We start from the raw sequence: 72089 nt of genomic DNA on the forward strand, positions 1-72089 counted from the left end.
GTTCATCATGCAGTAGCTGTCACTAAACAAATAAAATCCATTTTGCTGGAGGCACCTTAGGTCATGTGGCACATGCTGTTACTCTTATTAGAATATCCTCAACTCTATCATCCATACTTCATATTGATTATTTACAAGTCAAACTTAAACCATGCCAAATGGAGCCATTTGGTCACTTACTGAGACTGCATCTAGAGTCACAATTAGGAAATATTATCAGTGCCATTATCCACTTTTAATTTTTCTTTACTCAACATCATCTTTTTAAATACGCTCATCCTCCATGACCAATGATGTCCAGTTTCAGTATCTTCCTAGCCATTAGGTTTTGACTACTTCCATAAAAGAAAAAAGGCAAGTCTTCATACTTGACAGTACCTAAAAACTATTAAGCCAGTGATTCCTATGTGTTGTATCTTTATCCCCTATCTAAAGACAACTGAAGTCATTCTTACATGATACTTGTAAATGGTAAGCAATCTTTATTCTTAAATAGTAGTTATCTGAGGTCATCCAGTGTCTTATTGTTATATTCACCACTATTAATCAATTGCATTGGAAAACAAGACTTAGATCTGATTGCTAATATTTGATATGGAGAAGAAACAAGGAAAAATACTGTTTTGGAACAAAAGATTGTGTTTTCTCAATGGTGAAGATTCAGAGCTTTCCGCATGCCAATACTCATTGTGAGTCTCCAATAAGGAGCAATAATGTTAAGCACTTTCCAAAAGTTTACAAAACAGAACCTTTTTTATATTGCTGTTTTATTCACATATAGATATATATGTATTTTTGAAGGACTATAATGTTCAGAGAACTACAATTTGGAAAATTTAACCTGAAAATTTTGGAACAGGGATTTTTACTTTGATTCAGTAAGGTCTCTGTGGACTGTTTTTAAGAGATGTATAATTTTCCATGTTGTGACATTACTGTTTAATTTTTGCTTTTCAAATTTTTCTTAGATGCCCAAACACACTGCAGTTGTAGAAACTTAGCAAGTAGAAGATTTTTTTTAAAAGTTTTTATCCTGCTGATTAAATACTGTATTTCTCCAACTTCCCAAAAGTGGATAGTTTGATATTGCATCAAAGAAAGAGAATAAGTGAAGTATACAAAATTTCTTTGATAAGTCCCCATTTTAAAAACAATGCTCATTTGTTTTTAATTTTTACCTATTAGAGAAAGCAGAAGACTCCCTTTCCCTCTCTCCTTCTCTCTCTCTCTCTCTCTCTCTCTCTCTCTCTCTCTCTCTCTCGTAAGTTTCACCAACTGAAAAAAAATACATATATCACTGATGTATGTCAGTTGGCATCAATAAACCAACCTTAAGACATGATTAGCACATGGCTTTTATCCACAGGCAACAATAAATGGGTCAAAACACCTCTCCCTTTTTATGCCATCTCAGGACCTTGTTTCAAGGTTTTACCTGTTGGTGGGAGAGGTTCTCTGTTTATTTCTAACATGAAAATTTAGGATCCTGGAAATTTTGGTCACAGCTGACTTACTTTTAATAGAAGACTAGAAGAATTCCAGGTAATATAGGAATGTTGCTTAGCAAGGGACAATTAAACTTTCATATTAGTTTCTTTCTCCTAGTCTCTTGAAGTTTCTATTTTATTGGAATTAAAAGCGTATCCAATATAGAGGCAACTCCACATTTGCAAACTCTGAGCCCTGCCGTTATATACATCATTAGGTTACAGTGTGCTTTTTCTAGTAGAATGGGAATGGCAGTCAACAGATATTCAGAGGCTTAGGGACTTAGGGAACGTTAAGAAACCATGGGTGAGAAGCTCCATGCATATGACATGCTCGCAATTATGAGTATATTATAGTGCTAAAAATTCAATGGGCAGCCAAGTCCATTCATTGATTTGTACATTGGGGAATTTCAGGATTACACAAATGCACCATAAAGATATTCATAAAAAGCTCCATAGCTAGACTATCTTAAAAGATAGGTTGAATCATTACTAAAATTCAGATCCAGCTTAACTTTTTAGGATGTATGACTTTTATAGTTTAATCTTCTTCTATTTTTATCTACATTTTGTAAAGAATAAAAAAAATCAATCAGAAATAACTTCATAAGGGATTATTCAATGTTTTAAATAAAATGTGATAAATTATTTTATACAACTTTGAGATATAATTCACTGTCTGAAAGTTTACAATCCAATGATCTTTTACTACATTTGTGTAACCATTATGACAATCATTTTTGAGCAATTTCATCTCTCAAAAAAAATCTTTTTTTTTTTTTTTTGGCTGTGCAAATTTACTTATTCTGGACATTCCACATAAATGGAATCTTACACTATGTGGTTTCTTGTGACTGGTAGTTTCACTTAGCACAGTATTTCAAGCTTTATCCACGTTGGAGTGTATATCAGCACTGTAGTACTGCCCCAGAGCTTGAGGGGAATAGTGGCCTGCTTCTCTCAGAGTGACAGCCTCGGGCCACCTTAGTTACCCCTCCTGCATTGGACGGCCAGTCCATGTCAGTGGACTGGGGCAGGGGTAGCGGGACCTCATCTTCTTTCCCTGTAATGCCCCATGAATGTGGACAAAGGAAGGACTCCCTATATATCTGGGTTTTACTCACCTGGAAGTTGGTCCCACAACCTGGAACAGGGGGACGGGTGGATGAGACATGTTAACCAACTGCACTTCCACCAAGACACCACAGTTCTTGAAGGAGAGCATGGGAAAAGGAGCCCCATCTTCTTGGCCTCACTCCCTCAGACTGGAGCATCTGTCACCCTTGGCTGGATGGGGAAGGAGTGGGCCATGGCTCCTGTGCCGTAGACTCTTACTGTGTCTTACTGAGATGACATAGATTTGCCTGGATAAGTGCTTCTTCACTGGTTACACACCCCAAGGACAATTTTCATAGAATTGAAATGGTTGGTAATTTTGACCAATTATGATTGCTCATTGGAGTCTGTGAACTTCCTCTCACCATCATTAAAGAAATCGTTCTTCAATTTATATTTTAAACCACTAAAATGTTCACAATATTTTTGATGTAATGCAAAATTGATCACTACATGGGTATACTAAAATAATTCTACTGAGTGATTTCTCATGGGTGCTTTGTTTGATTAATGCCTTATTGATATTCTGCCCACATTGACTTACAAAGTCAATTGCTTTATGACAGAAAGAAACCCTTAAAAACAGTTCAATCTTTTGAATTTATAACAATTACATTTTTCCAGGTTTCAAAGAATAATCATAATAGCCACAAATTGCAAGGATTTCAAATCTACCTATCCATATTTACAAAAAAATCCCTTTTGAATTAATAGCATTAAACTTTTAGTCTAGAGATTTTTCTTTAATGAAAATACAATACTGACATGTGTGAGATTTTATAATAATCAATACCAAGAATAGCAATTCATAATGAGTCAATTTTATTGTAAAACCCACCAGTATCTATTAGTATCTGTCATGTACTCAGAAAATGCTCTGGGAAAACAACAAAATTATTAAGTCTACTTTCGGGGAGATAACCTAATTGAGGAGAAAATATAGACCATGTGTATTTCAGAAAAATAAAAAATCTTGCCAATCATTTCTATTATATTTTTCTGTACAATTCAGTTTTCCTCTTCAAAGCAACTGTCTTCAACCTCGACCCCAATGCACTCCCTCTTGTTTTCAAGAAAGAATTTTCTTCTTCTCTTACCTTGAGTATCCCTGAAGCAAATTTCAATACAAGGACAATGTGCTCATAGTTCATTTGAGAGGGAGCAGGGAAAGATTCAGAAAATAAGAAAAACCCAAAGAGACGACATTATAAAGGTCAAGAGTGTGGACAACTGGGATTTGACCCGTGGGGTTGTTCCCTATACCACATTGCCAGAGCGCTCTATGTTCTTGTCCAGAAAGCTCCAATCTCTGCCTGTGGCTTACAGAAAAGCCCATGCAGAGAGTGAAGGGTGCACACTCGAGACGTGGTCAGGGCACATTGAACACAGGCCCACCTGCAACTTTACCAAAGCTGTGTCTAAGCTGGAGTCGAAGGCCACGCAATGAGAGCTGGGGCATCTGAGGCTTGCGATATGCCTTGCTTTTAAGAAACAAAGTTATTCACGCTTTATATGTCAATCACAGCTCAGACAATTGGTTTAAATAAAGAAAAAAAGAAAAGCTAAGCCATTTGATAGGAATTCTCACTATTGGGTTGAACAATATCTCCTCTTTTAATTCCCACCCTTTCCTGATTCTCTCCTGATTAAACACAGGCACTGTTCTTCTTGCTCTTGTGTGCCAGCTCCACCTTGTTCTTCATTCCTGTCCATCACTACTGAGGCAACTAAGTAGAACTACTTGGGGACATTTTGTAAATCCCAAAAAAAAAAAAACAAAAAAACTGCTCATTTTGCATCATAGTTTTATTCTCCTACTTCCTATGAGGACCCCTGCCCCCATTCATTTTGACACTTTTTGCTCAATCCTCTGGTAGGTAACCCCTTGCAGACAAATCTAATCATAACATTTCTTTATTCAAAACCCTCAGGGTTTTCCCGTTTCTATTAGAAAGAAGACCCAGATCCTTCACAGGGTGTAAATAGCCCTCAGAGAGCAGCAGGCTTCCACTCTAGTTTCTCCAGGGGTCAATCTTGGTGCATTCAAGTCCTATTGATCATCTTAGGTTTCCTTATTCTTTCCTTCCCACCACCAAGAATTACACACCATACTCTTTTTCCCTATTCTTTTTTTTTTTTTTTTTTTGGTACCAGGAATTGAACTCAGGGGCACTAGGCCATTGAACCACATTCCCAGCCCTATATTTTATTTAGAGACAGAGTCTCACTGAGTTGCTTAGTTCCTTGTGGAGGCCGAGGCGAGATCCTCCTGTCTCAGCCCCCTGAGCCGCGGGGATTACAGGCATGCACCACCACACCCGGCTTTCCCTATTCTTGAATGTCTCTCTTCCTCTTCACTCAGCTAAACTTTCAACTGCAATGAAATTTCCTGTATAACCAATCCAACCAATGCTTCCTCTGGGAACCCCACCCAACTCAGAGGAAGTCAACTTCGTGTGAACCTTTTGAAAGCAGTAATTCAGTGGTGATTACTATTTATTAAGGTGGTTATAGTATTAATACATTCTTTCTCACATAAGCTATTAGATTGAAAGGGCATCTGCAGTTTTTTGTTCGTTTGTATGTTTTTTCTCACCTTGGTATTCTAAATATCTATCAGTGCCTGTCACACAATAATATTTCAGTAAATATTTTTGGAATAAGAAGAAAATAAAACTATAAAAATGTATATGTTAAACTGAATGTTTATATGTACAAACAAACTGAAACTTTAAGGAAGGTAGGCATTTGTTTTCACTATTAGGAAGCTTAAAGAAGCAAACTCTAATTAGATTGAGTATTGGCACTATTCACACATGCAAATACACAAAACAAAAAAGTCACGTTTAGTGCTCATGAATAACATAAATAATGAAAAATAAATGTCATATATAAAACATAAGATGTAATAAGACCTGGAAATAAAGATATAAATTGAGTCATAGCAAAATTGAGGAAGTAAGGTAGAATAAAATTATATTTTAAAAACCCTTACATAGTCTGAAAATACTGAGAATGTCTGGCTGTATGAATGAGAATTGCTTGAAATTTGACCCAGAGAGAGGGATAACGAAAGTAGAACTGGATTAGGATATTTAATCTAATGATGTGGGTTAACTGGATGGAAACTAGTAAGAGGAAGCCTGAGAGCAAGGTCTTGAGGCAATTTATCTGTAGCTGTGATATTCCAGCAAGAGGATTAAAGAAGCAGAGAGAATCAAGAGTCATTTAAATAGGCTTTGCCACATTAGATAAAGAAAATGAAGGATAAAGAGGAACTAAATATGATTTCAAGGGAGTAAAATAAAATCTGTTAATTTTAAGAAACAATAAAATGAAAAGATATTTTGAGCAGAGAAATAGAAAAAATAAAAAGAAGTTGTTGTAAAACAGATGAATAGCACTTGAGACAAAAAATAACATCAAACAGATCCAAAATCCAAAATCATGTTCCTTTGTATGTGCAAGCTAAGAAAAAGTTACCTAACACAAGTTGGATATAAGTAGATTAAAAGTGACTACTATTCATGCACAACCACTCCCATCTTTCAAGGGGCATTGAAGTCCCGTAACTTGCATTTGGACTGGCCCTGACTAGTTAGTGACTAATTAAAAGAGAGAAGAAAAAAAAAAAAACACAATTCCCAAGCTCAGGCATTGTTGGCCTTGCAACCCTTGTTGTGCCTGAATAATGCCACATGGGTCATAGCCAGCATTCACTGCCCTGTGAGAGAATGAGGTTGCCACAGATCCCAACCCTTAAGAAGGTGGATGACACACACCCATCAGGGATATAGGGTACTATCAGCAGAAGAGTGTGCCATGCACAAAAATTAAAATAGCTTTGCTTTAAGGCACTATGTTTTTGGTGTGGCTACTATACAGCTGGAAAACTTATTGTCTATACCACAAATGTCTATCCCACTTTCTTAACATGTGGTATCATATTAAGATGCAAACCATCAGAGGCTAGAAATGTGGCTTCTTTTCAACTTCTGGAAGAGACTGGAAAAGAGGGAAGAAATTAAACTCAGATGCTGGAGGAAATAGCAAAACAATTGGCAAGACTCTTAACAATGAGGTTAATTGGAAGATAGAATATTTACTTTATAAATTGTGGTTATGGCTAAAGAGATTTCTAGACAGGAAGCTGGAACTCTCAGTTAGTTACTTCTGACTGTGTATGGTAAGGTATGGGAAGAGAGCAATAAATTAAAAGGAGAATTTTCCAAATTGTAAGCAGAATTTAAACACAAAGAAAGCAGGGCTGGCTTGGATTGGGAGGTCAGGCCATTCATGCTGCATGTATTTTCAAAACAGCAAAAGATTCACAAAACAAGAAATTATCAGCATAAAGATTTTAAGGATGGGACCATATGAGTCTGATACAATTAATAACAGATTAAAGGTAGGGTCTAGTAGATCCTCTCAGCTACCCAACAATGTTTCTAAGTATGTCAACTCTGGTCCTGTCCTCAAGGAGAACCAATAAATAGAGAAAAGTTTTCTTAAAATATTTGTGTGGCATCTGTTGAATGAAGAATAGACTATAATCTGATGTTTAGAAAGCCTGCTCATTATTAAGAAGTTGGTACTGACATGAATTAAAAGGAACAGTTTGAAATGAGAGAGCTTCTGGACCCCCAGCTGCCTATGGGCATAAAGCTGAGAAAGCTTCCCAAATGCAGATGTGGATCATTTCATTACAGTAAAGGAAAACATAGCCAGGAATCCACAGGGTGGATACATAGTTGTAGAGAACAAGGGGCTATGGAAGTCAAAAGAAGCAGAATTTGATACTGATGAAGAAATATTTCCTGCTCCTGAGGTGGGGGATTTTGACAACACAAACATGACTGGATTTTGGAATTGTCACAGAATTATAAATTCCATGGACTTTGTGGTGATTATCTTTAGAATGGCAGGTAGTGCCTGTGTTCTTTTTATGGAATCCATAGGGAACAGATTGTCCCTTTAGCCACGTGTCAGTAGATCAAAAGAAACCACACTCGACCTCTACCCAGGAAGCAACATCCATACCTGAACCAGAACTAAATTCAGAAGCGGACTTTTGTCCTGATGCCATGATTCATTAAGACTTAAGCATCTTAGGACAGGATGGGCATCTTTTTAATTTATGAGAAAGTCTCTGATAGATCAAAAATGGCCACAATTTGTAGCAACTCTCACCAAATGACAGAGTCTGTTTCTTCCCCATCTCTTGAATCTGGATCAGCTTTGTTAGCTGCTTTAACAACAGACATGGCAGGCCTATTGCTGTTTTCAAGTCTGGTTCTCACAGCTTGTATCCTATTCTTGGAATGCCATATGAAGAGATCAGGGCTAGTCTGCTAGGTCTTGAGTAATGGAGCAGCCAATGTCCACCAAAAACCATCTGACTTGTGAGAATGGCCACCAGCCAGCCACAGTGCAGGTACCAGATATTGCAAATCAAAGAATGACTAAGCAGGGACAGCAGAATTGCTACACAGCAGAATCCAGCACTCAGTGGTGACCCACAGAGTGGATCACAGACAAAAATCTTGGTTTTAAGCAATTATAGTTTGAAGTGGCGTATTACATTAGAAATCAGTGACAAGCCATGCTAACCTCCTAATAAGAGTTATAAGGTCATTGTAGCTAAATCCAAAAATCTGTTATAGCACTCAGTGGATTGAGACAAGTTTCTATACATTGGGAAAGGACATAGGGCTATTTTTTCATGTAAAGAGACCCTTTGTGACAACAGCAGAGTGCCATTGTAACATACAGACTTGGGAGATTCTGTATTTGGGTATCAAAATGTAATATCTTGATTTAGTTGGTTTATTCATTTTGCCTACTTCTCAAAGGCATCACAGAGTTGCTAATTTAATAATCAAAGGATGTTTAAGGGGAGTTGAACTGTATGTTTTCATTAGCATTGTTCCCAGTGTGCTCTACAGAAATTGAACATGGAAAATGACAGATGGAAGAGAGTCCAGATGGCACAGCAGAAATGATGCCTCACATCTGAGAATATGTCAATTTTCATCCTAATCTGATACTGTTTTGAAGCCTGATGATTTCAGAGGATGGAGGTTACCCTTAATATTTAATTGTAAGATGTGTCAAAATTGGTAAGTAGAACTTTAAATTGTCAATATGTATGAAGAAAATCATTAGTTAACAAATCTTTGGTACTTCATTCCATATTGATAAAAAGTTCTGGGGATTCCTTTTTATGGGCACATTTTCTGATTAGTAAAGAGAGCAGGGGAAAGTCTGCAGGGAAGATTGAAGTATCCAAATAAGCTCCTGGAGAACCAGGGCCTACTAAGATGTAACAATAAACCCCTAGTTTTGAGTTTGGACCATGAAGGTTCCCATCACACTAGTGAAGATAAAAAATTATTAGAGCCCTTTGAAGGTAGTATAGTTTGTCCTCAAATCGTCTCCACTTCTGAGATGGGATTAAAGATATCTGGCAACCATATTTCAGAAGTAAATTCAAATAATGTGCAAAATCAACAAGAATATGAAGAAGTATGGGTAGAAATCAGTGGAAACAACAGATAACAGAAATAGATGCTCAGAAGCTCCAAATAACTGACATATCAGAAAGAGACATCAAAAGTAATTATATTTTCACAATATAAAGGTACAAGAGAAAGACTGAAGATTCAGCACACAAATGGAAATAATTAAAACAATTAGAAATTATAGAATTGAAAAATAAAGAACTAATTGAGAAATTGGTGGATGATTAAATAGAGAATTAAAAATGGAAGCTAGGTCAAAATTATCTAACTTACACTTCTTACAACTGCTGTGTATATGATTCCAGGAACAAGAAAATTTGGAAAAAAATGATGTATAGTTTTATGTAATAGAAAGCATTACATGCACAAAGAAATATAATAATTCAAGATTTGTGTCCACTTAATATATATATATATATATATATATATATATATATATATACATTCACCTACATACATATGGAAAATATTGACAAAAGTGGAAAAATATACAAATTTTCTGAATAATTAATAGAACAAGAAAACAAAAAAGTAAGACTGTTAAATGTTTTAAACACACAAATAACCAATTTGATTCATAGGCATACAAAGATAGGTGAATCCAATGAGTGTAATACACAGTTGTTTAAGAAAAATAAGAAATTTTCAATAACTAATCAAGTAATAATCCAGAAAGTATGTCAACAAATTTTAAATAATTAAAACCATGAATATATTCTTTTTCTTACCAAATTGCATTGTTCAAGAATTCAACAATAAAATGATAGCTGGAAAATCCCAATGATTTTATTTTAATTAATAAAAATTTAAATCATGCAAAGAAATTTAGAATGATTGAATCTTGCATATTATATCTTCAAGAAAGAGTCAATAGCTTCACTCACAGGAATTTAATGAAGGCTATAGATTACTGGAAATTATAAAGGTACTTGGAAACCAAATTCAGTACAAAATACTGAAAACATTATAAGTTAATATGATTTTACCAAGAAATACCAGTAGAAGTCTGACAAATAATTATTGACATAGAATTATATCAATATGTGGAATTACCAATCAAGGGAATGAGGAACACATTATTGTTTTGAATACTGTTGGATGAATGGTAAAATGACTGTCAAAACTAATTGCCAAAGGAATTTGAACTTTGGTGAGCTGACTCTTCCATAGAACATCATAACTACACTACTGCAGTAGCTGAAGCTCTGGGCTAGCGAGTTACTACTGGCTCTATGGGGGTACAGCTTAATTTAATGCCTCTGACATGATTGTGGCTGTCACTGTTAAGAGGGCTTCACTACCTGGAGTGCTTTGTGTAACTTTGCTTGTGGAAGCCAAGGATATATTCAGAAGGCAGTTAACTGGCCTCTTTGCTGGCTTACAGAGCATGAGCCTGCATGACATACCAGGAATTCATGCCATACAAAGGAAAGTAGGAATGAACAGAAAAAACGAGCACAAACACACAAGAGGAAATGCAAGTCAGCTCATCTCCATTGGATATGTGCAATCATGCACAATCCACACCCCCACTTTGCAGTCTGTTCTGACCTACCATATTAGTTTTCTAATGTGGCCCTAACAAATTACTACAAACAATGGCTTAAGACAGCATAAATTTATCTTACATTTTGCAGGTCAGAACTCCAATGTGGTTCCACCAGCTAAAACCAAGGTGACAGCAGGGCTCCTTCTGGAGACGGAAGACAGAATGGGTCTGCTGGTTTTCTCCAGGTCCAGAAGACACCTGCCTGAGTTGGCCTGTGGCTCCCATCTGCCACCTTCAAAACCAGCACCAACAGTCCAGGTCCTCAGGCTGCCAGCCTTCTGATGTGCCTTTCCATATAGACACAACTCTCTGTCCCACCACACCTGGGGAAGATTTTCAGGACCCTCAAGGACCCATGTGACTAGATACAGCACACCCAGATAGAGCATTGTCTCCTCATATCAGGGTGGCCATTTTATCCACATTGGATCACAGCAATCCCACATTCAGAGGTTCTGGGGGCAATGCCTTTTGTCAGGGGCATTATTCTGTCTACCATATGACCTACACTCAGTTTTATCCTCATTAAAAAAAAAAAAAAAAGGCTTCCAGATGAAGTGTGGGCTCCCTGTTTCTGGTGGTGTTTCTCAAACTTAGGCCAGCTCGTCTCTTCTTCCGGCACTTGGTCTCAGTTGGCCTCTATTCTGCTTAGCTCCACGTTCAATGGGACCAGGGTGGAAAGACAGCATGAGAGATTTCAGATGGAGAGTGGGTAATTTTTTTCTCCTTTGTAGTTGTTTTGAATTTTTGCATCTCCTGTGCTCAAATATTGATGAGGATTTTTGTTTTGCTTTGGAGTTCTATCTCTGTCTTAGACTCTTCAGGCTGCTTTAACAAAACAGCTCTTCTTTCTTAACTTCTAAACAATAGAAATCTGTTTCTTTTTTCCACTGTTTGGGAGATTGTCAAGTCTAAGATGAAGAATCAGGTGTTGTCTGATGAATGTCCATTCCTCATGGAGGCTGCCTTCCAGATGAGTCCTCAGGGTTGGCAAGGCAAGCTCCCTAGAGCTTGGCGTATGGGCACCAATTCTCTTCATGAGGACCGAGTCACCTCCTAAAGGTCTCAACTCTTTATACGATCATTTGGGGATTACCTTTCAACATATGAATTTCAGGGGTGGTGGAAGGGAACAAATATTAGGACATGGTAGCCCCCCCCACATGCATACATTGCTTTGTTCTCTATCACCTTTAGAATAAATATTGAAAGATGGGTGTTATGGATTAGATATGGGGTGTCTTCCCAAAGATCAGGGGTGAGAAACGCAAGAAGGTTTAGAGGCAAAATGATTGGATTAGGGGCACTTTAGATTAATGGGTGCATTAATCTTGTGGAAGGGATTAACTGGGTGGTAACCTGGCAGGTAGGGAGTGGCTGGTGGAGGTGGGTCATTGCAGGGTGCTTTGGGGATTTATATTTTGTCCCTGGTGAGCTGAGTTCAATCTCTCTCTCTCTCTGCTTCCTGACGGCCATGTCCTGAGCTGCTTTCCTCCATGATGCTCTTCTGCCCCAGTGTCCTACCCCACTTCTGACCCAGAACAAAGGTGTTAGCCATCTATGGACGGAAACCTCTGAAACTGTGAACCAAATAAATTTTTCCTCTCTTAAAATTGTTCTTCTCAGGTCTTTTGGTCACAACAACAACAACAACAACAAAACTGAGTAAACAATGGATAAGTGGGCATCACCATTGTCTTGTGTCAAACAAATTTGGAAAACTGTTTTGGATGCCAGACATTGTCCATTTTATATTGTGAAGAACTTATTTTATTTTCTCACTTTAAAGAATTTCGTGCTTTGTTCCAACACACGGTTAAGTTGCTTGGGATCTCTTTGCTCCTTCTGAGGCTGCTTTTAGGCTTTCTTGGACAGTTCTAGGATAGCTTTTACTCTAGGATTAATTTATCTCAACCTGCAGGCTCTTTTCTATGTGTGGACCATTTCCATGACGCAGTCTATCCCTAGGGTTTTTCTGTCTGGTCAAGGTTTTCTGTGGGAGTTTTTATGCACTGGTTACCTACTCATGTTCAGATGAATACTTAGTTAAAGATTGGAAAATTCTTCTCTTCATCATTCAGGTTCTGGTTCAGACTAAAGTCAAGCTTCCAGAAGCTCAGAAGAGGCTTGCTCTGACCCTTACCACATGGATCAGCAGAAAATAAGAAAGCTGATATCCAGATTTTTCCCCCAATTTACTAACAATTAAACAAGGACCAATTTCCAGTTGGAGGGCTTCTAATTGGAAACCAACCAACAGAATCTGGGAACACACTTAAATGTACATCCCACTGTGTGATCCCCTCCCCTCTGATACCTGTTAATACAACTATTATCATGCTTATTCGATCAGGAATGTTCTAAGACTTACTTTGTTTGTATATAGGAAATGTGATAGGATGGAAGACTAAAAAGAGTTGCATCAGTATTTTTCTCATTTTATGACTTCTAAGCAACATGAGTGTATACTTGTAGAGGAAATCATGTCTTTAACAAAGAAGGTGAGAATGCTTACTCTTCCTGTTGCAGATTCTGGGTCAACCCTCACCCCCCACCCTATGCCCGTATCTTCCTCCAACCCCAAGAGGGTTAGTAGAGATTGCTATATTTCATGTTGCAAAGTGTGTTAGATACTTGGGTACCCATGACCCAGGATGAGATGTGCTTTCTAAGATGTATGATATGCAGCTGTCAATGGAACACTGAACATATTGACTACTTAACAGAGAAGCTGAAAATCGCTGGACAGTAAGAAGTGACCTGAAGATACATGAGTAAAAGAATTCTAAAACTTAGAGACCAGGGGAAACTAGGTTAAAGAGCAAGAGGAAAAACTGAATAGATTTGAGAATTTAATGCATATTTCTGAATTAGGGTAAAAAGTGACAGATAGTTACTAGATATGAGAGAGAAGTATGTGAATTATATAATCTAGTTTCTAATTCTGTAATCTTTGACCTGAGCTCTCTTTAAAATCATTTTTTTCTCTTTTCAGCCTTGTTGGGAGCTATGTTTTAACACATGACACAGGTTACTGCACATGTGTAAATGTAATCATCTATGTGCATTTAAATGCTGCTCAGACTTTTATACTTCTGTTTTTATATCTATTATATCTAGCTTCCACCTATTAATACGATCTCATTGTTTCAACCAATGAGCAATTTCAAGTCTAGAAAGTTAACTTTTGAGCAGAGCTATATCAATGCAATGCCAAAGTAAGAAGAGGTGGCACAATATACCTATTTACTACAAAAAAATTAAAAGAAGAAGGGAGAATAAGGAGGAATCAAGGGATTACAGGGAGGGGGAGGAAGAAAGAGAGGAAACCAAGAGAAAGTAAAAGCTACATGAAATTTAAAATATACAGGTAAAATTTTATGATAGCCATTCCTAATACTTGGCTTACCACCCCAAATTATAGATTCTGTATGACAGTCTATGACATCTCAAGGCAAGGTTTTAAACTTTTTCCCAGTAAAGTGCTTGCCATTATTAAAATGTAACTATCTGTTAGCTAATTAATTATGCACATTCACTTGTGCTCGGAATAGAGAGCACAGTAACTCTAGCTAGGGATAGTTTACATTTATGTTAGAGTTAGCATCATTTAAAAAGCAAATTTTACCAAATAACTTCAGTGAAGTCTTTGCTGGAGTGAAGCAGAGGCTTCCAACAAGATTCAAGCTTAGCCTTTACGACTAGCTGTCAGTGTGTGAGTGTATATATACATATATATTTTTTTTTTCAATTTTTATTTCTTGACCCAAAGCTTGCTTCCAGAGGCACTGTCTTAGTTCTAGTCTTTCATCATAGGATTTCTTCATGTGCCATATTATGGGAACAAAAGATTATTTCCCAGAAAACAGAACATTTGGAGCAGTCAAGTTGGGGTAGGGTTTGGGTGTCTCCTTTTTCAAGTCAACTCCCTCAAAAGCCTCTCTTTTTGGCTACTTAGGTCTCCACTAACAATCAAAACACTTTCATTTTCAGTGACATCTGGTAACCATGACAGTGATTTCTGTTGCTGTGTGATCTACAGGCCAACACTTACCTGCTAGGCCTGAAAGTGTTTGGAGAAATGAGGAAAGCTGTGTTGCTAAAATGAGAACAAGGAACTTGCCGCGCTCTCTCTAAGTGTGGTTTGCCCAGCACATCCTGCTGTTTCCCTGCATTGCTCTCTTGCTACTTTAGGGCTGAATTCAATTTCATTCTGAAAAAAATCACATATTAGGGATGAATGGAAACGAAAGATCACTCCTCGAGGATGCACAAGTTTACCAAACACTCATCTCTGACATTTCCACCTCCACAAACGACTACAAAGTGATGTTGGAATCTTTGTAATAAACCCTTCCATCATTACTGCTCACAAATAGATAAATGTTGATGATCAGCCTGAGGCAGAAATCAAGAACTATGTGACTCCATTCTGTCTCAGTCTCTGCAGATGCTCTGGTGTCAGAAGCCAGGCTTTCACGTGCCTGCATAGGAGCCATCCTCTGGCCTCCAGTGGAGGTATTGCAGATGCCTGCTACCTTAGACAACACCCCTCCCATGGTTCCCTCAGATGCCTCAGAGTTCAATGCAATGGGAGCTTCAAAGAGCAGTGTCAAGAATCGTAGGTCCACTTTTCATATTTACTGAGCCCACTCTGGATGCTGTACAGTACCTTTCAGGGTTGTAGGACTGAGTGGCACACTTTTTGCACAGTCTCTTCCAAGGAGATGACCAAAGAGAGTGCATATGAAAATCAGTTTTCCTCCTTTTCAACTCTTGTTACCGTTTAAATTCATAAATGGGCAATAGGATGGAGATGAGCAAGGAGAGTCTATATGAAAACCAGTTTTCATCTTCTTCAACCTTTGTTCTGCTTAATTTTCTTTTAAATTCGTCAATGGAAAATAGGATGAATTTTTAAGGAGTTTCCAGAAGAAAAAAGTAGACCCCATTTTCTCACTGTGAGGTCTCACGGGCAGCATTTGATACAGCTATCCATCCAAGAACACAGTCTGTACTCCAGACAGTTATGGAATATAGAGCAGCTGGTTTGTGTAACAGAGGCTGTGTACCAGAGTATCAGTCCAAGGAATGGGTAAGAAACAATCTCAGGGAAGAGGTAGAATTAATTGTAACTGAAAATCTCATGTTTTATATTGTAATAGACCATTAAGTGCAATTGAAAACAATGAAACTGGGAAGTTTCCAATGGAAGTAAATAACCTTAGGATTGGATTTATTATTTTATGGGATTGATCATTTGTTTAGATATAACCAGAAAATTAATTGGAAATAAGTAACATAGAAAAAAGGTTTGGACCTATTATTTTATGGGATTAATAATTTGTTTAGAAATATCTTAGAAATTGGAAATTGGAAATATGGGTTTCATAATTCTCAATTATAATAGTTCAGTGAAATAAATCAACAAGCTACAGAAATCTGAAATATCAGAATGTGGTCAAATGAAATGTCAGAGTATAATGGCTATTAGATTTAAGCAAAGAATATTAAATTGGACAATGAATTGCCAACCACCACCTACCCTCATCTGGAAACAACCACTTCCAGAGACCTATGGTGTTACGACTAGACAAGACACTAGGTGTCCCCCCAAAATTCTTACATTGTGTGAGATAATGCAAGAAAGTTGGAGGTGAAATGATGGGGTTATGAGAGTTTTAACATAATCAGTGCATTAATCCCTTGATAGTGAATAACTGGATGGTAACCATAGGCAGGTAGGGTGTGGCTAGAAGACATGGATCCCTGTGGGCATGCCTTTGGGTATATATTTTGTTCTTGTTAAACAGAACTCCTCACTGCTTCTTGGTGCCATGTCCCCAGCTGTTTTCCTTTACCAAACCATTCCACCCTGATGTTCTGCCTCTTCTCCAGCCCCAAGGAATGGAGTTGGCCATCTGTAGACTGAGACCTCTGAAATCATAAGCCCCCCAAATAAATTTTTTCTCTTCTAATTGCTCTTGTCAGGACTTTTGTTTCACAGCAATGAAAAAGCTGACTAAAACATGGATTCTTTTCCTTTTATACCTTCTGAATCTCATGAAGTTCTTCTATTATTTGCAAATTCTAATATGAAAGAAAAAGAATTCTGAGAACTATAATTCTCAGCTTCTTCCTAGCATTATCTCTGCTTTATCCCTAGGGAGAACATTTCTACTCAGGGAATTAAGATCAAAGAACACAGCTGCAGTTCATTAGATATAACGGAGAAATGCATCATGTCTGTCCATTGGATTCTAGACTTACAAATTCTAGCTAAAGAAGAATCAAAAAATATTTGGTATCTGAAATCCAGAACTGACCTTCTCCCTGAAGGGTACAACCTAATGCCTGCCAAGTGTTCTGAGACTTCAAACGCCCTTCCCACCATTCTATGAAGCCAATGGCCATTCTACCATAGGCAGGGGATGGGTTCTGTGGAAAGAATCATAAATTACATAGGCACAGGCTTATTATTAAACTCCATTTGCTTGCAAATGATTTCCTTGTTCAGAAGAAATACTGCGGAAAATTTACTGACAGTGAGTAAAACAATCTCCAAAATCATGAATGGTGTTTTGGCAGTGTTCATTGTTGGCAGTGAAAGTAAATCCCTCTCCATAATAAGCATCTATTCCAAAAAGAACAAATTGTTTCCTCTTCCATGATGGAAGTGGTCCAATGTAATCAAATTGTCACCAGGTGGCTGGCTTGTTCACTTGGGAAGCATGAACATATTGGTGGCTCAGTATCCCTTTTAGTTGTTGACATGTTGGGAACTCACCAATGGCCATGTCCATAGCATCCACATGGGTGATTCCATGTTGGTGAGTCCATGAATAACTTCCATGCTTGCTTCCATGGCCACTGTTTTGGAAGCTCTTTCTACAATGAGTAGAATATCTGGACAAGTGAGTGTATAATGGGTCAACTTTTCCATGTGATGACAAAAAGCCTCATCTCCAATGGCTGTAGTTTAGTTGACAATTATACAGGACAAAAATATCCTCACATTTTGTGCTCTTATCATAAGGTCCATCAAGCCTGCCCCAGGTTCCTTTGTAACAGTTTTCCAATATTTTTACCTCTAAATATCTCGCCATTGATACAAATCATTAGTTATTGCTCACAAATCAGTATATATCTGACTTTATGTACTTGTCTTCTAGGCATGGAAAAACAACAACATATGAATGCACTTCTGCAAATTCCACCCATTGGAAAAATTTGCCTCACTTTTGTTCTGCATCATTACTAAGTAAGGACAAAAAACTACAGTTATATTCTTTTAGATATCCCCAGATGTGATGATAAATTTTGTCAACTTTATGGGGTGGTGGAATGCCAGATATCTGATTAGACATTATTTGGGGGTTTTTCTGTGATAAAGATGTTTCCAGAAGAGATTAGCATTTGAATTGCCAGTAGAATAAAGCAAATTGTTTTTCTCGATATGGTTGGGCATTATCCAGTCTACTGAGAGCATGAATAGAATAAAAAGTTGGAGGAAGGTTGAATTTTCTCTCCTTCGCTGACACCTGGAACTGTTACAGAGACCTTCTTCTGCCTTTGTACTAGGACTTACACATTGGTAATCCTGGTTCTCCATTCTTTGGATTCTGACTAAAATTTATATCCCAGGCTTTCCTAGTTCTCAAGCTTGCACAAGGTAAATTGTGGGACTTTTCAGCCTCATAATTGTGAGTCAAGAAGTAATGTATTAAAAAAGATGTGGAGAAAGGGGAATATTTATACATGGTTGGTAGAAGTATAAATTAGTATTTTCATTTCAGACAACAGTAAGAAGATTCATTAAAAAACTAAAAATAGAATTATTTTATGACCTAAAAATCCCACTACTGGGTATATGAACAAAGGAATTGAAATTAGTATGTGAAAGAGATATCTGTACTCCCACGTTCACTGCAGTACTATTTACAACAGCCAAGTTTTGAAATTAACTTAGGTCTTCACCAACACATAAATGGATAAAGAGAATGTGGTAATTAGGCACAATTCAAACCTCTTCAACCATATAAAAAAGAGGAAATACTGTCATTTTTGCCAACAAAGATAAATCTGGAAGAGATTATAATAAGTAAAATAAGTCAGGAACAAAAAGAAAAATACTGTATTATCTCACATCTGGAATGTAAAAAAGTCCAACTCATGGAAATACAGGGAAGAATGACAGTTACCAGACTCTAAAGTAGTGGTGGGTGGGAAAAGCAGAGCATTTTTATGAACCTTCAGTTAGGTAAGAGGAGTAAGTTCCAGTGATCTTTTGCACAGCATGGTGATTAGAGTTAATAATGTGTATTTCAAACTTAATAAAAGAATACATTTGACATGGTGTTACCACAAAGGAAAAAATTAGTATGGGAGGTGACAGACACACTGATTACCATGATTGGATCACTCCACGATGTATACATGTATCAAAAATATTACACTTTACTCCATCAATATGTATACATATTATTTAAAAATTAATAAAATTAAATTGAAAATAAATGCATAGGCATTTGAGCCACTTGTGTATGTAAATTAATAGCATTTTCAGTACTGACTCAAGCTTAATATCATATAGACTTCTGTTTGATGATGGCATGGTACTGGAAATACCAGTCAGATAATACCAAGATCAAGATAAGCAGCTCAAATCAAATGATATCTTGATGGCCCCAGTCAAACTTTATCTCTCCAGTAACAGTGTGAACAAAGCCAGCAGCTACTTGGTTGCTGGTACTCTTTATAAGTAATGACCAGTTATCTTTAAAATGTGGGATGGCTTGCTTCAAAATTATAAAATATGCTATAGTTTTGTTAAAGTGGGCCTTTCTCATAAAACAAACTCACTGCCACAGACACTTCAAATACCACTAAGACTCTAAGGAGTCCCACATACTTCACGCTATTTTCTGGTGGCCTGAGGTTCCATCTGTAGCCTCTTTGCATTTGCCTTAAGAGCATATATTTCCATGGCTCAAACCAAATGAAATCTTGAAACTTAAGCCCAGGATAAGAACTCAAATATTTATGGGGCTTCATCTCCCGATGTCCAGGCTGGCAAGTATTTTACCAGGGCTTCCGAAGTATCCCATACTTCTGCTTGCCAAGTCCACTTGCAATGGTACCATTGACCGAGTGAGCCTGCATGATGTCTTGTGGAAAAATAAAATTGTAGGGGTTGCACATATTACATTTTGAGAGAGAGCTCAGAGTTGATATATCCTGAGGAAAGAGAATGACAATTATTTTCCTGCCTAAGTTAAGTCAAATGGATCTAGACATCTGAGTTTACAGGTATAGAGTTAAAGCATTCAATGGACCATTAATGACTATTAGGTACCAGGGACTATTTATGTCTTTAGAAAGGACATCAGCTTTTCAGCTGATGGGATTCAGCTGGAGTCTCCAGCTGATCAAGTTTGTGATAAGATGTTGATGTTCTTAAAATTCATCTTAGCTACCTTATACTTTACCCTGGGTTGGTGTTTTCTTGTGGTCTATGATGACATCCTGCTTTGTATTCTTATCATGTCCAATCATTATTTTTCTTAGATGACTATGAATCTGTTGCACAAGAGAATATGTCTGATCTGTACTTTTCCACACTCCTGAAACAATAAGCACTTAAAAATGTTTGTGGATTTTAATTTAATGAAAAGCCTGTTAAATATGATTTATTTGTAATAAACATATTTTTTTAAAAAAGTTTCCTTTAGTTCCTTGACATGAAATGTTTACATAAAATATTTTCTAAAATATCTCGAATATATATCAGAATTCTTAACTCTCTATGGTCTCTAAATCTCTGTGATTTCATAGTATTGGTATAAAGGAGGTAAAAACAAAATGTTTTTTCCTTATTTGTGCTTGCTATTGAGTTTTCCAAATAATTAAGCAAATATAGGAATACACAGAGAATCATGGAATGTGTAAGACATAATTCCATCAGATCCCATAAAGTGACATGACACTTTTTTCTTCAGTACTGGGGATTAAACATAGACTTGCTAGGTAAGTCTGCTATCACTGATCTATAGCCCCACTCAATTCAATATATGTTTAGCCAACATAGAAATGAAGGGGAAAAAATCCTTACAAGTCTTTGGAAATTTCTCAAGTGGTTGAGTTTGTTGGTATGTCAAGTGGCTGGGTGTGGAGACACATGCCTGTAATCCCAGCAACTCAGGAGGCTGTGGCAGGAAGATTGTAATGAGTTCAAAGCCAGCCTCAGCAGGTTAGTGAGGCACTTAGCAATTCACTGAGATCCTGATTCTAAATGAAATATAAAAAGGCCTGTGGATGTGGCTCAGTGGTTAAGTGCACCTGGGTTTAATCCCTAGTACCAAAAAATAAAAATAAATAGAAATTTCTCAAGCTTCCAAAATCTGAGTGATACACTTCTATTTTTTCTAATCTTAATTCTGTTTTTGATATGTATAGGCAGCAATGCCCTTTCCAAAAGATCTAATTTATATCCATGTAGTACTTGTTAGTAGGCTTTGGTGCACTAATTTTTATGGCTTCAATAATGTACACAATTCTTTAAAGCACTAAAGTAGGAAAAAAGAACAATACTTCTAAAAATCCTAAATATGATAGTGACCAAAAATATACGCAGAATTTTTATGACATTTTGATGTATATGCCAATGAAAGTGGTCATGCTTCTGTAAATATTTAGTTTTTACTTATGAAGTGATGGATGTGGTATTTATCCATAGAAATCTACCTTGTAAGCATTAATATGAGATCTTCTTTTAATGTCACAAAGATTGAAACTTGGTAATAATATTGGCTTAAACATGTTTTGTTAATTTATTTGAATTATATTTGACATAAGGATAGATTTTTAAAGTATATTATTATGCAGTTGTCAAAAGATAATCTGCCTACCTATCATAATCAGGTTTGCTATATTAAAACACAACAGGCAGTGTGCAGTGTGCTAAGACAGAGTGTTTCCTAACTGGTGAAGAGTCCTGCTTACATGAAGTGGCCTTCATAGAGATCAGGAAATGTCGGTGGCTTTAAAAAGTACAGCAGGAAAATTTCATCATTCACTGCATATTTTAATAGTTTTTATACTCCTAAACTTAGCAACATTTATAATATCAAGCACTATCATTATTAACAAATAGGACATTGATATTGAAGTAAATAAAAACTAGCAGAATATAGAAACTACTAATTGCATACCTAGAATTTCAAAAACCATTATCATTTATAAACATAATAGATTTGGACTTTTTGAGCTGTTCAAATTTACACAGGGAAAGTTAACTAAGATTTTGACCCAAATCTTTTTCCTTCTTATTTATTGACTGTATCATTTGATTAGTAAAATCTAGAAGTATTTCGAAGTCAAATTTGAATTTAACATCGAGATATATCAACAACGTTAGAATGATAGTTTGTTATCTGTTTTATCATTTTCTTGCACACTTAAGCTCCATCGCACAGACTTGAATATCCCATATTTCACTGTACAGTCTAAAGGTTACTGTAAGCTCTAAAAGCCAAGCACAGCAAATTTGGAGTTTAGATTTAGACAAATTTGAGTTTAAATCTGACTTTTAATCCAATTTTGGGTATCATGATAATTATTCCTATTTTTACAATGAGAATACAAGGCCCATAGAAACAGAATATTCTGCCAGTCATCACATAGCTTTTAAAAAAGATTTTGCATATAAAGCAAATTAGTTGAATATTCACCACATAAACATTACTAAGAAATTTAGCTCTCGTTATATTCTTTACTAAGCATTTTTAACTCACATTCACTTACTTAAAAAATTTCTCACAATTATTAACATCAAAGCAAAAAATATAATCCACCATAATATCTCTTCCATTTTCCAAGCCTATTGTATTAAATCTACCATCCCTTAAATGTGTTGTACTGAAACATGACAAAATGAAAGCAAGAGGAATGAAAAGGGAAAATAAGTGAGTTCCCTTTGATCTGGGGGCAGGAGTGGCCCAATTCAAGGAAGTGCATTTTCCATGGGAGAGTAACAGGTGCCCCCACTGCTTTGACATGGTAAAGATTGTGAGACCTGCATGTTAATCCTTTTATTAGCACCAGAGTAGATTAACCACTTCTTTTTTATGAGAAGTCTCTCTGTGTTCAGGCCAATCACGCAACTCCAAGAATTCCCCAGGCAGATGAAAGATTCAGTATCTACATTAAATACCAAATTGCACCATCTTAGTTTGGTTACTTCCCTTGAATGGGATCCATGATAGATGTTTCCATGCAACCAACCACTTTACAGAAGAAACTTCCCTTATGCATGCAAATTCAGGTAATTATTCTCCCTGTTGTGTACACTTATTACTACATGATGTTTATTTAAAAGGTAAAGCTTCACCAAGGAAGTCTGCATCTCTATCTTTTAATTAAGGGCAAGTAACGTTTTCCCCAGTTGATAGAAGAGGTATGTGAGGCTTAGAACCATTAAGTGCCTTTTAGGAAAAATGAGTGATGGGTCAAAACATAATATCTGGTATAAAAATACCTTTAATGTGATCCATTTTAAAGAGGATAAAATTGGACTTTATTATATAAAACTTTTAAAAACCCAAGCATAAATGATACAAATATATAATTTTAATCACTGTTTTTCTAATAATAAAAAGCATAAAAGAAAAGCTAACCAAATTTTATTCAATTCCCCATTTAATACTTGTTTGTACATAAATTGCTACAAATACACTTAGTTAACCTTTTATTGTTATACTAGAAATTGCTCTAGACATACAGTTAAATATAGATTATATTTTATAGCCCTATTGTGAAAATTGGCAGCTTTCTGTCTTGATTCTCTTTTTTCCCAACCTGGATTAAGCTTATCCCCTCAAGTGTTCAAATGAAGTTTTTCCAACTCATGATCACTGCCCTTTAATTCTGGTGATTGGTCTTTACTAATTTGATAAGAAAATAACCCAAAGTAGTAGCATTTCTCAAAAAGTTTTAGGAAAAATTAATTTCCTACTATGTCAGTGTTTTAAACTAACATAGAAACATACACACATAGTTGGTGTTCAAATAAGTTTGAGGGAAAAGGGGAAGTATTAGAGAATAATAATGGCGAAAAATATTGTTGTATCTTGTGCATGTATGAATATGTAACAACAAATCCCACCCTTATGCCTAATTATAATGTACTAATAAAAATATGCAAAAAAAAGGTTTGAGAAAAGTTAAAGTAGTTAAAGTTTTTTCTTAAAGTTAAAATAACTTTAAGAAAATTTCTCTTCCCCATATTATGAAGCTCAGTTCCTACATTGTTTGCCAGATTTTCTATTGAGTTGCCTTTCATGTTTGGATGTACCGTTGGCTTGAAATTGTGCATACAGTTGAGACAGCGTACACACTCCGTTTCCCATTCAACCTTTGCCATGGTCATGTGGTATGGTTTTTACCCATCATGTTTTCTCAGAGCTAAGACTCTGCTTCAGAGATCTTTATTATATCCATCTCATTTCCCTTGTACTTACCACATTGTCTTAATTATGCTGACCTCATTATGAAGAGAGCCTGGCCTTCCACTTAACCACTGCTCGGCAATAGCTGACCACTTTGATTTCCACTCAAAGTTTATAATAGTCATAACAATTCTTACAAATACTCAAATGCAAAGACATACAGATCTGGGAGGATTTTATATTGACTTCATGAAACAATTGAGAACTGCCATTTTTGAAATATTGTCTCTAATCTAAGATTATGACATATTTTCCATTTATTGAGTTCTTCTTTAAATTATCTTAACTTGGTTTATAATTTTCTTTAAAAAGGCATTACACAATTTTAGACACACAGTTAAATATAAGTTATATTTTATAACCCTATTGTAAAATTTCCTGGTCATCCAATATACACAATGCTATGGTTATTATAAACTTGTACAACTTTAACTTCTCAATTTGATGATAGTAGATATTCAAGTCTAGCCTCCAAAACCATGTTATAGTAGCTCAAACTCACTAAGGTGTTATCATATATAATATCTATAATTTTATATATAATTATTTGTTATAAGTAGATACGATAAAGAGTACTTGTAGTCAATGAATACCTAAAAACATATTTTTTTCCTTTGTCTTTTTCATATTTTAGCCAATGAGGTCTGCATAGAATCCTCCTTAAAATCCTAAAATGACAATTCACTGAATGTTTTCCTGAGCTCTGGATAAATACTGAATCAACTTCTACAGAAAATTTTGTAATCCAAGGGACTTAGCCTTCTCGTGCCTGATAAACTAAATTAAAGAAATCTATTGGAGAAGATCAAAGGGTCTTTAAATAAGGGTCAGCAGCAAGAATAAATAAATAGATGAGATGAATGAATTTAAGTGGCTCAAGTAGGAGCTAAGCCAACAGAAAATGGAGCAGTTTACACTTTGACCAGGGATTTAGCACCTGGGTTTACAAAGCCATGCTAGAGGTTGAGGTTTAACAGTGCACTGTGACGAGTTTGAAAGCCCTTCTAGATATGGAAAGCCTGACAGGTGTTTCACTTTCAGGGGGGAAAAAGAACCACATGTGACACTGAGACTCAATTCAATTGACTACAATATTTTTAAAAACAACAGGAACAATAGTATGTATTCTCTACAGAGTGCACTATGGACATCTTATAGTATATTTGAAAGATATTGCTTCAATAAGTTGTGACTTCTTCGATAAATTGTGCCCTTAATTAGTGTCAATTCAAAAGCTCATTAAGAGACCAGTAATTTTGAAATTATTTTAAAGCAGTCCTAAGAATTCTACCATCATGACAGGTTAAATTATATAGACAATAATACAATTTTTAATATTAGTTACCGAATGAATTACTAGGCAGATTATTTTCATGCATTTTTTGTCCTACCTTCTATTTATTTTTGAACCAAGCTCTGATTATCTTTTGTATTATTTGTTTTTAGCTAATACAGGAAAACATAAAAGTGTACATATTAACATGAAAACATGTGATTGTCATTTTATAAATCAGTATATCTCACATTTATGCTAATATCTATTATTCTCTCTACCTTTATGATACAAGTTTTTATATTTTTGGATGTATTATAGTGAGTCATACTTGTATTTTGTGTTTTGTTACACTTTCTCAAATTCTTATGTTAATAGGTACAATTTAATTCTAAGCTAAATTAAAAAAAGAAGATAAATGCAATCAAATAGTTGCAAAATGTTACTTTTTATAACAAATAAATAATTAAAATTACTGTAAGGATATTGATTCTGCCTATAAAAATATGTTGTATTGCTTAAAATTTTGCCATATTTTATTGAGATGCCCTCTCATTGTTTAATTTTTTTCTGATTTTAGTTTTTGCAATAACCACATTTTGAATATCTTTGTACCTATAGATACAAAGAAAAATTCAACTCTTTAATAATTTGATAAAGTAAAATTGCAATTTTGATAAAAATCTTTCAAGTTTCCATTTATAATTGTGTTAACCTATAGTTTTCGTATCACAGAGATATGGCAGGCTAAGCAAATAAGTCATCCTAGCCTCCTGCATTCTCCAAAGAAAGACATTACAGGACTTATCAAAGATTAAATTTGGATAAATGCATAAGTATGAGAAGTATGTGTGGAGATAAAGCATATTGGCAATTTTTATAAAACTGAAAACAGATTGAAGCATATTGGTTAATTTGAAAGAATATATAATTCTCTAATTTCAGACTATGGTAAATAAAAAGTTGCAAAAATACAGTAGCTGAAACTGTGTAGCTGAAACCTAGAAAGTACTTCTACTTGGAATTAATAGATATAATAAGACTGAAATAATATAATGGTGAAATTCAAGAAACCACTTGCTTGAGAGGAAAAGAGAGCTAACGAGAAAGAAAGGAAACTGTACTGAATCGTTGATTCATCTCGAAAAAAATAAATGTACACTCTAGATAGAATTAACCTTTTTTGATAATGTGTATTATTATTCACAGTAAAATGCTCCAATTCTGAAACAGTAGGATCTCCATTTTAAAGACAGTCTGTACCACTTCAGTATGAAAGTTCACCAGTAGTGCTCCTGTACTACCCTATAAAAAAACCTAATCAGGAAAGAAAGCTAGTAGAAGAATGCAGCCTGGACTCAGCATTGAGGAGATCTGGAACAACTAAACTGTCTTAATTACTCTAATTCATTATCCCCATCTGAAAAGAAAGTCATGGACCATAAAGCAGATCAGCACCGTGAACAAAGAAAAGCAAGCAAAATGCACAGAATACATGGCCCCAAGAAGAAACAGAGGCCATTCACAGATGTAAGAGGAGGTTTAACCACTATCAGGAGGTTTCCAGATGCTCTCTCTATATAAAGCAAAATTCATAAATAGAAATGAATGAAAATGATTCTCAGAAAAGAACCTTTGGAAGTAAAAAAAAGTCTGTTGACAAAATAAAAATAAATAGAAAAATTGGAATCTGAGGTAGTCTACCACATACACATGAAAGCATAAAAAGAGAAAGTCAATAAATAGAAATGAAAAGGTGAAGACTAGCAATCCGGATTGGTCAATACATAGTAAATAGGAGCTTCAAAAAAGGAACATTAGAGAACAAAAGGAGGGTGGTCACTAATATTACAACCATTCGGGGATAAAGAGAAGCCTGTCTGCGGATTTAACAGAACCACTGATTATTAAAACTTAATGCCTGAATAAAAGTTCAAAGACACGTTATGGGAAAATTTTAAAATGCCACATTAAAAAGAATATTCCCAAAGCATACAAATAACACTAAGGGAAACACTACTGCGAATTTGTTGACATCATAATGACATTAGATTTTTCAATCAGCAACTTTGGAACGGAAAAACAATGGTTACACTTCAAAATTTTGAGGCAATGATAATGTGCACTTGGAACTGTATATATAGTTATCATTCAATGGAAATGTCAAAATAAAGCCATTTTGAGAAACTCATGAAATCAGAAAATGAACCTCTCCTATACCATTTTGGAGAAAGTTACATGGGAGAACATTGACATAAAGTCCGGTAACTAGAGGAGCTGGATGTGGCATAAAAGAAATTTGGACATAAGGCAAAAATCCTAAAGTAACATCTTGCTGGATAACTTAGAAATAATTAAGACAAGCATGAACAAGAAATTCCTGTATTGAAAATGTCTTGAATATAATGAATGGAATAGATTTTATTCAAAATATATACACAATGAGTATTACTTAGCCATAAAGAAGAACGGCCTTATCACATTTGCAAGTAAATGGATGGAGACTATCATGCTAAATGAAATAAGCAAGTCCCCAAAGGACAAAGGTCAAATGTTTTCACTGATATGAGAAAGCTAACCTACAATATGTGGGGACAGGAAAGAATAGCTACTGGGAAGATTATACAAAGGGGAATTAAAGGAAGAGGAGGAACAGGAAAAGGAAAGAAAGTGTATTGAATCTGAAATAATCTTTCTTTGTCCTTATATTAGTACACACCACAGTGCATTCCACCATCATGTACATACATAAGAATGGGCTCCTACTTAGAATAAGATATATTTCATGCTTTTATAATTACATAAAAATGAATTCTACCATCATGTAAAACTAAAAAGAACCAATCGAATTTTAAAAAGAGATGAATTGTTTCATGAGCTGGAATACTGAGGCAATCTATTGAAGAAGACATGTATCCTCTTTTAACAAGAAGTGATTAAAAATGTGTGAAAAAAACACAAAATATTTTCACAAAAGTAATGCAGGGATATGATATTAGAATGTGTCATCAGAATGAAGCTCCTGAAAGTGTATAAAAAGAGAAAATCAATTTGACTTTAAAAACATACTGCTCCTTTCTGCACAGCTCAGGAGTCATGACACAAAGCCCACGTGGGGAAAACTGTACTACCTGTGCACTGCTCAGCTTTCCTGGGAAAGGTCTCTACTTGGTCATAACAATGCAGTCAGTGGTTTCCAGCTTTCAGAATCAGCCCATGGACAAATGGTGTTTGGGGGATAGAAATGGTAAAGGAATTTCGCCTAACATTTTTAAAATGTAATTAGAAGACAGGTCAATTAGAATGGGTCAAGGGTAGGATATGGATTTTAATTGGCTCATTTAGATAATAGGAATTGAACTATCAGAAGGGAGCAAAGAATCAAAGTTTTATTATACTTTTAAAAGTTTTAAATATGTACAGTAAATAATAAACATCAAACTTGAGAGGAAATAGATATGAAAGTTGTGGGACTTGATATAAATATTGAATAATGCTAGGTACAAGGAATGGTACAGTGGAAAAAATGAAAGGACCATGTTTAAATTATCAGTAAAAAATATATACAAAATGTATACAAATATCAATATGAAAACAACTGTTGGATGCAGAGAGAGAACTACAATGAGACCTTGGAGGAATTAAAGGCCTTCTTACTTCAGATTCCTAGGTAATTAGTGAGAAGTGAAAATCTTAAATATCCTTAATAGCATGTCTCCTACCAAAATTGAAATTCAAAACACTTATTAACCCACAATTAAGAAATGCTTTTATGTGGGAAATGAATTACCCTATAATAACAAAAAGTAAGCCAATCATATGAAGAGAGATTTGATGGATGTAAAATGAAAGGACATCAGTCAGTACAGAAGAATGGAGAAAGTTTCTGTCTAAACAGAGAACAAGATTCAGGAAGTGTGTGAATAAGTGAATGAGTAGAAAAGGTATTGCTGACTCAAATCCTGAAAGTGGCAGAATGCAGAGACAGAGTAACAGAGACTGTGATTAGTCATAGCAACGTTTGGATGGAGTTTAAGGTCAGAAGCAATATTCTTCAACAAAAATCCAATTTGTCTTAAATCATTCTGCATAGTTTGTATAATGCAAAAGGAATAATTATAAAGTTTCTTGCCATCAACAAAGTACTAATAGGGAATATTTCAATCAAACATAAAGAATTTCTAAAACAACTTGACCACGTTCTTTATGGAAAATTATTCTCACTTATTTCAACTAAATACTGATTTACTTTTAATAAGATTGAGTATTTGATAGTAAATATATATTATTGGAATATAATAAATAGTAGATGGCCAAGATAACATTTTTGGATAAATGTTGAATTTTCAATTTCTTTAATTTTATGTCTAATATTGTACTTTTAATAAAGCTATAAAGTGCATTTATATCATTATCAGTAAGTGAAACTAATTTTAATAATTAACTAGATTTTCTCAATCAAATATTAAGTATCAGAGTAATGGTTTCTGCTATATTATCTCATTTATGATGATTTGATTAACTACAGATATTGAAAGTGGACTATATTTGTATGACACTGAAAAAAAGGTCTAAATCTCTTTTGCTCCTCTTATATGACTTGTAAAAATTGCTAAATTTTAAGAAATACAAGGCATTATTTTTTAGTGTTAAGTTCCATACAATTTATAATTTTAATATTGAATCTTAATAATGCATGTGCCCCTGAACTTAGGTTACTGCTTTATTTTTACCATTGTGAAACAGATAATTTTCATACTTTAGTGAGATTGCCTCTTGAGGCATACTATGCTTTAGAGGAACAGACTGGAAGAAAGTATTTTCAAATCATATATTTCTGATAAAGAAATTGAATTTAAAAAGAAAAAGAATAATTTTAATCCAGTCTATATTAAGAATTGTCAAAACTCAATAAAAAACCAAAACAATCCAATTAAAAACAGGCACATTTTTTAACAGTTAATCCTGAAACTTATACAAACAACAAATCAGAACTTGAAAGGGTATTCCATATTACTGGTCATTAATGGAAATCAATGGAGATACTATCACATACCTTTCAGAATGACCAAAATAAAAATGACTCATCAAGCATTTTTTAAAAACTTGTATAAATGGAGTTCTGTTACACTGCAATTAAACAGGTATGTACTTTGGAAAACAGTTTGAAAGTGTCTTGAAATTTAAATGACTACTACCATATAATCCAGTCATTCCATCAGTATCTACTCAAGAAAAAGAGGGCTTATGTCTGTACAAAACCTTGTGCAAAAAGATGAAAGGTGTCTATGTTATTCAACTTATCATATCTGTGACTACAATACCTGAAATTAGAGGAGGAAAACCTTATTTTGGAGTTTTAGAAGTTTAGTCCATTCGTGGCTGACTCCATTGCTCTGGACCTAAGATGAGGTAGAACATCATAGTGGGAGGCCATTACAGAAGAGAGTTCCTCAGTTCATTACAGCCAGGAAGCAGAGAAAGAAAGTGAGGGGCCAGAGACATGTATAGTCCAAGGGCACAGCCCAGTGACACAATTCCCCCAGCTATCCCCACCTGCCCTTAATTACCAGAGTAGTACATGCAAAGTATTAATTCATCAAATGGATTAATCCACTAATGAGGTTAGAGATTTCATAACCTAATCTTTTCACCTCTGAACATTGCTCTATTACTTAACACATGACCACGATGATGGACATTTTTAAATACAAACTATCACAGCATTTTTATTTATAAAAGGCAATAACTTGATAAAACTCAAGCATCAAAAAAATGTGAATATGTAAATGATAGTATTTTATTTTTTTTACATTTTTTTTCATTTTTTATTGGTTGTTCAAAACATTACAAAGCTCTTGACATATCATATTTCATACATTAGATTCAAGTGGGTTATGAACTCCCATTTTTACCCCAAATACAGATTGCAGAATCACATTGGTTACACATCCACATTTTTCATGCAATTTAATAATAAAATATTAGCAATACAAAGGAAAAGACTATATGACTGTACAATTAATCTAAAAGCATTATAATTAGTGAAAAAAGGTTATGTAGGAAAAAATATATACTGTTAAAGTCTTAAAATTTCAGCAAGTGTGAACTGTTATGGTCTGAACAGAAGCTGGCTCCCCAAATGACATTGGGTGCATTAACAATTTCAGTATATTTGGTAAAGGAGGAGGATCATGGCTGTAGGATAAGATTCACTGGGGTGTGACTTGGAGATGATATTTTGTCACTAGCTCCTATCTCTCTTTTTCTCCACTTTATGGCTATGATAAGCTGACAGCTTTCTTCTTTTGTGCCTTCCACCATGATATTCTCCCTCACCTCAGGCCCAATGAAGTGGAGTTGGCCAATGACAGACTGAACCTCTGAAATCACAAGTACAAAATCAACTTCGCCTCTTTTAAATTTTCTTTTTGAGTATTTTGGTGACAGCAACAAAAAGATGGTTAACACATAATGTAATGTGTCGTGACACAAAGCATGTTAGTGTTTGCTCACTATGTACTGGGAGAAAAATATTCCTGCTTTTATTTTTTTCCTAGTCATGCTAATTATCTTGATTGTGGTATTGACTTTAGACAAACGTATTAAATCCTACATTTTTAATGCATGCATTATACTACATGTCAACTATGCTTCACTAGAACTGTTAACAAGAATGAGTAGCAATAATTTATAATTGAATCAAACAAAGACTTACTTTGAAAAGCAGCCAAAAAAATAACTATAACTCATTGATATTTATCCCAAAGAACCAAAATCAGCATTCCATAGGGATACATGCCTACCAATGTTTATAACAGAAAAAATTCACAATAGACAAGCTATGGTAAAAGCCTAGGTGTATATCAACAGAAGAATGAATAAAGAATATGAGGTTTACATACACAAAGGGGTTTTATCAGCCACAGAGAATAATGAAATTATATCATTTGCAGAAAAGTAGATGGAACCCAAGAACATTAGGCAAAGTGAAATAAGCCAGATTGAGAAGGTAAAGGATTCAAGTATTTTCTCTCATATGTGGAAACTAGGAAAAAAAAAAGAGGAATAAAAAGGGATCTTAAAAAACTGGAAGGAAGAACTACGCAGAGCATGAGCAAGGGTGAAGGGGGAGTTAGAAGGAGATAAAAAGGGAGGTACTGAGGAATAAAACTAACTCAATCATGCTATGTGCATGTACAAATATATCACAATGAATTCCTTTTATATATAACTATAATGCACCAAGAAAATCAATTAAAAATTAATTCATTGTCTCCACACTAAAAAAAAATGAATATGTGTGTCTGTATTTATCTGTGGGGTGTGTGTTGTGTGTGTGTGTGTGACAGAGTAAATATAGTGTAGGTTATAGAATTTATGTAGTAGTCATGTAGGTGTTAACTGATTCACACTGCATTTTTTTAAACTTTTCCACAAATACAAGTCTTTCATAAAAACATGTTCTTGGAAAATTCTATTTAGACATTTAAAAACAAATAAACATAACTTTTATTCTACATGGTATAAATACCACAATCCAAAAAACATCCAGGAAAACATTATTCACAAATAAAAGCAGGTAAATATCTCACATGAATATGAAAATAAACATATCTAGTAAAACATTATCAAACACAATCCAGGAGTATTTTTAAAGAATAGTCAATTATTAAATAAGGCTTACTCCAAAAAGAGAGTAAAGTTTAAAGCCTGAAAGTTGTTTAATATTTAAATTTGTCAATTTTTATAAACATAACAATTCATGTAAACCTAAGCTTGCATGTTAATAAGACATTTCACAAAATTCAACAATGAGAATAAACCACTAAAACAGGACTGGATGATATCTTCCCTGATATGTTAAGGGACAAATACCAGTATTATATCTAATATAAAAAGAATAAGACTTTAACAAGGATGAAAATAAAACATGTGCACAAGCTCTGTTATATAACAATATTTTTAGTATAGCTAAAATACAACATTATTTTAAAAATCATAGTACTAACAGAAATAATTTTAAAAATGTGGAAGATAAAAGAAAATGTACATTTTACTGGTGAATAATGTGATTGTATACATAGAAAACTCAACAAAATATCTAAAATTCCCCTTATATAATAAATTATTTAGTAATATATCATATTAACACATAAAATAATGTATATATATTTACATATATATAATTAACATATTAGGTGTAGACAAGGGAAAATTATTTAGGAATATGCTATATAAGAACTTTTCAAAAATTATTCCTATCAGTATGGACTGATAGCTACTTATACTTTGTACTATAATGTAATTTCTTATCAAATCAATCTAGTTCTTGCTGTAAATATCATTCAATGAATAACTTGTGTTTTGCAAATGTTCGGAAACAACCTAAATGCATACAAATAAAGCATTATCTACAAAAAGAAGAATATTCATATAATAAAATAATATTCAATTAAATACAAACTTTTTGAATACTTTGGTTTGGAATTACCAACAAAATTACTTAAGAACAAGATGAAGGACAAAATATCATTTGTAAGTATTTCAGGTTAAAAATTGGAAAATTTATAGATACTTACTGGCTAAAAACATCCGGAAAAGAAAATGATTAATAATTATAATAATTAATAACAATATTAAATAAATGAAATACCTCTTACATCACATCTTTTCTTTTAAACTTTATATATTGTTTGAACCATATATATGCAGGGTTTCAACCAAAAAAATATATATGTGTGGAACAAAGATAAAACTGAATCTCTAAAAATCCAGTGGTAAGAATTTCTGAATCTAGTTTTATTATACAGAGTTTGCAAGACATTACTACCTTTCTTAAACAAGGAAAAGCTGAAGATATTGAAAATTAACGACTTTTCTTGGTTACATCAGAAAACTGGTCAAAGGACAAACTGTCAGTGACATCAGGAAGAACAAATAAATTTAGAGTCAATGCAAGATCTGTCTATCTGGGGCATAAGGGACAGAGGTCAAAACCTTGGAGGAACACCTTACTCAGAGTGCTTTTGATGAACTGGTGAAGATTGAGTGTGGACTAGCATGACAGAGAGAAAACCCTGGGCACTATTCTCATAGGGTCCCTGAAATTCCCCTGGGATCTACCTACAGGTTGTTAAGGTGAAGAGATGACAAACCCTCCTTGTGGCTGGGACAGGTGGGATGGGAAAGTAGGCATTTTGCAATAGCCCAGGGCATTCTGCAGAACAAACTCTTACTCTACTTGAAAAAAAAAAAGACTACCTAGAGTCTTATTCTACCTGAGGGAAGAACGTGTCTCATTTTTCAGTTATATTAGGAAGCTAAAAATACTCTGGTTACCTACCTCAAACATACATATCTAAAAATTGTCTGAAACATCATTCAAAATAATTATCATGATTTTGGTGCATCAAAATACATAAAACAAAATTGGAAAAAACTGAAGAAATAGATGATAATAGAGAAATTGTAGGTTAACCCCATACCTTACTTATGAATAAATCATACAGAAAGAAAATCAATAGGGAAAAAAATAATTCCAATTACAGTATAGACTAAATGGACCTAACAGACATTTGAAGAAATCCCATCCAATAGCAATGGAATACACACTTTTCACATGGTCAGACAGAATGTTCTACAGGATAGATCATTGTCTGGGCCACAGAGAGCCTTAACAAATTCAAGAAGATTAAAATTATATGAAGTAGATTTTTAAAACAATGCAATAAAACTAGAAATTAAAAATAGTAGTAAAATTTGAAAATTCACAAAAATGTGAAAACATATTTCTAAGTAAACCATAGGTCAGGGAAATAAAAAATACTGTGAAATAAATAAAAAAGGAAACATGACCACTATGGGAAGTCCCAAATTAGTGTTAATAAGAAAACTTATAATGCAGACATTAAAAACATAAAGATGACAAATTAAAGCAATTTAGACCTCAAGAAAGTTTTTATAAATGTGACATAGCACATTGAGAAAATGAAAGACAAAATTCCATTTAATCATCTGAATAATTACAAAAAGATAAATTATTTGACAAAATTCAATATCCTTTCATGATTTGAAAACAAAAACCTAAAAACATTAGGTATAGAAAAATGAGTTCAACAAACCAAGCCCAGGTATGAGAAGTTCATGCCTAAAAACATGCTCTACAGTTCAAAGTTGAAATCATTCCCTTTGTTAATCAGGCACAAAACAAGAGTGCCCTCTCTACCACCTCAAAATACTACTGAATGTTCTGTCCTCAGCAACGAGACCAGGGAAAGAAAGAAACAGAATCAAAGTTGGAAAGGAGGCAGATCCTTTTTTTTTTTTTTTCTTTTTGCAGATCACCTGGATCAATCGATCCATCTATCTACCTACCTACCATTAAACTGTTAGAACTAATAGATGAATTCAATACATAGTTGCAGCACACAAAACCAACACAGAAAAATCAGTAGCATTTCTATGTTCAAACAACATACTATCAAAAAAAAAAGAAATTAATAAATTAATCTCATTTAAAATAGCTTCAAAATAATAAAAATAAAATTCTCAGGAATAAATTTAACTGAGGAAGTGGTAGACTGGTACACTGAAAGTTACAAAATATTGATCAGGGATGCTGAAGAAGCACAAATAAATTAAGACAGCCTGCATAGGAACAGACACCTACCAGTGAAACAGAACAGATGAGCCACACAGGGGGCCATGTGGTATTTAACAAGTGTGACAAAACACTCAGTGGGTAAAGGATGGTCTTTTAAAATAAATAGTGTGAGTAAAAATGAATATCATGTACACAGGAATAAAATTCAACTCAAAATCAATGAAAGTCTTAAATTTGCAACCTTAATTACTAAACCTTCTATAAGAGATCATAGGGGAAAAGCTCCTCAAACGTGGGCTAAGCAGAAATTTTATGAATAGAATACCAAAAGCACAGGAAATAAAAGCAAAAATAAACAAGTGGGAGTGAATCTATAAAAAGTTTCTGAACAGCCAAGTCAACTAGAAAATAAATATGCAACTCTGGGAGTTGAAGAAAATTATTGCAAACTGTATCTGATAAGATATTCATATCCAACATATATAAAGAATCCATACAACTCAATATCCAAAAATGATAACCCAATTTAAAATTAGGCAAGCACAGGAGTACTCAACCCCACCCCCCAAAGCATATATAGCCCTATACATATATATTCACCATTTCTAGTAATCAGGGAAATTCGATTCAAAACCACAATGAGATATTACCTTTTCCCTGTTAAACAACTATTAGCCAACAGACAAAAGACATTATGGCAAAGATGTGAACAAAAAAAGGATCCTTGTGCACTCGAGGTAGGAGTGTAAATGATACACTAATTATGGAAAAGAGCTTACTCTTTAAAAAGTCAAAATTAGAATTATAAGGTGGTCCAGCAAGTCTTACTTGGGTATATATCTAAAGAAATGAAATACATATTTCAAAGAGATTTATGCACTTCTTGCTCATTGAGGTATGATTCACAAAAATCAAGATATGGTCAAAAGGGACCCTGGATGGATGAATGAAGATGTCATGGAATGTTATTTAGCCATGAAAAAGAAATAAGTCCTGCTATTTGCAACAACATGGATGAACCATTATACTCAGTGAAGAAACCAGGCAAAAAAATCATAGTTATTTTTATAATCATGATTTTACCTGTATGTGGATATAAAAAAAAAGTCATACAGAAGCAGAGTAGGCAGGTAGTTACCAGGGCTCAGGAGAACTGTGGAGGGGAACTGTGGAGACATTTAATTCAAAGACCCAAACTTTCATTTATGAGTTGAATATGTTCTCAGTTATCTAAAGCACAGCATGGTGATTATAGTTGATAATATTTTATTTTTAGACTTGAAATTTGCTAAAAGATAGTATATTAAGTGCTGTCACCATATATAAAAATGAAAGGGAGGTGATAGAAATGTTAACTAACTTGTTGGTGGTAATCACTTCACAGTGTGTATCAAACCACCTTACATACATTCATTTTTTACTTGACAAGTAAACCTCAATAAGTCTGGTTGGAAAGGCCAGTTCCAACTGCTATAAGTCATACCCACAATGTATCTGTGACTGGATGAAAATTGTACTTTACTTTTGTGATATTCATCCCTGAAACTCATATCTTCATTGGCATCTGGGTATTTTCTTCCAATCCTTTTTCTACTTTATCTATTCTCTTTTCAGTTTTGCCTAATCTACTATTAAAACTATCACTGAGCTATTAGTTTGATTTTTTTTTCCATCATAGAAGTAACGTTTGATATTTTGCATTTCTTTGAGGAAAGACTCCACCATGCTGTGTAAGCCCTTAGTTCTTTTTTTTAAAATATTTTATTTTTTATTTGTAGTTGGACACAATACCTTTATGTTATTTATGTATTTTTATGTGGTGCTGAGGATCAAATCCCAGGCCTCGCATGTGCTAGGCAAGCACTCTACCGCTGAGCCACAACCCAGCTCAGTTATTTTGAACTAATACTGATAAATGCAATCTATGGTCCACTGGATGTCTATTTAAACAACTCTTTCTTTTGAATCTCTGACACATTTTAATTTTAAAATTATAATTTAAATTTTATTTTTAGGTAACATTGAAACCTGCTTAAATTTTAGTCAGTGATTCTCATTAAGGAAAAAAATAAGAGGAAAAAAATCAAGCTCCTTTGAAGTTCTAGATGATGTTAGCATGTTCCAAAGAACACACAGCATGGATCTTGCTGGTGATGTTACTAGGAATGGATTCAAAATCAATTTAGTGATTCAGGTGATTAGAAACTGGGTTTCAATTCTTAAGGTGTAGATTTGGTTTTAGTGGACTCCACACTGTTCCCTTTAGGATCCCAACTGAAAGCAAGGCTCTTCTTATCAGACTGTAAATCCCAACTCCTCTGTTCCTCTTCCTGTGAGTTGGTAAGAGCTCTGCTGAGTGTCTCATCCTCTCCTGTGTTCTCAGTCAGTTCCCCCCATGCAGCCTGTGAGTTTAAATGGCAAAACATAGACAGGCGAAAACCAGAATCAAATGAAAGGCTCATTTCTTTGGAGTTCTTCTTACCCAGGATCTTGCCTTGATCCTCCTCCAATGCCTTAAAATACTGTCCCTGCCCTTGTACTCCCTCCAGTTCTTATCTTGCTCATAATGAGAATGTTATCTTCAGCTGCTTAGTTTCCATTGCAGGGAGCATGACATTTCAAGACATTTCTTTTACACAGTGGGGAAAGAGCTGTAGATATTTCACCTATAATTCATCAATGAGAACATACTCACTTGGCCCCATAGAGAAACACATAACTGAAAGATGTGTTTCCAGTAAAAACTGAAGGGATTTCTCTGTTATTATAAATGTTCTGAGTATAAACGTATTATACATACATGGCCATAATGTTATAGCATATGGCTCTTTTGCTCTGGGATGACAGTATTTTTGTGCTCATTTTGGTTTTGTTCTTGGTGCACTTCCAGTTCCCATGTGCCTACAGTGTCCTAGTATAGCGTAGTTACTCCATAAATGCTCATAGCCTGTGGACGGCTCTGCTAAGCACTATATCAAATGCCAAGAAATACATCTTCAGGTTGTTGAAGAGCTATCTTCTATAATTTTAAGAATGTACAATACCAACATGCCATTAATACATAACAAAATAATGTTGTCATTAACAAAAGCCAATAAAATATCTAAAGATAATCTTTAGGCATCAATATTATTTTCTGGACAAAATATCTTTCATCAAACATTTAAAAGATTTTAATGTCAGACTGACTCACATTGTTGATTTCCCTTGTGCATATTCAAATGCATTAGTCTTTCTTAAATTTGATACCCTCGATTAAAAAATACAGTCTGGTCAGCATTCAATGTTAATGAAGGAAAAAGTCCCAATTAGCTCATTTATTTATCAAATTCTTGACCCATGTTTCAAAAGAAAACTTGAAGTACTGAGAAAGCAGAAATTTTTTTTCTGAGAGCATGAAACAAAGTGAACAAAACTCTACATAAGTATCTTTAAGATTATTCAAAGAGAGGTATAATCAAAAAAATTCCATATATTCATGTTAGGGATGACAACCCGAGCTAGCCAAAGACAGAATTGCAATCCAACCTGTGTTTTCAAAGTAAGACAGTACAGGGCACCAGCACTTTGGGGAATTTATTTCTCAGTACTACATATTTCTAGGATTTTCTTAGATGGGAATAGCAACATCTTTCATTCTAATTTAAGAAATACTCTCAAAGATCCACATTTTTACCACAACTAGAACTATTATACTGCACTACAGAAAAGATAACTGAAACTTTCTTCACCTTTAGCAGGTTTCACTGTTTTAGAAATTATCACTGTTTTAATTTTTAAATTTTTAAATTTCTTAAACAGTGAAGTGAATAAATTGATACATTATACTTTGACTACGACTCACATAGGCAGTTTCCATCTCAAATATTGTTAGGTACTTGCTTCCTTTTCAGTTACTTGTCAAATAATTGTGAGAACTGAAAACCAAAAGTATAAGATATGGCTTTCATTATCACAATTGTCATTTGAATCCAAGTTTTGTGGTTAGTATGTACTGACCATTGCTGCTGTGGATACTAGGAATCCACATGTGATGAGTTGAATAACGGTTCCCCAAGGTGTCTACATCCTCATCCTGGAACCTAGAAATACGCTGCTCTATATCAAAAGGGACTGAAGGTTGCAGGTAGAGTCAAGTTTGTTCAGAGAGATTAACCATATAGGTCTGACATAACCAGAAGCATTCTTAAAAGCACAAAAAGAAGACAGAGTGGAGGATAGCAATGCACTTTAAGACAGACACCACCCCCACCCTCCTGGCTTTGAAGTGAAGGAAGAGGACCAGGAGCCAAGGAATACGGAAACTTCCAGATACTGGGAATGTTTTTCTGTTGACAGCCAGCAAGAAAATAGGATCCTTTGTCTTGTAGTTCTGAGGAATGAAGTTTGGTAACAACATGAATGAACAAAGCAACCAATCGCCCTGACAACTTCCAGAAAGGAACTCTTCATTTTAGCTCATGAAATCCAAAACCTGATTTCTAACCACCAGAAATATAGAGGATGTATTTCTGTTGTTAAATTGCAAAGTATGTTGTCATTTGTTACACTAGCAATAAGAACCAATGCACCAAAGCTTATCAATCCTATTTCAAGGGGGACAAACACCTTTTTCAAATAAATTGTTATAAATGTGCTAAAAATATGCATGTGCACACACATACACAAACACACTTGGAATACTTATGATTACTAAGGCTACTTCATCTTAACTTTAATGTCCCCCCTGAAAACCTTGGGAGTAAAAGTAATTTAAATTTAGAAGAGAAAATACCAGTGGGGCCTTACAGTTATTGAAATACAGTAAACACTAATACTCCCTCATTTCAATTTAATAGCAACCTTCAAGTCTATTCCTTATTAGTTTAACCTTTATTAGATCATTTCCAAAGGGCTTGGGAAATCTGCCGCAATACAGAATTCAGGCTCTAGATATCTGCTGTGCTATTGTATTTAAACGAGATGAACATTAGAATTTAAGATTTTTGATCTTTAAAATAAAGCAATCTGTTATAGTAGGTTTTTATGACATACTTTAATGCTAACTCTATCTCTCTTGTCCTAGATTTTAGGTCAAAGGCAGAGAATTATAACTAGCTGAGGGCTAGAAAGATTATTGTTGACACAAGACCCAAGAATAACTTACTATGATCATAAAGTCACCAGTGCAGATACCATCAAGAAAAGCAAGTATATCTACAGCAAAATTATTCTACTATAAAGCAAGTGGTCTACACCAAAATAAGTGCATATTTTGTGTAAATTTTCATTTTTACAGTGTTGTTTAACAAACTGTAGCAGTTAAGGATGAAGAACCTCTCAGACCTGCAAGGTGCACTAGATACTGTGGCCCTGAAGAAAACACCACACAGCACCCACTGGTGCTTGGTGATGATATTCACAGGGAGGCCTGTTTATATTGGGAGGTTCATTCCTTGACCAATTCCTTTCACAGCCATTTTTTGAAAAATAATAAAACAAAATGCATGATGTCTAATTTTCATTACAGCTTATATAGCTAACTCATACAAGGCATTATTTTTCAGTTTACATATGTATAAAAATCAGTTGATGAGAAACAACAAATTAAGAAAAACTTTTCTCATGGGAACCTAGTGTGTACTTAGGAGTTTGGAGTTGTATAAGTATTAAAATATAAAATATAATATTTCTTTATCATTTATAGGATAGCAAACTTCAAAGGTCAATCTTATCTTCATTAGGCAATGCAGATGTGAGAAAACTGATCCAGAAAGCAAAAGCAGCTGACCTCCTGATTTTGTGAAAAACATCTTATCAGCTGAGTATGATGGCTCATGCCTGTAATCCCAGTGGCTCAGGAGGCTGAGGCAAGAGGATTTTAAGCTCAAAGCCAGTGGCGAGGCGCTAAGCAACTCAGGGAGACCCTGTCTCTAAAATACAAAATAGGGCTGGTGATGTGGCTCAGTGGTTGAGTGCCCCTGAGTTCAATTCTGTGTATGGAAAAAAAAAATCTTATCTACATATATCCATGCCCTTCCATTTTCACATTGTTTATGGCTGTATTAGCTCTACAGAAACAAATGCTGACTAAAATATTTATTATCAAGGTCCAAAATAATATTTATTATCTGAAATTTGCAGAAATTTACTGACCTCTAATCTAGCTGAAGATAATTTTTTTCAGATAAATAGAAATAGTATCAATAAAATATTATGGAAAAGAATGACAAACTCTACTTATCAGGTTAAGAATATCTTCCTAGGAGAGTTGATATTTCTATTGAGTCTTGAACTATAGCTTAAAATTTTTCAGAGGGCAGAGCAGTCTACGCAGAGTAAACCACACAGGGAAAGGCACGGCCATATGGAGATGGTGATTTATACAGTGGATTCTATGAATCTCATATGAAGGAATGGTGAAGATAAAAGGAAAGGCAATCTATAGAAGGAAAATGAAAGGGCACTAAGGTCGTTACTATTAAACATTAGTTTTCTAATGCTGCACTCTGTGTCTTTCTTCCTTGTGATCAATTTACATCATGTGCTAGAAATGACTAATAAATGAGGAGCAGGAATGAGAAGCAGAATCCAGCAATATACCTAAGCGTGGGTGAATTCTGGAGCTAACAGGAAGAGCAGAGAAGAAAATAGGTTGAATCAATCTATTGAAAGTATTTCCAGGATTCAGTGACTGATTAGAATATGGGGTTGTTAAAGAGGATAGTGCAATACTTCCTGGTATCTAGTTCAGGCTGCTTGATATTTAATCACTGCCAGAAATAGGACCAGAGGAGGAAGAGGGGGAGCATAGTTAGAGGAAAATTCAAATCACTCTAAGTTTGTGAAAGTCTTTACAGAATAATTCTTCATTTAACTTATCCTGAAATAATAGGTTATAGTTTTGTTTTATTTCTTTTACTTTTAGTATCTAAAGATTTTATTCTGATTTCCATTTTGTAGATCTCTATTATTATTTAGTAAGTGGTTTAGTTAAAATTTTGAGGCTTTTTCTTGTGCACATATAATAATTGTTTTCCTGAACTTTTAGAAGGATCATAGCCTTTCTAATTGAGCATAACCTCCACTTCTATGGTCTTTGGGGAGTGATTTCTGTTAGTGTTAAGGTTCATGATATTAAATGTCCCCTTCCTTTTTCATCCTTGCTTCCATTATCTCCCTGCTACTTAATTTTTTAGCCATTCCCAGATGTTTTCTGGTCCAGCCCAGTTGATGAGCTTGTGAAACCCTAGGGCCACCCTGGTCCCACCCATGCAAAGATTCCCTCGAATTCTTCATACTCTTCAGCCACTGAACTGGCAGAAAAACCCCAATCAGTTGTAGATATTTCAGTAAATAACTATTTAATAGTATAGATTTTCCTGTATTGATAGTTTTTCATATTTCTCATTTCTTTTCTCTACCTCTTTCTGCAAAAAAAAAAAAAAACAGATTCCCTGCTGGTCTCATACAAGCTGAAGATTTTTTGCTATAGGACATATCATAGGTATTGCTTTTTAATTATTTTCATTGCAAATATCTGTAAATTTTGTGAGCTTTTGTGATTACAATCTAGTTTTCTTTATCTATTTAAATGGATTCTGAGACATGCAAACAATTCAATTGCTTATATCTTCCACAAATCCTCCTCATTGGTTCCCCCCCCCAGGTATACCATTGTTTATTAATCATTAGATTTAAAAATATTTTCCATGTCTTCTAAAGAATGCCTAGTGAGCAATTTAGAAGGTTTGTAATTGATTTTGGATGTCTGAATAACTTGGAACCTAATGGTACTGACTGTGAAATTACAGAGGGCTGAATTAAGAGATTCTGATTTTGTAAATCGGGTCAGAAGTCCCCGTGCAACTTCAAGCTGTTCATTTGATGTAGCTGTTCCTCCATGCAGCATAGTTTTGGCTTGTCTTTCTCTTATGAGTGTACATATTTCAACACAATCTATGCTTCTAGCAAATCTTCTTTCAGCAGTCCAATCAAAAATTAATAATGACCTCTGGGTTTATGCTTAATCAAGTGTATAGTAGGAGCTTTACCAACTCTCTTCCTCTCTTCTGCCTATATTAGCTTCATCAGAGATAATTAAGTTTCATCATGTAATTAAAGAAGCAGAAACTGGAAAGGCAAGAAAATAGCAACATATACAACTGGTTTTTTAACAGCTCATGGCTTTTAACAACAGAGTATACAATCAGAAATACATGGAAATTGAAAGCATAGGCAAAAGGCAGTTATCCGGGAACATAGTCATTAATGTTGAGTCCTGTTAAAAATAAGCAACTATTCTTATTCACCGAAATTTTTATATATCAAATTGGTTTTCATATTAAAATACTGATTACTCTGAAGCATAATAAATTATGGAGACTGACATCAGCAAGATGGTGGAATGGGACTTTCTAGGCCAATCCATTCACATAAAGACCTTCTTAAGAGCTAAGTGAACTATAGCACTGGGCTACAACAAACTGTTAAGAAAAACACAATAAAGAAGATAGAAAAAAAAAAAAAGAAAACAGTTTTACATTACCCATCTTCCTCTCTCCAAATCCCAGGAAGCATGGCATGAAGAAACAAACATATCCTTCATGTGGAGAAGAAAAGTGAGTAAACAGAGGAGTTTACTTTCTGACCCCAAAGCAGGGTCTGAACCTGTACAACCCAGTGCCAAGCAGACTCTTATTAAACCACAGAGTCCAGTCCAGTCATAGATGCAAGCTGTGTCCCTAACCTCCAGGCCTAATCTGCAGACGCAGTCTCCAGTCTAGCCACTGCCAGGCCATCTCCAGTGGACCCAGGCTATGGGTCACCCCCAGCCGTCAAAACCAGCCCTGGGGCAGATCCAGTGCCCTTGAGTTTAATGCCTTCCTTGGTTCAGACCCACAGACTCGGACTCTCCTCCTGCTCAATGACATGCTAAAACTCAGCCAGACCCTGGTCCCAGGCTCCAGAGTTATCCAAGTGGACTCAGAGTCAGACCCATCCCAACACTTGGCTGACCCATAGACACACATCAATTACTGGATGAAAACAAACTCAAGCCCTAAATTCGTCAAAGGAAGGACATAATAGGATAAGAGCACAAATAAATGTAAAAGAGATTAAAAATAAATTGAAAAGATCAACAAAGCCAAGGCTGATTTTGAAAAGGTAACTGGATAGGAAAAAAAAATCCTTAGCTAGCATAATGAAGGAAAAAATAAAAGATGAAAATGAATAAAATGAAAAATGATAGAGGGGATATTACATCCAATAGCACAGAAGTACAGAGGATAATGAGAGACTTACTATGAAAAGTTTTACACCAGCAAATCAGATAGCCTAGAAGAAAGAGATGAATTCCCAGACATACACAACAATCAACAATGAATTCCAAATACAAAACCTGAACTGACCAATAGTAAGTAAGGAGCCTGAATTAGTAAAAAAAAAGTCCCCCCACTAAAGAAAAGCCAAATACTTGAAGAATTCTGCCCAATCTACAAAATATTAAAAGAAGAATTAACACATCCTTCTAACTCTTCCAAAAATTGGAGAAAAAAATTCCATACTCCTATGAGGATATCATTCCCCTTATAACATAGCTGGAAAAGAACATAAATAGGATAAGAAAAATATAAACCAACATCTCAGATATAAGTAATCCTCAAAAAAAGAAGTAAATTGAATTTTTAGGTGCCACAGTCTGGCTGGGCACAAAATCACGAGCCACTCAAGCAGGAACAAACTTTATTTCCAAAACTCCCGTGAATGCCACGCCCGTGGCCTTCTCCCGGGATACACTACCCCAACAGGAAATCCCTCCTCAGGAATTTCCTCCTATTGCACTTCCCCAAACAATGGGAACTCTCTGGGAGTCCCGCAAGAGCTCCAAATTAGCAGGCTGAGGTAGACAGCAGGGGTCTAATCTCCAATTGAATGCACATCTTAACATAATCATTATCATCTCAATGGCTTGCTGGCATCACCTTTCAACCAAAAATGCCATGCATCATTCCTACTTGGCAGTGGCTCTGAGCATCTCCCCCCTTCTGTTTAATTAAATAACAAACAATGTGGCTTAGGGACTGTGCCTGTTAGGATGTCCAATACAACATATGCTCCTCACCCTTCATCGGATGAGCTGACCTCTAGGTGTCAGCCTCCTGTCTTAGGTTGGTACCACTGCAATTGGATCATAACCATCACTGACTACTGGTCCAGCATACGGCCATATTTGTGGATAGGCCTTTGCACCAGTGTGTGGGGAGTTGAGGTTCTTTGCCTCACCTCTGTTGGCCCCCAAATTTTAGACCATCACTAGTAGAAGGGAGGAGGATACAGAAATGCCAGGACACCAAGCCAATTGACGGCTCCTTTGGAAAAATTGTATCACCGGTGACACCATCAGCAAAGATACGCCAGCACTACCACAATTTTCTGCACCAACGGATAGTTCACAATGTATACAAGTGATACATAGTCCAGGCAAGGTCTGCAAGCAATTCAAAGCGGAGGAATATATCAATATGTCCATTTCCTCCCAAAGTAAATCGACTCCTTGATTGAGCATTACTTGTTGAGTTATTATTCATTGAAGCATCAGTTTATACAGTTTACTGTGATAGCTATGGAAGAAGCTGTAGTTTGGTTTTATCTTTGTCTTCACGGGCACTGGGATGAAAATAGGAATTCTGGCAATGATGGCTAAAAAAAAAAAATTATATAACATTCCAACAGGTACTAAGAAAACAATTTTCTGAACAATTTACATTATCCTGAACAGAATTATTAAATATAATGAAAAGGAAAGGTGAAAGTAAACAAACAGATCTGTGAACCTCCTTATTTGTTCACATATTAAAACAATCCTCAACAGCTGTTTATCCAATTTAAATTAAACCATTAAAATCATGTGAATAAAAAAATTCAGATCCATTTTTTCATGAGCACTCCTCATATATGATATATGGACATATGCACACACAGACATACAACACAAAACACAAGTGTGCACACAAACATACAACACATAAGACAATAGTAAAGGCCTTGTAGCTTTACACAGGTGAAATCTCCATTACAATGTTTAAAAACTCCACAGTCAAAAGATAAAACTGATCAGAAAAATATTAACCTAGGTCTGTATGAGCTCAAAAAATAAAATAGAAATTTATGATGTGGAAAAAGGCAATAATAAAATAGATATTGAAAAAAGCATCCTGGTTAATCACTGTCACAGATGTAAGAATAGCCAAGCTGGAGCTCTGGATATCAGCTGTTATGGATTTGAGTCAAATCGTCTTCTTTTTGGTCTGTAGAAATCGCTTTGGTTAGTCTCTCGGGAATCCAAATCAGCTGCTGTTCTCCCTGTGGAAACACACAAACAGAACCCCAACTCCAGACAATCACTGGGTCAGGACCTTTCCATTATCCTGTTAGAATATCCTTCCAAAGTACCTTAGGTTTATGTACATTTTTTGGATACAAATGCCTTTCCGCAGCACTAAGCTCTGATGAATCCAAATTTTAAAAGTTTAGAGTAAAAAAGGTTATTTTAAGTTTATCTTTGGGGGATATATACCCCTTTCCAATTCCCTCTTTTTGCTTTAATAAGTACATTTTAATAGTTTGATGAGCTCTTTCAACTATGCCTTGTCCCTGTGGATTGTATGGGATTCCTGTTATATGAGTAATACCAAATGATGAGCAAAATTGTTTAAAAGAGGTAGAAGTATAACCAGGACCATTATCTGTTTTTAACTGCTTTGGAACGCCCACAGTGGCAAAATTTTGTAAGCAATGAGCTATAATATCTTTAGTTTTTTCTCCAGCATGAAGGGAGCCCATCAAAAATCCGGAAGAAGTATCAACTGTAACATGCAAATATTTTAATTTTCCAAATTCTGGCAAGTGTGTGACGTCCATCTGCCAAATATGATTAGGTATCAGTCCTCTAGGATTGACTCCAAGATAAATTTGTGGTAAAAAGGTCACACAATTTTGACATTGTTTTATTATTTGTCTAACTTGTTCCTTGGTTATTTTAAAACGCTTTTGTAAAGGATTAGCATTGACATGGAACCTTTTATGAAAATTTGTAGCTTCTTCTAGTTTAGAGAAAATATGTATGTCATGTGTAGTTTTATCTGCTAAATCATTGCCCAAACTAAGGGCTCCAGGCAATCCTGTATGTGCCCTGATATGTCCTATAAAGAATGCATCTTTTCTGTCCCATATTAGACTTTGCATAGTGGAAAACAAAGAGAAAACAGTAGAGGAAGGATAAATCCTACCAGCATCTTCAAGGGATACTATAGCATTAACTATATACTGACTATCAGAAAATAAATTAAATACAGAATCTTTAAACATCACAAAAGCTTGTAAAACTGCATTAAGCTATACCTTTTGAGCTGAATGTTTGGGTACTAAAAATGTAAATGTTTGATCAGGGGTAACTACTGCTGCTATACCATTATTGGACCCATCAGTGAATATATTTGGAGCATTCATGATAGGTGTTTTTCTTGTCATTTTTGGAAAAACTACAGGATGCTTAGACCAATAAGCATAATTTTTAATAAATTTTTAAGTGTGGCATAACATTCTAGCAATGTGTTTTTATCTTTATGTGCTAATAATACATCATCCATATAGTGAAATATTTGTAGTTCAGGATTTTGATTTCTAAGTGGCTGGATTGCTTTGTTAACATATATTTGACACATAGTTGGACTGTTAGCCATCCCTTGAGGTAGTACTTTCCATTCATATCTCTGATCAGGACCTTCATGATTTAGTGCAGGGATAGTAAATGCAAAATGTGGACTATCCTCAGGATGATTTGGAATTGAAAAAAATAATCTTTAATATCTATAGCTAAAACATACCAGGTTTTTGGCAAAGCAGACAATTGAGGAATCTCTGATTGAGCAGGTCCCATAATATCCATCTCATTATTAATGGCTCTTAAATCTTGCAATAATCTCCATTTACCAGATTTCTTTTTGATGACAAAAATGGGAGTATTATGGGGAGATACAGAAGGTTGTATATGTCCCTCCACTAATTGTTGTTTGACCAGGTCATGGGCTACTTGTATCTTTTCTTTTGTCAGGGGCCACTGAGGAACCCACACTGGTCTTTCTGATTTCCAAGTAATTTTTATTGTCTCAGTGACCTCTTCTGAAAACCCAATCCATGTCTATTTATTCCTTGATCTATTTGAATTGGTGCTGCTATACCTTGTTCTTGTTCTCCTAATCTTTTTTCTTTCCTGAAACCTTGTCTAGCCCTAATAGTGGGCATATTTGAATTGATGTTATTTGTTAATGTCAAACCTTATTGATCTAGGACATCTCGTCCCCATAAATTTATAGGAAGATGATCCAATACATATGGCTGTATAGTTTCTTCACATCCCTCAGGATCCTTCCAATCTAATACCATTGCACTTCTATGGGGATTAGTTGCCACTCCTAGGCCTCGAAGCATTTGAGTGGCTTGTTGTAATGGCCAATGTTTTGGCCATTCTTGATGAGATATGATGCTAAGGTCTGCACCTGTATCCTGTAGCCCATTAAATTCATGTCCTTGAATATTTAGTTTTAGCATTGGGCGAGAATCTAAATTTAAAGACAACATAGCCCAATCTACACCTGTGGAGCCTAATCCCCTGGAACCTCTTTCTACAGTATACGACAGGAAAATTTATCATGCAGGCTGGGTATTATTAATAACTGTGCTATTCTATCTCCTGGTGAAATTACTGATATACCTCTTGGAGAACTAGCTATAATTTTTATTTCACCTACATAATAGGGATCAATTACCCCAGGACTTATCTAAGTCCTTTTAGAGTGGAAGAACTGCCTCCCAATAATGAGCCTACTGTTCCTTGGGGAAGCGGTCCTTTTACTCCTGTGGGAATGATTTGAACTCCCATCTCTGGAGTTAGTACTGCTCTGGTGGAGGCACAGATGTCCAACCCTGCGCTCCCTCTGGTTTGTCTGATGAGGGATTTAATGGATAATGTGTCCTGGGCACTGCCCTGATGGTGTTTCTGGGTTCCTCCATTGCCCGTATATTTGTGTTTGTGGGCCCTGGAGCATTGGGCCCCCCAGTCCGTTTTTTGGCAATGAGCCGATGCTTTTCTCCACGATATCGTGGGTAAACACCTGGTCCTTGTCCGTTTTTGATAACGGAGGACCCTCTATAGTGGTTTGAGAATGGCATTCATTAGCCCAATGTCTCCCTCTATGGCATCGTGGGCAAATACCCGGTATTCTACTCCTTTGATACCTAGTTTTGTTAAACCCTCCTCCTATGGGGCAATTCCTTTTAAAATGTCCTGTTTGTTCACAATTATAGCATGTTTTTGGCCTGGCATCTAAAGCCTGTTGTACTGCAGCTGCCAAGACTTGCCCTTGTTCATTAATGTCTCTACATAATTTAATATATGTGTTTAAATCTTCATGTTTCCATGGTCTAATGACCTCTATGCAGCAAGGATTTGCTTGCTCATAAGCCAGTTGTTTTATTAATGGCATTGCTTTTTCTGTATCCCCAAAAACTCTGGCAGTTGTATATAGGCTTTTAATAAGCCTATCTACAAATTTATTGTGAGGTTCATTAGCTCTCTGTATTACCTTAGATAATTGACCTTGTAAATCTCCATGTCCTTGTAAAGTCTTCCATGCCCTAACTGAGTCTGCAGCAATTTGTGCATATATAGCAGGATCATATTCAATTTGTTGTTGTTGACCCTCATAAGGTCCTTTTCCTAACAACATATCTAGATTTCTTTGAGGGTAACTGGCTGCTGCATTTCGCCTAGCCATCTCCATGCAAAATTCCTCATTGGCAACCTTCCGTAACAAATATTGTCCTCCATTTAGCACAGATTTACACATGCTAGCCCAATCTGCTGGCATCATGTCCAAGTTGGTAATGGATTCAACCATGTTTACAGTGAAGGGTGCTTGGGGACCATAGGTTGTTAAAGCCTCCTTTAACTGTTTCACTGTTTTGAAATCTAAAGCACGGTGAATTCGCTGCCCTCCTGCCTGCTCAAGTACAGGGCATGCTAATCTTTGAGGTCCTCCCTCAGGATCCCATCTATCAACTACGGGGTTGAGGGACACTCAGCTGTCTCTATAGGTGGAGCTGTTGGTTGAATTACGCCCTCTGGTGATAGAACAGTGTTAGTAGCAGCCTACTGTTGTAGCTTTTTCCCTAATAGCCCCTTTTCCTTTAAATTTTCTTCCTCTGTCTGACTAGCTCTAGAGACCTTCTCTTTTGCTTGATCTAAAATGTCTTTCTCCATGGTCTGAACCTCTAAAAATTTACTTAACACTCTTTCGGTTTGTTTTTTACTAATTTCTAATCTAATATAAAGATAACGCAACCCAATAAGATAACACAAAACAAAACCAAAAGAGAATGAAACAAAAACAGAACAAAAAATTATTGTATCAATTTTCTCTTCCTCAGGGCTGAACAACTTCAAACCTTGAGCCAACCATTTTTCCCAGTTTGCCTGAGAAAGTTCTAGGGATAGGCAGCTTGAAACAAAAACAAAATAAATCAAAAGAAGAACACATTGTTTTTTGAAATGGTCACCCATTCTCTCGACTTCCCTCAGGGGCGAGCAATTTCACTTACCTCAGAGCTTCAGGCGTTCCCTGCATGAGCCACCAAATGCCGCAGTCTGGCTGGGCACAAAATCACGAGCCAGGAACAAACTTTATTTCCAAAACTCCCATGAATTCCACACATGCGGCCTTCTCCCAGGACACACTACCCCAACAGGAAATCCCTCCTCCAGAATTCCCTCCTACTGCACTTCCCCAACCAATGGGAACTCTCTGGGAGTCCCTGGAGTGCTCCAAAGTAGCAGGCCTACACAGACAGAAGGGGTCTAATCTCCAATTGAATGCACATCTTAACATAATCATTATCATCTCAATGGCTTGCTGGCATCACCTTTCAACCAAAAATGCCATGGGTCATTCCTACTTGGCTATGGCTCTCAGCATTTAGGGAATGAAAAGATGATTCACTAAGATCAAGTGTAATTTATCTGAAAGATGTAAGAAAACTTGACATATACAAATTTGTAAACATTATATAACACATTAACATAGTGCAAGTTAAAAACCTTATATTCATCTCAATAGATGCAGAATTTGACAAAATTCAAAATTCTTTCATGATAAAAACTCTGAATAAATAAGTAATAGAAGAAATGTTACTTGACATAATAATGACCACACATGACAAATCCTCAGATAGCCATCATCCTCAATGCCAAAAATAATTGAAAAATTTCCCTCTTTGATGAGGAACAATGCAAGACTGCTCATTCTTATAACTTCTATTCTATCCAGCATGAACTCATTGTGGTTTTAATTTGCATGTCCTAATGATCTTGAGTGTTTTTTTTGTTTTGTTTTGTTAATACCAAAACAGTGAAACAAGTAATGGTGAAGATGTGGAGAAAAAAAGGACATTTTGAACACTATTGGCAGGAATAAAATTTGATATACTCATATGAAAAATAGCAAGGAATTTCTGAAAAATCCTAAAATGGGACTTCCATATGATTCTATTACTGGGTATATATCAAAAACAAATGAAATCAGCATATGTAAGACACATCCATATTACACTGTTCACTGTAACATTATTTACAATAATCAAAAATTGAAAACAACCTAAGTATTCATCAATGGATGAGTAAATAAGGAAAATGCAATATATACAGTAAGTGGAATACATCTCAGCCTTTAAAAAAAAAGTATCAGTTTTGACAATACCAATGAGTCTGGAGGACACAATGTTCAGTAAGATGAGGTGTTGAGATATTAACCAGAAGATACAAAATTTCAGTTGTGTAGGAGAAATAACTTCAAATGATGTATTGTATCACATGGTGAATATAATTAATTAATAACATTGTATTTTATTCTGAAAATCACTAACATTTTCAATGCTCTTACAAGAAAATGCTAGGTTCAACAAAGAAATACATATGCTAATTACCTAGAATGAATCATTCTAAAATGTACATATATTTTTTAAAAATCCCATTCTGCATGATAAATACTATTTTATTTGTAAGGTTTTTAAAAAATTAGAAAAATATAGATAACTTTTCTCCCTTTAAATCTTCATTTCTATACAGGAAAAGTCATTTTAAATATATCTATATAAAAGAGAGGAGAAAAAAGAAATTCCAGTAAATTTGTGAAATAACAAGTAGAAAAAAAATAAATCAGTAGAAAAAATAAAGAAGTTGCTACTTCTGACAAATGGAAGCCAGTGATGAGCTAACTTCTTTGCATAAACTTGGAGAGGTTTGATCACAAGGATAGAAGGGGGAGAAAGCCCCCTTCAGATATTTAGTGTCTGTATACAGTGGGAATAATAATTGCAAATAAAATAATTCATGGACTTTCTTCTAGAAAGTGATGACAGGGTCCTCATGTGCTTTAGTGCAGTCTGAAGTGATGGTAGAAACCCTGAATAATGGCCTCTTAACCCCAGCATTGAGATCTCCATTCCCAGACCTACATCTCACCTAAAGCCTGTTATGCAACAGCCTTGCACTATGCAGAGTCTGTGGCTGTACAAGGGTCACCAAAGAGCCTGAATTATATGTCTATATAAAAAAACAGGAAGAATGTGATTTTTAACCACATCTACAAAATATCTTCCTTCACAGCAACACCTAGATTAGTGTTCAGACATGAATAAGGCACCTCTCCAAGTTGACACATGAGACGAACCATCACACTTAGAACAAATTTTCTACTCAACACAATAAAATATGCAGTTAAAATATAATCATTTTCTTGAATTCATCACAAGGATGACAAGATAATAAGAATCTACAAAGATAGAAGAGAAAATAAAAGATGTCTGGAAATACCCATGCAACAAAACAATTCTGCCCTTAGGAGAGAGCTCACCCAGCAAACTGGGCTTGTCTTTTAGAGGCCTCACCAAGGAGGACAGCATGAGACAATGCTGAGTTCCTGCCTATGTGGGGAAACCCTTCCCAAGAGTCTCTTCAATTTAACCTGGGCTGCAAGAGGGATTTACTCTCAGGGTAGAGCTGCTCCATCTCTGGGAACAGTAGACTTCAGGTATGGACGAAAACTTCACCCTTGAAAAGTTGTGTGGTGGAATGTTAGAGTCTGTAAACAAGTCAGGATGGCGCCTGGCATTTTGCTAGAGAAATGTTAGAGTCTATAAACAAGTCTGGAAGAATCTTCACACAGATTGGCAAGAGCTGGGATGGCATGGATGTCTTTTGAGAGTTGAGAAAGATTTATCAAAGGTGGGTCCATCTGTGTGTACAAAAACTGTAGGAAATATGTAAGACCCTGGAAGACAACAAAGGAGTCAAAGTCAATGTTCATGATCTTGAGATAGGGAAGGATTGTTTAAGATACAAAAAAAAAAGAAAACCATGATGAAAACATTAGTACATTCATTTAGTGAAAATTAAGATCATAACTTTGTCAAAAGATAGGTAAGTGAGTGAAAAAGCAAGTCCCCAATTTGGAGAACATATACATAATAATACAATAAAACAAGATGCATGTTGATAATATGTAAAGGACTCCTAATAATCTGAAGGCAAAACACAGAAGATACCTTAGTAGAAACATGGACAAAAACATAAGTATACATTGTACAAAAAATAAATCCAAATGGCTTGTAAGTATATAAAAGAGTCAACTATAGTAACAAAAATACATGCTTTTAAAAATGCACCAATTATGAAGAAATTACCCTACAACATGGTAGTAATGGGAGACTAATGAACTAATTGGGGGTCACTCTAAATAAGCAGGTCAGGGCTCAGGAAGCAATCTGGAATTGTGTTGTATCTAGTTTTGCACATCCATGGGCATTATTGTACCACTAAACATCCACCAGCGTGGTCAAGGGTTTTAAAAATAACCTCACAGTGTCAAGAGCTGGTAGGTATATGGATCACTGCTCACGGGACTGTATCTGAAACAGTCTCTTTGAAGAAATGGTTTGACCAAATACAAATCCACGCCCACATAACATTCTAGTGAAAATTCTGCACAGGAACACCGGAATCACTCTGTAATAAAGTTTATGAGAACATTGTTTACAATAATAGCCCCCCAATGATCTACATGTTCATCAAAAGATACATGTGTCATTCTAACCTCATACAGTGAAATGCAAGAGCACAATACAAAGTTGAAGGTAGTTCTAGGCACCTCTAAAAATTATGAATCAAATACAAATTAGATTAAAAATAGAGAACATAAAAGAATCTGGCAGAGCCTCTTTTCTGAGGTTCTATAGAAGTTAAAACTTACCATATTTTTGGAAATAAAAAATTTATTCTTAGCTAATAAAACTATTTTTAAAAAAGACATAACTAATTCAAAAATCAAAACGGTCATTACCCAGAGATTGTGGCTAAGGAGGAAATGGGCAAAGAAGGAACTGTGGCTGGAAAGGCCAGTAACACACTATTTCTTTTTATTTTTTATTTTGAGACAAGGTCTCACTAAATTGCTGAGCCTAGCCTGGACTTGCAATCCTCTTGTCTCAGCCTCCTGAGGTGCTGGGATTACAGGCAGACACCACCATGCCCAGCTGTATTAATTATTTGTTAATATTTGTTTTTTAATTTTTTTCTCTACTGATACATGCTAAAATGGGAAGAGATATGAAAATGTTGAATAAAATGGGAAATTAATACATGGTGCATGTACAAAACTAACACACTCAGAAAACATGACTTCAGAATCTTTCTTGGAATTTTAAAAAATTGTCTCCAGGTTATGTCAGTCTGTATCCAGAGTTGAGAACCATGTATCTGGGCCAGCAGTTTCTGACTATAATATAGGGACTCTGTGCTTCTTAGAGATATTTCTGTAAGACATGATTTAAGACATGTATTGGGCACTTGCTGTTACTTAATTAAGTACTTATTTTCAGAAATGGCACATAAATACATTAAGAGATTCAAACACTGAATTATACTTCTTATACTATTGCCTTCAGCTATTTTTGGCTATATAATATTTGCACACAGTAAAATATTTAGACAATAAATATGTGTGATGTGCAAAGTAAGCCGTCTGACCTCTATACCCCTCAGCTTTCCCTTGCAGAATCACTGGCTCTTCCTTGCTCCCTCTGCACTCCATAGATGCTCTATGCAGATATGAACACATGTATCAATTTTATTCACTCCGACAGAATGAAATATATACACTGCTCTGCAACTTGCTATTTTCACTTAACAGTGACCAATATACATGTCACTGCCTCCTGGCATATAAAGGCCACAGCCTATTCCTTTTATGTTTGTGTGCTGCAGTTTTTCAAATATGTAGATGCTAAGAATACAAAAAAATAAACATCTCATTAAAAACAAAAGAAAATAGAGAATAAAAGAATCCCAGGAATTATTTTAAGTATATTGCTGAAAAATTAATCAAAAGAATGCAATATAAAACAGAAAAAAATATTTCAAAACATATTTAAAGAAAATGGTTTTCTTTAAAAAGATAATTCAGGAATTCCAGAATGCTAATAGGGATTTCATAAATAATTATCAATGAACGTGGAGAAGAATCATTTTAAAATACAAAGACACTCTTGCCTACCTTATAAGGATCTAGTGCAAAACACAGGCACCAGGCACAAAGAGATGGGAAATTACATAGGGCTGATTGAAACTTAAAAAAAAAAATCAGCTATGCTGGTAATTAAAATATATAAAAATATATAAATATATATATATATATATATATATATATATACACATAATTTATATTTTAAATGTATACATATGTGTGTGTATATATATACACATATATATGTAATATATACATATATATGCAATATATATCTCACAGAGACAAAGATTTCCTTTGGTGGGCTTATCAACCAACTAGATATTACTGAGTGAAGAATTGGTTAATATGAATATTGACCACTAATATGAATATTGACCAGTGAATCTCATCTAAACTGAAGCAAAATCAGTGAATGCAAAACAAACAAGCAAATAAACCAGTTAAAAATTAACATATTTAAATGGAGAGATTGCATAGAACATAAAGCATAAGCAGAACAAACAAAATAAGAACCCTATGCCCAATCACCAGGAGACATTTTATTATAAAAATGATATAAATAATAAAAATAAATAAATTTAAAAAAACAACCTGAAAGCTTTAAAAAAATCAAGTTACATGGAAAGAAAACAAGAGTTAAACTGTTATTAGTCTTATAATCAGAACCACTAAGTAATTAGATACAATGAATTTGGCAAAACCACAACTTTCTTGAGCCTATCAGAGTTAAGTTTATGCAACAACCAGATGAACTGAATTCCAAAAGGTATTGAAACATTCCTGGGAGATCTGGGTGCATAAATTGTGCCTGGGACAAGAGGTAGAAACCATAAAAGTGAAAAAAATGAAAATATATATAGATATAGATATATCATATATATTATATATGTACATATATAATATATATGATATATAGATAGATAGACACAATATCTATATCTATATATATATACATCTATATCTATCTATATGTATCTATACATCTATATCTATCTACATGTATATCTATTTGTTTGTTTGTTTGTTTGTTTGTTTCAACCATAGTCTTAGAGGCCCAGGACAATTTATTGTGACTTTGTGGAATCTCTGGGAGCCCAAGAATAAGAGGGAGTTTCAAAACACAGCCTTTCTCATGTACTTTCACGGGTCCTCACAAGAGAGATTGGGGGCAGAGTAGGAGAAATGGGAAATGCTCCTTTTGCCAGACTTTGCTCTCCTGTGAAGCAAAGACCTTCAGAGCCTAACAAAGGTACAACACTGCAGAAGGAGAAGGAGAAGTCAAGAACACAGAAGGGCATCATACGCAGCCATCCATAATCCCAGGGAAAGTTTTGCCATCACTGATAGAGAGCTAGAAGAAAAAGGCACCCACTACTGGGAGAAAATCAAAACACCTGCTTAGAAATGAAAACTTAGAAAAGCACAAGAAATCTGCTACAGTGGGACAGACCAGAGTCTGACTCCAGAACCTGAGCACTGTTGGTAAGCTGATTTATCAGGGGTTTGGAGCCGAGCAGACACATCAAGAAACCCCCCTGCACCACTTCTTTGAGTTTTGACAGATAACCCATTGAGATTAGCTAAAACAGGTTTAAGCAGCAGCACTGAGAAAGGCTCAGCACTGGAGCTAAGGTGTGCAGGGCCTGCCTCTCCATGAGCCTCACATCAGACAACAAGCAAATGGAGTACAGTAGGAGGGGGAAGAAAGAACACTGCTGTGGCCGAGACACGCAATGCCTGCCAAGCACCGAGGCTGGAGCAGAACCCTCAGCAACACCCTCTCATTCTCCAAGCCTCACACAGAACACACAGGACCAAGTGCACAAAGATGGAGTAATTTAAAAACTGTTTGCACCAAAGACAACTATAGCAACAACAACACACATCCCAAACCAGCCAAGCTCATGCCTCCCCTGGCTCAGCCATCACACAAATGGCCTGAGTCCACAGAAGGAGCAACATTTCCCAGGAATAAACGTTATAGCTCAGGTTTTATCACTGTCCCCAACATGTGTCTTCAACACAGCATTAAAAAAAAGAATGAGGAAAATAGCAATATATGTTATGGTTGGTTCTGCCTGCTATCATCAAGAGAAGAAGGAGTTCGCAGAACTAGAGCCAGAGATGGCCCAATTGTTAAAACTATTAAACTGGGATTGTAATAATTATCATCAATATTTAAAGGATCAAGTGTAATAGGTAGACACCATGCATGAAGAGACAGGAAATTGTGTAGGAGTGATGAAAGCCATTGATGTCAGCTATACTAGTAATTATATATAATATGTATGCATAGAAATCAATATATACATAAATATATGAAAAATGCTTAACAATATTATATAAGTACATATACACATACACAAATACACGTATTATATATATATATATATATATATATATATATATATATATATATATATAAGAGACAGAGAGAGAGAATTTCTTGGGTGGACTTATCAGCAGACTGAATACAACTGAGTAAAGTATTAACAAATCTTGAACAATGACTACTGGATATTATCCAAATTGAAGCACAAAGAATGGAAAAAAGCAAAAACAAAACAAACGTGTGATAGTAGGAGCAAATGTGACTCCATTTTGTTTTATGACTTCATCCTGTAAAACAACCAGGCCAAGTAGAAGAGTCATGACTAGGGTAAGATGTTCTTTTCCTTTTGCTATAGAAACCTTTAAGAACATGGAACTACCTAATGGGGCATTGTTTCTGTAACTAGGGTAACGGGGCTCTGTTTCTGTAACTGGGGTGACTGGGCAGTGATTGGTTAGGCTTCCCTCTGCCTGACTGCACTGTCCCGCTTCTGTAACCTGGCTTGCCTGCATTGGCTAGACCCCCTGAACATCCCTTTTGCGGTTTTCAGGCTTATAAGGAGTGCCCTTGCAATTGTTTAGGGCTGATCAGGGGAACAGCTTTATGTTCTGGTCAGCCGCCACTGATGTGCTTCAATAAAGGCTTGATTCGATTATACGTGAGTGGTCTGGAAGTCAGTTTATAAAACCCTGGGACAAAGCTTAAACTATAACAAATGCACAAAGAAATATCATAAACACAATGAAATACCCAAGAATTGTGAACAGTATCAAATGATCCATAACTGGAGTCCCCAAAGATAGAAAGAGGGGAGAAGGAAGAAAGATTTAAAGAGTTTGGGGAAAAGAATTTTCCAACATTAAATGATAAGAAACCTTGGAAGAATCTTGGAATTCTCAAACAGGAAAAGAACAACAACAAAAACAAACAAACAAAAATATATAGCTAATATGTAAGCAAAGATCCTAACTTGTACCAAACAAGGTTTCAGTCATAGAGTTAAATATATCTCAAACTGCAAATCTTTTAGAAGAATTTTAAAAAAAAAAATCTATATAATTTTCAGTTAAGGAAAGACACAAGATACAAAAAAGCACAAAACAAAAAGAAACAATACATTTGAACAATGACGTAAATTTTAAGTTCTGCTGCATCTAAAGTATTCTTAGTAAGAAGAGAATACCCAGACTGGAAGAAAGTACTTACAAATGGCATTTCTTATAAATAAATTGTGTCTAGAATATAGAGAAGCTTTAAAATTTAATAAAAGCATAGAGCCCAACCTAAAAATGGGCAAAAAATTTAAAAATTAACAGAAACTTCACAAAAGAGTATAAACAGATAAAAATAAATATATAAATAAGTAGATGAAAAAATATGCTTACCAACCTTAATCCTTAGGACAATGAAAATTAAAATGACAATAGGATTGAACTCTACACAGACCACATTAGCTTAAATTAAGTGTGTGCTAACAAGGACATAAGGCAACTGAAATTTTCATACATTGCTGACAGAAATTCAAGATGGTATAGTTACTTGGAAAAAAAAGTGGCAGTATTTCACAGAGATGTATCCTGCCATATGCCAGCAAATATTTTAATGCAGCTATTTTTTCCTAGAAACTTATCCAAAAGGGTGAAAATAGGCATCTAATCAAAACCCAGTGCAAATATTTATAGCAGTTTTATTCATGATCAGAAGAAACTAGAAACTGCCCAAATGTTCTTCAACTATTGAATGAATAAAAAAAATTCTAATATTCAGGTAACAGGCTAATATTCAGCAGTGAAAAGAAACAGATTCAAGGATGTATCTCGAATACATTAAATGTGTCTGAAAGAAATCAAATGAGAAAGGCAAGGTACTCTATGGTTCCATTTACATGATGTCCTTTCTTTACTACAAAATCTTTTTAAATTTTTTTTCTGTTTTTATTGATTTTTTAAAGATACATAAATCATTAGAATACATTTTGACATACTCACAAAAACATGGAATATAATTTGCTCTAATTTAGTCCCTAGCACTTCCCTTTCCCTCTCCCTCTACTCTACTGATCTTTCTGCTATTTATTTATAATTTTTTTTAATTATTGTCTTGCGGATGTCCTTGATTCACTGAGATATATTCATGCATGTATATAGGAAAGTTCCTGAGGTTATTCCACCAATCTTCCCTCTTCCTGTCCCTCCTTTCTCCCTGTCATTCCCCTTTGTCTACTCTACAGATATATCTTTCCTCTATTTGATGAAATTCCCACTCCCTTTTTTTCCCTTTCTCTCTCTTTTTTTTCTCCCTTGCCCCCTTATTTTGGAAAAGCTTCTGCATATCAGAGAAGACATTCGACCTTTGACTTTTGGGGACTACCTTATTTCACTTAGCATGATTGTGGCTTCCTAGGAAAATCTAGGTTTACTCAAAATAGAAGCAAAGGGAGCTCTCAGTATTATATGGGTCTTAAAGAACAGAGTGAACATTATGCTTTTCACTTTTGTCTTTTTTTCTCAGATAGGGTTTACTACCAGGGCGGTAAACAAGGACCATCTCACGGTTGTATTATTGGGTCTGAAAACTCATTCCTTTATAGAATGTCCGATTTTAAAGGACATATTTGGTCAACTGGAAGATCACCAATCATGGCTCTCTGTTCCATCATTTATTTGAAATGCCAAAGTAGAATTTCTGAAACACTCTCTCCCTAGAAAAATAGGGAAAGAATAACAAGACTGCTTTCCTGTATAAGCTGCAGAACAACATACCACCATAAATTTTTTTTGTGCTATGACCAGAGTCCAGTCAATGCAGCAAGCATGTGCAGCAGTATCATAGCAGCCCTTGGTGTAGCTGTGACCCTGTGACCATCATTTCAGTTATAGCCCTCTTAAAACCATATGTGCCTAGAATAGTCAAATTTTTATTTCCTAACTTTGAACTGCTCCTGATGCAATACTTGACTCATATGACCCTGAAACAAGGCAAATAGCTAGAGATGGATTAGCAAGAAGGCATGTGGAGTTTACAGATGGCAGTGGGGATTTCTCAAGTATATACACATTGCGATGTAGAAACATTAGGTCAAGTAGAAGCTCAGATCCCGTGGTTTACTGATTAGTACAAGTAGGGGAATATTGTAGTTTTAGAGAGTGGGACAAAGAAGTGGGCATAAGTTAACATAAGAGGAAACCAAGAAGTTTGCCCTGCACTTGAGTGCTAGAAATGGCAACCAAGATTGCTCCTAGGAGCAGCTGATCTTCCCACAGAGACTGTCTGCAAAGTGCTGTGTCTAGGCAGGGCCCCTGTCTTAACCGAGTCAGGAGATCAAAGCCACAACTTTATAGCGATAGCTTCTCTAGCTCCAGGAAGGAAGGAAAGCTGTGTGCTGAGAGTGTGCAGAAAACACTGACAGAAGTCAGATAGAAAAAGGTTGGGGGTTTTGTTGTTGTGGTGGTTTGTTTGTGTTTTTAGCTTTTGAGATTAGAATTCACAATCGGGGTTCTGATAAGTATTACTAGGCAAGTGAAACAAATCATTTAGAAACTCAGAGGGGTGATGATATTTTGGTAATTTTGTCATGAGTAATCAGAAAAGACTTCATACAGAAAATGCATCGATCGGAGGCTTAAAATATAGGGTAGCAACTTGATTGACAGATGGGAGATATAATAAATAAAAAAATGGAATGAGGAAGTTCAGATGAATTCTAATAAGAATAAGAGAACCACAAAAGCAGAAGGCCAAAGGTTATGTGCGGCCTCTTCTTCTGTTTCAGGAAAGCAGTATAGAAATTTAATTTTAATTTCTGAAAAATCTCTTACTGTGTGACTTGCATGACTCCCTCTCAGTTCAGTCATTTGTAACAAATCTCCCTAAAAATACCATAGGAAGGATTAAATAAAATTGCATAAACAAAATATGTAGTCTTTAGTAAGTTTTATAAATGTCATTTTATTTAACTCTTGAAACTTTTTTCTTTCTTAAGAACACTTTTAGTTTTCAGAGAAAGCCATTGTAAATAAAAACACACTTAAGGCAGAAAAGTTTCTCAGATAACATTTAGGTCATGAAAAATGACAGCAATTTCTTACAAAATGGGACAGAGGTGAGCTACCCAGAGGAGTACCTGTCAACCGCAGGAAATTACACTTCTTCTAGCACCCCCACCATCTCCACCATGATGGCCCTTCCTACCAAATTCTTAAGTATTTTCAAGTTATTGCCCATACATTTCCAACACAAATAATATCCCCTGTTATTTCTAGGTGGGTAAGTTCTTCACACTAGTGATGACTATATTGTTCACTTGTACCCCTATCTTGACACTTACCATATGTTGACACATCTGTTCCTAGCCCTTCACTGAAAGGGCATTGGGAGACAGGGCTATGTTCTACTGTGATTTGTATCTCTAGCAACCATAAAGTGTCTGGAACATAAAACGAGTGTACTAATGCTTGTTGTGGAATAAATTAGAAAGAAACTGATAGCTGCTGATAGGGAACCAGAAAGTCGAGAGAGAAAAGGCAGGAAGGATGCAAAGAAAGGAGGGAGAGGGAAGGATGGCAAGACAGATGGGGTTGGAAGGGGGAGAAGAAAAGTTAAAAAAGAATTACACAGAAACCAAACAAACAAAAATTAAAATCCACAATAGAACTACTGTGTCATGAGCAGGAACTGAAAAAAAAATAATTATAAAGCATTATTAGTTGCGAAAGACCACTGAAGCATTGTGTAACTAGATTAACCAATCCCTTACTATGAGCCATCTGCTAGGTCTCTGACACTAATTTTTTCCACAAATCATCTTTCTTTTTTTCTGATGTGAAGGTCTTCATAATAAGATAGTTCCTTTAAAATATTTCATGAAATTTTGGTCCTTCTTGCTTGATCTTATACAGAATAGAGGATCAGGTAGGTTTTGTGACTTTCAAATGGAAATATTCATAATTAAAGCCAACATATGGGGGTGGCAGGTGGTCATCTCCCTCAATAATGGCTATGATATGAGTTAATTTAGAATTTTTAATTGAAAAGCAATGACTTCCAAAATGCATAATCCATGCACAGAAAATAGCACTTTGAGGAGTATGCTCATCAGTTATTAACTGTTTCAAAAGAATGAACCCTTTAACACTTAGTCCTTTGTTAACCAAATTTAATAGCACATTCCAGTGTCCAAAGCACAATGATTCTGGTATCTCTCACCTCCCCAAAGAAGGAAGGGTGGGAAGAGACTCAATTTTGTGTGTGTGTGTGTATGTGTGTGTGTGTGTGTGTGTATGTGCATGTTAAATGCTTAAAAAGATAATATGTGGTCAACAGAACTATTTTTGATAGTCATTAGAATAAGTAGTTAATCTCTGATCTTGGCATCAGTTTATTACATGAATAACTTTAAACATGGGATTATATTGTTTCAAATAAGACCAGCAAATTTTACTGGCCATATGCCATGACCATGCCAAGGGAACAAGGAGATGGACCTCCCCGGTTCCATTTCAGATAAGAAATCACTCATAATGTTGTTATGGAACCTTTAAGTAATGCTTATTTCCATTATTGAATCCAAAGAATGATGAAGATAAGTCCTCAGTTTTTTCATATCCAATGGACTCGGCCAAGTTTGGGTTTTCTATGCCAGTACAACCAATTAATCCTTAATTATTAAATGGGAAGCCATTATAAGCACCTTTTAAATGTGTGTAACAGCGGAGCGCGATGATACACACTGTAATCCCAGCCTCTCTGGAAGCTGAAGCAGGAGGATCACCAGTTAAAGGCCAGCCTCAGCAAAAGCGAGGTACTAAGCAACTCAGTGAGACCCTGTCTTTATTTAAAATAGGGCTGGGGATGTGGTTCAGTGGTCAAGTTCCCCTGAGTTCAATCCCTGGTACCATCTCTCCCCCCCCAAAAAAAGTACATAACAACTTATGGTGATTCTCTCTTGAGAAGATAATGTCATTTGCTGGGGGAGAACAGTGAGAAGGGATAAACAATAGTTATGTTTTAATAAACAATAGTTCTGTATTAATATTAAAGTGTTTTAAAATTAGCATGAATTTCTCTAACATTAGTTTTCATATAATATGTTAAGTATGATCAATATCCAGTATCTTGATATGAAAAAATACTCACACAAATCCCTTGTTTTCTATTAAAATTCTGATGTTCCTCAGCACTGTGGGATTACTATGATTCACAATGACCTATTATATATTTTACAAAGATCTACAAGTGAGGTGTTTGACAGTTTTAGAGATAAAGAAATGATAAGAAGAGAGAAGTACCATGTTCCTTGATTGATCAGCACATGGGCAGTATGCATGTGCCAAAATATCACACAGAATCTATTAATATGTACAATTAGCACATGTCAATCAAAATATAATAAAGTCCAAGAAAAGAAAAAACTTTCTGCCACCCATGAAGACTTTTATCTGCAGAGATTCCCCAGATGGAATGTGCATGGAAGGCTAATAACAAAACAGAACTGGCAGTTTCTACGCAGCAACAAGCAGATCAATATAGTCTGTAGTTTCCATTGCCTAGAAAGTCTATATCAATGAAATGATGTTATGGTCTACAGATTTGTAGGATGTATTCACATTGCCTGGTAGGAGACTAACCATTCCAAATGTATAACAGGAAGTTTTTGTTCCTGTTCTAACAGTAACAAATTTCATGCACTTGATAACTCAGGTTACCTCTCTGAGTGTTAGCGCTTTGTCTGGATTGTATTTGCCCTAGTATTCTATGATTCAAAGAACTTGTTGTTCTTTGAATCTGTCTTGCCAGGATTCTTAAGCCCAATAAAATTACATTCATGGTCACGTATGTAAAAAGTGTCTAAATCTTCTTATACACACATACATATAGCCTGAAATCTCAGGTGAGGACCAAATTGTAAAGGGTACTATTTGCTGGTTACAAAATAGACATTTTCTGCAAATGGCATGAACACATATAAAAGCTTTAGAAGCAGAGGGGTAAAATGAGCATATTTAGGTGTTAAAAACATAGTTACAACCAAGAAGGTAGCCTGAAAGGATATGTTGGAAAGAAAAAAAAAAAAAAGAGATGTGATAGGGAACTATTTTACAGAGAATATAAGGAGAGTATGGAGACAAAAGGAGTAGAAAACCAGGAGGAAAATGCTTAGGAAACAGTATCCATAAAACTTAGCCATCAATTGTATACAATTGGTATAGGATGAAGGATAGAAAAGGACAAAGATAAAAGTGTATTAAGAAAATAAAAAAGAAAAAGACAAAGATTATGTGAGATCAATAAAGAATGTGACAAGTACCAAGAATATTATTTTAGAGTTTTAATTATAATGCTATCTTATTGACTGTTATTGCCTTATTTGAATATATGTGGGGAACACAGAAAAAAATCACAGTGAAAATAATTTTAAACATCATAAAATTTGGCAGAGTGTCAATGGCTTTCAAAAACATTAAGAAGGTGAACTGGAAACATAGAAAGAAACCAGGTGAAATCAATCTAGAAAGGACAAAAGAATAAGTAGTATTTAAAACAATATGGGCAACATTGTCAAATAATGAAGATAGGAAAAGAAAATGAGACCTGAGAAGAATACATTGAGTTTAGTAAATTCATTAAAAGCCTTGCTCAGCTGATGCAAAAATAGGAGAAAAGCTGCAGAAACCAGGCAGCAACTGCTGATTCTTCCTTTGAGGTCCCAGATACTTGGTGAAGTAGGAGAGGTGAAAGATGAAGAAAAAAAAAAAAGTAGCCTGTTATGGTTTGGATCTTAAATGTCCCCAAAATACTCATGCTAGAGGCTTGGCCACCAGCCCATGGTGCTATTGGGAGATGGTGCCAATGTTAGGAGGTGGAGTCTATTGAAAGAATGGTAGGTCAATGGGAGCAGGCACTTACTGGGATATTGGGACCTCAGACCCTTCCTCTCCCTCTCCCCTGGCCCCCGTTGTCTCTCCTTCCCAGCTGTCATGAGGAGAGTTCATTGGCTTTTCCACTACCTTCCACTTCCACCATGGTGTTCTGCCTCATCACAGACCAAAAGCAGCAGGACCAAGTGACCATGAATTGAAATCTCTGAAACCATGAGCCATACATCATTCTTTTTTAAAGTTGATCATCTCAAGTATTTTGTCTCGGCAGCATAAAATTAAACACACTGAAAGAAACAGAAAACATGTGTTTTTTTTACATGCAGAAAGTACATTGTAGGAAGGCAGTACTAAGAGGAAAGAATTTGACAAAATACAGCACATCTTCATGTTCAAAACACTAAAAAAACTAGGGATAACAGGAACATACTTCAACATTGTAAAAGCTGTATATGCTAAACCCAAGGCCAGCATCATTCTAAATGGAGAAAAATGAAAGCATTTCTATTAAAAACTGGAAGAAGACAAGGATGTCCTCTTTCATCAATACTATTTAACATCATCCTTGAAACTCTAGCCAGAGCAATTAGACAAAAGAAAAAAAAATAAATGGATACAAATAGGTAAAGAAGAACTCAAACTATCACTATTTGCTGATGACATGATTCTATACCTAGAAGATCCAAAAACTTCATCAGAAAACTTCTAGAACTAATACACCAATTCAGCCAAGTAGCCGGATATAAAATCAATAACCACAAATCAAATGCATTCCTATAGTTCAGTAATGAATCCACTGAAGGAGAAATTAGGAAAAATACTCTATTCACAATAGCCTCAAAAAACAAAAACAAACAAACAAAAAATACCTGGGAATCAATCTAACAAAAGACGTGAAAGAAATCTACAATGAGAACTGTAGAACACTAAAGAAATAAATTGAAGAAAATCTCAGAAGATGGAAAGATCTCCCATGCCCCTGGTTAGGCAGAATTAATATTGTCACAATGGCCATACTACCAAAAGTGTTTACAGATTTAATGCAATTCCTATTAAAATCCCAATGACATTCTTCATAGAAAGGTAAAAAGCAATCATGAAATTTCTTTGGAAAAATAAGAGACCCAAAATAGCTAAAGCAATCCTTGGCAAGAAAAGTGAAGTAGGAGGCATGACAATACCAGATCTTAAACTATACTACAGAGCTATAGCAACAAAAATGGAATGGTATTGGCACCAAAATACATTTGTAGACCAATGATACAGAATAGGGGACACAGAGACAAACCCACATAAATACAATTATCTCATACTAAACAAGGATACCAAAAACATTCACTGGAGAAAAAAATAGCCTGTTCAACAAATGGTGCTGGCAAAACTGGATATCCATATGTAGCAAAATGAAATTAAACCTCTATCTCTTACCCTGCACAAAAATCAACTCAGAGTAGATCAAAGACTTAGGTTCTAAAACAGAGATCCTGCAGCTAATAGAAGAAAAAATAGGCCCAAATCTTCACCACATCTGCCTAAGATCTGACTTCCTTAACAAGACTCCTCAAGCACAAGAAGTAAAATCAAGAATCAATAAATGGGATGGATTCAAATTAAAAAGCTTCTTCACACCAAAGGAAACAATAACGTGAGGAGAGAGCCTACAGATTGGGAGAAAATCTTTACCACATGCACCTCTGATAAAGCATTAATCTCTAGGATATATAAAGAACTCAAAAAACTTAACACCAAAAGAAACAAAATAACTCAATCAATAAATAGGCTAAGAACCTGAACAGATTCTTCACAGAAGAAGAAATATAATTGATCAACAAATATATGAAAAAGTGCTCAACATCTCTAGCAATTAGAGAAATGCAAATCAAAACTAAGATTTCATCTTGCTCCTGTCAGAATAGCAATTATCAAGAATACAAGCTACAATATATGTTGGTGAGGATGTGGTAAAAAAGGTCTACTCACATATTGCTGGTGCGACTGCTAATTGGTGCAACCATTATGGAAAGCAGTATGGAGATTCCTCAAAAACTTGGGAATGGAACCACCATCTGACCCAGCTTCCTACCCCTTGGTTTATACCCAAAGGACTTAAAAAACAGCATACTTCAGGGACACAGCCATATCAATGTGTATAGCAGCACAATTCAATTCACAATAGCTACATTGTGGAACCAATGCAGATGCCCTTCAGTAGATGAATGGATAGGGAAACTTTGGTATATATACACAATGGGATATTACTCTCAGCATTAAAAGAGAATGAAATCATGGCATTTGCAGTTAAATGGATGGAGTTGGAGAATAACATGCTAAGTGAAGTAAGCCAATCCCAAAAAACCAAAGGCTGAATGTTTTCTCTGATATGAGGATGCTGACTCATAATGGGTATGGGTGCCGGGAGAGCATGGGAGGAATGGAGGAACCTTAGATAGGGCAAAGGGGAGGGAGGGGAAAGGAGGGGGCAAATGGGTCGGAATGAGCTAGTTATCATTACCCTAAGTACATGTATGAGGACACAAATGGTGTGAAAATACTTTGTGTAAAACAAGTGACTTGAAAGATTATGCTCTATATGTGTAATATGAAAGGAATTGCATTCTGCCATCATGTACACCAAAATTGGAATAAATAAAAAACTTAATAAAGAAAAAAAATGTGATATATATATATATATATATATATATATATATATATATATATATATACTCAATGGAATATTACTCAGCTTTAAAGAAGAGTGAATTATGGCATTTGCCAGGAAATGGTTGAAGAATATCATGCTAAGCACAAGCCAATCCCATAAAACCAAAGGCCGGATGTTTTTTCTACTATGCAGATGCTAATTCACAATAAGGTGGGGGGCACTAGAGAAGAGCACTGTTACCTTAGATTAGGTAAAGGAAAGTGAAGGGAGGAGAAGAATGGACATGTAGGGACAGGAAAGATAGTAGAATGAAACAGACATTATTAGTGTATGCATATATGCGACTGCATGACCAATGTGATTCTGATATGTGTATACTCAGAAAAAAAAATGAGAAATTAAATCTCATCTATGCATAATATATCAAAGTGCATAAATGCATTCTACTGTCATGTATAGCTAATTAAAACAAAAAAAAATTAAAAAGAGAAAGTAAATTGTGATCCTTAACCACTTTGTTAAGATACCAGCAAGGAAAAAGATGACCAGAGACTGCATGCAAGACATGATTTATTGGAGAAAATCTTATAAGAGATCAGTGATTGCTCCAAGAGTTCAGTGCTAATAGGAGGAGAAATAGCATCCCTTAAGTTGCTTCTCCAAGCAGTGCCTCTTCTCCTTCAAGGTGTTCTATCCAGTAGCAGCCAGCTGGATGAGTGACACAGGTCCTGTCCACAGTGCCCTCAGCTATGCATCTTTCCCTACTCAGAGAGGGGTTACTCCGGCTACAGAAGCAATGACAGCATCAGTATTTGCTTGCTTAGTTTGCTTGTATGACCAGCAACCCAAGGATCAACTGTCCTAATGTACGTGTAAGAAAACAGCTTTCTACAGATGACACTGCCGCCCTGGTTTCCATGTGCATGAGAGAAAAACAATATCTTTCCAGAATCTGGACATTCTATCCCAGGTTTGCTGGCTAAGTTTGGGGAAATGGAAAGGAGGCATTCAGGGACAAGATGGTGTGCTCCCTTCCTTTCTTTAGGAAGTAAAGAAAGTAAAAGTGAGTACAAATGTTGATGACATCCTGTGGGAAGGCAAGGTATGGGCTCATGAGCATGGATGGAAGAATTATTTTTGCAGACACGAGTCCCCTCTGAAACTGCACATTACAAACATTCCAAATTATCCATTTAGCCAGTCTCCTCAATATACATTCTTTGGTGAAAATCAAATTCCCAGAGATTTCAGAATTTTTTTAGATTTGAACTTAAAAATTTTGAAAGATTCCACTTCAGACCATGTGCCAATTTGCTATCTATCTCTCTCAGAGTGTCTTTTTCCAATCAGAATATACTTGAGGGACTCATGAATTTTATATTAGATAGTTTTCACACAAGCTAAGTATACCAGTAAATAGATGATCTATGCTGGCCTTCCTCGTGTGTTTCTCTACAGTGTTACCTTCTGCTAAATAGAGACAATTTTTACCTTCTACATGTCAGAATCAATAAAAACTAATGTATAGCTACACACAGCCACTGACCTGTCCCACTTAACTTATGCTCTTAATCATCTATACTGGATTGGCAACAGAAGAGCCCTTAGCTATGCAAGTACTTTTAATGTCTACTGAGACTTTTGATGAAATAAGTTATTATTTTCTGCATAAATTCCCATTGCTTGTGCCACATTCATAGATCCAGATTTCATGGGGGTCTGAAACTGAAACACCCTGTGGGGATCTTTATACATAAAAAGAGATATGTAAATTTGTAAACTTTTTTTGTAAAATGCATTTGAATATGTAAATCTGTAAACTTAAGTTCAGTGTTCATTAGAGGGAAAATTCAAGTGAGAAATCATGAAGATTAAGTTTCATCTTCACATCAAAACTGACTAAAACTAAGAAAACTTTAATTATATTCCAGAAGATGAGGGATCATGCTTTTGGTTTCTATTAAGTTTACAATACAGCACAATCTAGCAGCACAAAGAACCACAGATAAGACGATTAAGAAGAGGACTTACTGCCCTATCTTCCATGTGTGCCTTCAGTGAACTTCCATGACCAAAGTTATTTGACAAATGTGTAAATGTCAATTTATTGTGGTATGTTGGATAGTTCACTCAGATCCTATTCTAAGATCATCTTTGATATGTCTTGCTCCAAATTCGATCACTTATTAGTATTAAATATGCCTTTACTTTGCCTCTTGGTTTTCTCCCTTCCTCTGTGTTTTCACTACCACCATCTTGAATGCCCGCTTCTCCCTGTCTGCCTTCCCTTGAAGCCTCTTACTTCTAGCTTCTACCTCCTTGACTGAAACTTGAACTGATTTTGAAATTCCTAGGATTCTACTATGTATTGTATTCTTGTTCCAAAAACCATCAGTGGTTCCTCCCAACATTCTAAGCACATTTCCAGTAAACTGGCAATCACCATCCAGCACAACACCTACACTATTTACTCTTATTTATCACAATTTTTCCATGTGACACTAACCTTTGGCTCACTCATCTACTGGATTGTTCCA

Source organism: Callospermophilus lateralis, chromosome 1, assembly GCF_048772815.1.
Source record: "Callospermophilus lateralis isolate mCalLat2 chromosome 1, mCalLat2.hap1, whole genome shotgun sequence".
Lineage (NCBI taxonomy): Eukaryota > Metazoa > Chordata > Mammalia > Rodentia > Sciuridae > Callospermophilus > Callospermophilus lateralis.